General features: G+C 36.1%; 1 protein-coding gene across 1 annotated transcript; it reads left to right on the top strand.

The window, feature by feature from the left end:
• Positions 1 to 8,285: 8,285 nt before the first annotated feature.
• On the top strand, positions 8,286 to 58,430 carry LOC149259386 (uncharacterized). The gene is made up of 3 exons (XM_089454057.1): positions 8,286 to 8,499; positions 57,792 to 57,925; positions 58,047 to 58,430. Exons 1-3 carry the CDS (start codon positions 8,286 to 8,288, stop codon positions 58,428 to 58,430), a joined length of 732 nt encoding a protein of 243 aa, XP_089310183.1.
• Positions 58,431 to 72,089: the final 13,659 nt, after the last annotated feature.

Here is a 72,089-nt window from a genome sequence, read left to right on the forward strand (position 1 = left end):
AAATTTGCAGCAGTTGGATAGGGACTCAGAATAGCTGTAAGATTGGGATACAAACACGTGGAAGTGGAAGGAGACTCCAGCTTGGTCATCAACACCATGAGGAAACTTAACAATGGCACGCCATGGGATAAACTGAGTCAAAGTTGGAGGACAGCTCGCCTTATCCAGGAGATAGGGGAACTCATTCATAAGTTCAATTATCTAGTAATCAGACATGTAAGAAGGGAAGGGAACAAAGCAGCAGATTTCTTGGCCAACTGGGGCTGCAACCAACAACATGGACCAATGGAACGAGTATGGCCAATGCAGCCCAAGGATGATAGACTTAAACCCCTGGAAGATATCCTGCAGCAAGATACCCAAAACAGCTAGGAAACAGAGAATCCTAAAATGGTTGGGACCTTGAGAAACCACCCGCGATTAAGCAAGATAGTTGGGTTACCAAGGAGGGAGGGGAGACTGTAGATAAGCATGAGCGAGGGAAGGCAATTCGACTTGGCAGAGAGGAGCGAAAGCAACACAGGACAGAGGGGTGAGGGAAGGCTATGCGAGTGGGAGTGATGGTAACCTGGCTCGATGGGTTGGTGGTGAGCGTCGTAAGCATAATTCGAGTCGGGCACCAGGACATTACCCCGGGAGTAGGGGAGAGACATGCCAAAATCAGAAAGGTGGAGAGGCTACTGCAAGGCAGGTGAGGGGTGCTGACACTTCAGGCAGAGGAGAGGCACCACATCTTTGGGCAGAGGGGTACCTGGGAAGAGGCAATTATGGCTTGAAATGTGAGGGGAGGGGAATCAGTATCAACCTAGAAAGGCATGAATCTATGCCCCATGAACTAATGCATATTGTGTGTGAACAAGCTTGGAAAAAAGAAGCGATGGCCAGACCAACACGTGGAAGAGGACGAGGCAGAAGGGGGAGGGAGCTGCCTAGAGCAGCAGACCCGAGCACCTCGGAACCTAGGCGTGGGAGGAAGCCAGTAGAACGGCTCATCAGCGAAGCAGAAACAACGTATAGGGTAGGAACGAATGCAGGCATCCGCAAGATTTTAGAAGATTGGGAGGAAAAGATAAAGCAGGAGGAGGAATCTGAAGAGGAAATGGAGAATTGGCAAGAGGTAATCCTGGATCCTGGGAATACTAGGGGTAGACTCACGCAGTTTAAGCAGACACTATACCTATACTGGCTCATGAAGAGCCTTATGGGGAAGGCCATGGAGCAAATGTCAGTGGGGATGGCCATGACCCTCCAAGACATGCCCAACTACAAGAAAGACCTGCAGACCATTCAATTCCAGTTGTGCAAGCAAGACATCTGCCTAGATCGTATTCAAAGGCACATCCCCTGTATTATTGAGCTGGCGGACATACCCAGAGACTTTGCCGAAGACCCGGCTCCGGTGGAGTCAGCCTCAGAAGATCAGCAGGACTAGTCAGGTTCCAGGATTTTTTTTGGTTTCTTGCGGATAACATTTACTTTTACTGATGCATGCTTATGATAGATAGACACTTAGACTCTTATCATGATATAGATACATATATAGCTTGGGTAGATCACCTGAAACTATATTATTTTTGAATGGCTTATAACGAGGATAGGTGGCCAACAGACTTGGTTTCCCACTGGGCAAGTTGAGGCCACCTATCTCACATATGTGGTGTAAACTTGTCTTTTATAAATAGAAAAAAAGAAGGTCCTACCAAGCTTTACAAAAAAAAAAAAAAAAAAAGTTTTTTTGATACAACTAATTAAACATGTATAGCATATTCTTTGTTATTATAGTCCACATTTCTTTTCTATTTAGAGAATATTTTATTTTTATTTTAAGAAAAACACGTGTCAAGTCCAAATTAAGCACAGAGATACTTACACATCACCTTCACATTGAAATATAAAATAAACTTTTCGACTCAATAATAAAATATTTTTTTAATTTTATAAAATAATTATTTTTATTTTAAATTTTTTCAGATTATAATATTTATATTTTTTTATACCCGCCATATCTTCTGTCCAAAATCTTTTCAAACAAAATTAATTAATTAATTATTATCTCTCAATTTACATTTTCAATGAAAATTGAAAATTAAACCTTTAGTTTTCCAAATTTCTTAAAAGAATACCCACATATACGTTCAGCGTTTGACTTCAGGTTTGTTCATAGTCTAAATAATAGCACACCTACAAGTTTTATATTCGTTTATTAAAAAATAACAAGAAGTATCCAATATGTTAATCGAGATAGGATGTTATATGGCATGTACACTAAGTTATTGCATGTACCATAGGCTGTGGAGCAGCGGATTGAAATAAATTACATATGCTGCAAAACATGCACGAGAGTTGAACCCAAGTGGGGAGGCAATAAGCTGCTGTACTTAACCACGCGGGCTGAAGGGCAATGTGCAATTTTATTATTATTATTATTATTTTTACAACATTTTTACATTCACTGGCGTGCCAATTAACGAAGTGTGTGAAAAAAAATTTTAAAACCATAGTTAGCATTCTATTATTATTGTATAGAATAGTAAGGGGTGATAATGTTTTTCTATGAGTACTGATTTATATTATGTATAAAATTTGAATTATATATTGAATATTAAATTTGAATTATAAAGTGTTTTAAAAATAATTTAATTAGTGATATGAAATTTATAAAAATTTAGAGAATTAAAGTTTAAATCCCTCTTTTATGATATAGTTTAAAGAAATAAAAATAAATCATAAACTCTAAAAATTTACTAGATTTACTATTAATCAAATAATTCATAAAATCTTTTTAAATTTAAATTTATTTAGAATTAATCCAATTTAACTTTATTTAAAAATGCTCCTATAAGCTCCAAAATACTAGTTTAATATATTTTGTTTCCCTGGCATATCAAAATTGGGTTCACCTACAAATCCTAAGATATCGCATGACCCTCGACATGTTTGAAAACTACTCTTTATTCTTTTTCCCAATTTATATTTGTGTACTATATTAAAATAACCCACATTAAGTTTACAAAGTTATTCAAGTTTATCATATCTGCACTATAAAACATACAATGATGCTTTATATATAATCCAAGAACATGATTGAAATTATTAACTATGAAAGGAAATGTTATATAACAATTAATAAAATTCAACTATGGTTCCATGCCCAAACACGGTCAATAATTATGTGGTGGTATTTACCTATATTTTATACTTGGTTTTATTCATCCACAATTTATTCTCTTCAATATTTTGAATGAAACATTTCAATGTATTTTTCTTATGCTCAACAAGCAATGCAACACCATTAAATATGACTTATTTAACTATAGTTTGTAGTTGGTTTTATTCATTTAACTATAGTTTGTAGTTGGTTTTACTCGTCCACAATATATTCTCTTCAATACTTTGAATGAAACATTTTAATGTATTTTTTTTATGCTTAACAGGCAATGCAACACCATTAAATATGACTTATTTAACTATAGTTTGTAGTTGGTTTTACTCATCTAACCATAGTTTGTAGTTGGTTTTACTCATCCATAATATATTCTCTTCAATACTTTGAATGAAACATTTACGTGTAATTCCCATTTTGCTCAATTTCTATTTATTTGTAAAATAATTACACTGTAACACCATTAAATATTGCCTATGACTAAATAATTTTGTTTTTATAAATGAAAAGTTCCATTATATTTTGTGAATTATTTTGTATATCCAAATATATCATCAACACTTCAAATTTATTATGCATCCTAGTAATAACACCATTGTATGTTGATAAAGCTCTTCCATTATGAACATGGTTCCTTTTTACATGGTTGAGGAAAGTCTTGTTAATTAACTCTAGACTCGCTAGACAAGTTCCATGTATGAAGAATAAAACTTCTTTTGTTTTAATTTGTACATTATAATGTATCCCTACAATTTGCGATAGGACGAGGTGCTAACATATGTATAATTTGAAAGAGATTATAGTTCTTTCTTAATCAATGTAAATCCAAATAGAAATGATGACATTAAAATGAATATCTGAAAATGGATTAGAATGAAACTACATTAGATAAAAATACGGAATTCATAAACTCTTCTAAGATAAATTACACAATGATGATATTTCTATGGAGTGTGACATATGTGAAAATAAAACTAGTTTGTGAGAAGCAAGCCATCATGTGCAATGTTGCACATGTAGGGGAAGAGAAAATTTTGTTCCCACATCTCATTCTCACAAGTAAGAAAACATTTATAATCTAAAGGCTCAAAGGATATATTTTTTTGTATGACATTAGCTAATTGCATTCCATAACTCTTTTTAATGTCGACATGACTACCACCAACAACTAGAAGTCATGTGACATCATATCACCAGATTATAAACATGAGTATCTCTAAATATTTGACTTGGCTTATTGGAATAAATTGGGTATCTAAGAATCACAAGTACATAGTTATGTCTTCAAGTACCTCAATCACATAGATGATGATGATTATCATCATCATCTATTTTTAAGATCACAGCCAAATTTGGTGCTTATTCCTTACAAATTATGAAGTAATGAATCATGCAAGTAGTTTGAGTGATGAATGATGATCAATATAATTAAATGTTTCAAGATTTATATTTGGGAATGTTTGTATCTAATTTTTTTTTTTAATGTTACCATATTTTCTTAATTGGTGTGACAATAGATGACCGTTACTGTAAGAATTATTTATTCACATCTAGATTTTTGTGGACTTTCATGTTGTCATATTATTTTTGCATAAAATAGATACTCATAGCTAGCTCACTTCACCAATATGGATGATTTGTGGAATTGAAATCTTATCTCAGTTCAATATATAATGTTAAGTTCTTTGTCTTTAATATTGATGTTAATGTCTCTATTATTAATGCAAGTTACACACAAACAACCTATATATAATGTTAAGTTCTTTGTCTTTAATATTGATGTTAATGTATCTATTATTAATGCAAGTTACACACAAACAACCTATGACAGTGCAATATCAACCAAAACTTTTAGTTCAAATCCCTTTGGTTTTAATCACTAAGCAAAAATACACCAAATAAATCCTTTAGATGGATTATTATTCAAATATGCTGTAATATATCTTTTGTACACTCCACTCAATACTCATGATTCTAATTCTCATTAATCAATTGAAGGAGCAACTATGGCTATTATTTAATTAGTCAACAAGATTATAGTGTGCCTTCTAATAAATTATTAATTCTTGCCATAATATTTTATAATATTAATTGATTATCTTTTGTGTGGAAATGTTTGTGTTAATACTCATGATCCTCATTAATCAAATGAAGGAGCAACTATGACTATTATTTAATTAGTCAACAAGATTACAGTGTGCCCTCTAATCAATAATAATTCTTGCCATAATTATTTTATGATATTAATTGATTATATTTTGTATGGCAATGTTTGTGTTAATGCCCAAATTGATTTCCTCTTACCTTTATTCTAGATTATGTAATTGACACCATTCCATAACCCATACATTCTTAGCACTTTATTCCATAGTTTCCTAATGAGGAAACAAGTTAATGTACAATGTTTCTCAACCATTCAAAACTATGATCCATGCACAAAGTTAAATTTAGCTTCCATTTATCTTTAATAGTACAACAAAAAGGAGATATAAGACTTTATAATTAATAATGGGAGAGCCACTCCAACATATTAGATAGAAAAATAGCACCAAATACAATATAAAACTCCAATGCTTCCATATAAAACAAGGGCAACTGCGTAGCAGCAATGCCTATTGATAAGAGACTATTTTGATAAGAGACTACTTTATAAAAGCAATACTAAGTACATATGAAAAGAAAACACCAACTTGCTTGCAACATATCTTTCAAATCTAACTCTTAGCACTTTGCCTAGCTAAGTTCGTGGCACTGGTTCGGTTCTCATTAGAGATTAGAATATAAGAGACTACTTTGATAAGAGACTACTTTATAAAAGAAACTACTTTATAAAAGAAATACTAAGGACATATGAAAAGACAACACCGACTTGCTTGCAGTACATCTTTCAAATCTAAATCTTAGCGCTTTGCCTAGCTAAGTTCGTGGCACTGGGTCTCTATCTACATCTGGTAGATCTGGAAGGCATAGTTCTCCTTAGAGATTAGAATATAAGAGACTACATTGATTAGAGACTACTTTATAAAAGAAACTACTTTATAAAAGCAATACTAAGTACATATGAAAAGACAACGCCGACTTGCTTGCAACACATCTTTCAAATCTAAATCTTAGCGCTTTGCCTAGCTAAGTTCGTGGCACTGGGTCTTTATCTGCATCTAGTACATCTGGAAGGCATAGTTCTCCTTAGAGATTAGAATATAAGAGACTACTTTGATTAGAGACTACTTTATAAAAGAAACTACTTTATAAAAGCAATACTAAGTACATAGGAAAAGACAACACCAACTTGCTTGCAGCACATCTTTCAAATCTAAATCTTAGCGCTTTTCCTAGCTAAGTTCGTGGCACTTGGTCTTTATTTGCATCTGGTAGATCGGGAAGGCATAGTTCTCATTAGAGATTAGAATACAGGGTCTTTATTTGTATCTAGTAGATCTGGAAGGCATAGTTCTCATTAGAGATTAGAATTAAGGTGCATTGCATGTAGAGGTTGTGTAATCTTTAGGAGTGCACATAAATCGAAATTATCCAGTGCATCAATGAGATATATTCTCATGAATGATGAGATATATTCTCCTCTTGTGGAGTAGGGGACAATTCCCCATTATTGAAACTTATGCATAAGGGTGCATTAGCAATTTCCAAAAAATGTTACCATTTCCAAAAAACAATATAGGTAGCTCGTGAAACTTATGCATAAGGGTGCATTAGCAATTTCCAAAAAATGGTACCATTGCCAAAAGACAATATAGGTAGCTCGTGAAGTGACACATTGCAATATGGGATGTGGTCATTTTTGTGAGCTTTCTTGCTTTAGTAACCCGCAGATGTGGTATTTTTTGTGAGGTTGTTTGCTTTAGTAACCCGCAGAGATACCTCGAAACACTGCGCTTGATTGATGGCCATCTACTTTTGTTGTGTGTTGTTACTTAAATCTTTCACAAAAGGGCACTGCGTTTGCTATAGGTTTTTAAGGAATTCTACCAGAGATTTTGTAATTTCATTAAATTTCACTGTTATTTATTAGGATAATTATGTGTCTCTCCATATTAGATAATTACGATAATTACACAGGATAGAATCACAACCTGTAATCTAATTCCATAACCATGAGGGATAAAGTCTCCCTTGGAGATGGAGAATGATAAACGAGATGGAGAATGATAAACAGGCTTATGCCTAGGTCAATGCTTTCAATGACACCCACATTAACCTCACAGAAGGACACGTTAAGCCAATTTCTTCCTTTCGTTACTGTAGTCGCATTTCTTTTTTTGTTAATGTATTGTAGTAGCGTATGCATATACATATCATATAAAACAATCGAGGACAAATTTAAATATCTGCAATCAATGTAATTCCCATGTATGAGATTTAGATATATATCATTTCCATTTGCTTCATTTAAAAGTAATTGTCCATAATTGAAATGTTATCCCATTTACTTACTGCAAGAACAACACAACCGACTCAACAATGTATTGCAATCTAGGAAATACAAAAAAAACCCTATTGTTGAAAAACCATAGTATACCTTAAAAACCATAGTATACCTTAGTGGAAAGTTGAAACCATTAACCGTTTGTGTATACATATGTATTTCAAACACAAATATTAAGGGATTTGTGCCCCTTGTCTGTCGAAACGACACATTAACAAGTGTAGAACTGTAGGATCTATAATTGCGATTCAGATTGGTCTGATTGTTCTAAGCTGAGTAGTACCATGTTTCTGTAATTTTGTAGCGAGATCAACCGCAGCAATGGGCATGTGCTCGGATCTGTCTGCAAGTGGAAGCAAATGTTATAACAATATCTCTTGGATACAAAATTCTGATCCGTTGAGACCCGTGCTAATGGATAATTTTGAAACATCCATAGTTTTATCCTGCACTCACTACAATGCAAGCTCGTGATAGGAGGAAATTCAATTATAATTTTTGAACTTGTGCTAATTTAATTGATGGTGCTAATAAGTTTGTGTTTTGAAACAAAGTTTATGATTTTTGAACCCGCTTGGATGAATCATAAACTCAGCGGCCTCTTGCATATGTAAAGGCATTGTAGAGGTGTTGCTGGATTTTTTCTTTGGTAAAAAAGAAACACTCATAACTCCACAAATGCCTTCCCAAGTCCTTCTAGGGAATGAGAAAAATGCAATGAAAGAAAAATATGAAAGTCATTGCCGAATTCTTCGTCTGAGCAAAAATCAGTCACTCATCACTCCACAAATGCCTTTGCAAGCGCCTCGAGATAATGAGAAAAATGCAACCTTGCAAGTGCCTCGAGATAATGAGAAAAATGCAACCAGTGATGGAAGAGGATTAAGAAGCCGTAGATAGTTATGTAGTAGAGAGCTGGTGGCGGCAACCTGCAATGACAGGTGTAATCACGATTTCAAACCTTTTGAACACATTTTTATGCAACATTACAGTAGCCTTAAAAATTTTGAGTCACTTTGATCACTTTGGATAAAATAATTTAAGGGAACCAACACTTACATTTTTTTTAAAAACTTGCGATAAAAAGACTTGCCAACCTTCTTTAAAAACGAACTTTGTATAAAATAACTTTGGCTATAAAATAACTTTGACACTACTATTATCGTGGCAGGTGAAGTCTGCAATAAGAGGACAATTTCAAAAGTTTGTTTAAAAATTTCGGAAAGAGAATTTTCCAATCCAAACTGTGGTTACAAGTAAATTTAAGCTAATTTTTTTAGTCAAGAAATGAGTTAATAGTTGGTCAACGCTCAAGCGATTGTTATAGTCCTTGCTCTGCCATAGGCATGGACTAATAATACACTTCCTTGTGAATATCATTTGGCGTTAACTCCAATACTCTCTCCAAACTTAAACTTTACTAAATAAGGAATGTTTTAGTTCCTTCATAAGTAAGATTGTCTTATTACCATTTAACATTGATTGGAGTAGTGTTATAAACCCTAAATTATGTATTACCATCATCTGAAATATGACTTTAGATTTTATTGCTTATTTTTGTAAGTTCAAAGGTTACACATGATTATGTAGGAGAGCATGAGAGATATACACCACCATTACTTCTTAATTTATGGTTGATAAAATATATTATTTAACATAAGTTTAATAATTTAAGCAATTATTCACAAAAAAATGTCAAGATTAATACATTAGTGTATTATGTGGTTAAAACCCTCAAAAAGTGAAATAAGTCCACAACCCCGACAAACATGGCCTCTTGAGGAAATATATTAATGCAAAAGGGAAAAAAAATACTTATGAGTTTCTCATAGTCAATCATCAATGATCAGGTGTTAAGCAATGGATCAATATGAACTATTAGAATGCTTTACGTTTAAAACATATAATGACCAATGGATTAGATAATGTTATGAACCTTGCTCTTTAGAAATGATAAAAAATCAATAATTACAATCATCTTCGAGGGGGGAAACTACTTTTACAATGAATACAATTACAATACAAATTTTTATGATTCAAATACTAGGTCTCCTTAGTATATATATAGGAGATAAAGGGTACAATTATAATAAAATGGGACCATGAGAGGTTCTAGCGTACATAGAAATATAAAAACAGAAATGTAATCACTAAATATATAGGGCTTAATAAGGGGATTTAGGGTTAACATGGGGATTATAGGGTTTAACATGCCCCTCCCCTTCAAAGAAGTGTTGTCCTCAACACTTAACTATCTGTGAGTATTTTTACATGAACAACTCATCTTACCATGTCACTTCTTCCACTGGTAGGCCCCTTCCATTTGATGAGGTACTTAGTAATTGGTCGATTTCTCAACTACTTGGTCCTTGCTTCAAAGATTGTTTTTGGTTCTAGAATTATTTTTCCTTCTTCCTTATTATCTAGTAGAATAGTTTTGAATGGGATCTTTCTACCAATTACCTTCTTTAAGAAAGAAACATGCAAGACTAGATGTACATGTGAAGATGGAGGCAACTCAAATTTGTAAGCCGTGTTTTCAATCCTCTACAACACCTTATAGGGTTCATAATACTTTGGTGCTAATTTATTAACCATGTTTTGTTACTTGAGGGACATTTTTTTACATGGTTGTACTCTCACAAATACTAAATCCCCCACTTCAAATTCCCTTTCACTACAATGTTGATCTATTTGTTCATCCTATTTTGTGTCATAACCAAGTTGTCCTTTATTGGTGTGTATGTGGTATTCTATTTATTGATCCTTTATAGTCACTTTCAAGGGTGATGTGATGGATGGAGGATGATATCCATAAAGTGCCATAAATGGTGACATTTTTTATGAGGTATGGAAGGATATGTTACATCACCATTTTGCCAAGGGAAGCCATTTGACCCATTGTGTTTGTTTATTAGATGCAAAGAAATGTAGATATACTTCTAAAATTTTGTTCATAATATTAGTTTTCCCTCTAAATTGAGGATGGTAATATGAGCTATGAGCCAATTGAGTACCCAACCAAGAAAATAATTCAGTCCAAAATGTCCAATGAAAATTGGATCTTTGTCATAATAATCTTTGATATTCCATGTAACTTTTGGATTGTTTCCACGAATGCTTATGTCGTAGTACTTGCTCTAAAAGGATGAGAAATAGAGAAAAAAAATGGGAATACTTTGTCATTTGATCTACCACTACCATAATGATACTCTTTCCTTTAGGTTTGGGTAAACATGGATAATGGTTGAAGGATCCCTGGGGTCTTGATTGACTCTCCCTTATTTTGTTGGCATGCCACACTTTCCAACACAAACGTTTTCACATCTTCTTTAATACCTTCCCAAAAAAATATCTATTGATCTATGGTATGTCTTCAAGAACCCTGAATGTCCTCCTACAAGAGAAGTGTGTACTTTTTAAAGGACCTTTAATTTGAGTTGATAATTCTAACATGAGTGTAAGAAATTTTGTTTCCATAACAAATCATCTTTCCACATAAAAAAAGTTATTGCATTGGGGTTCTCCAATAGTTGTTGAATGGTCTTGCATATCTTCTCATCGTGCTCTCATTATATCATTGCTTCTTCCACGCAATCAGATTTTGGAATGGAAATAGCGCATAATAAACAATTTGTGTCTTCTTCTTTCCTCGAGAGTGCATCTACCATAATATTTTGTTTCCATTTTTGGAGATAATTTCAACGTCATAATCCAACATTTTTGTGACCCATTTTTGTTTCTCTTTTAAATATAGTATTTTCTCCAAGAAGTACATCAAACTATCACAATCTATTTTTACTTTGAAGTGTCTTCCTATTAGGTATGGACACCATTTCTTAATCGCATGTCATATGGCCAAAAATTATTTTTCATAGATGGGTACAAGTAAGTTTTTTCCTTTAAGTTTGCTACTTTCAAAGGTAAGAGTCTTCCTTATTGCATCAGAATTACACCAATGTCATGGCCTAAGCCATCACACTCCACAATGAAGGTTTTTGTGAAGTCAAGTGTTTCCAAGAGAGGAGTTTTACACATAGCATCTTTAAGTTCTTTAAAATATTTGATTGCTTGTTTAGTCCAAGAAAATTCTTCCTTCTTCAATAATTTTTTAGATGTTCTTTAATTTGACAATAAATTTTTTAAAACATCCTATCAATCCTAATAATACTCTTATTTTCTTCAAGGTATCTAGAATTGGACATTCCCTCATAAATTTTGTTTTGTTAGGATCCACCTTAACACCTTCAAGCGATACAATATGACTTAAATATTCCACTCCTTGAGGCCCAAAGGCACACTTGGGAGGTTTTTCATATAGTTGTTAGTGTTAAGACCTTGCAAACATGTTGTACATGCTCTTCCCAGGATTTCTTATAGATTACTATGTCATCAAAAAATACTAACACAAATTTTCTAAGGAAGTGTTAGCGCTGCTATACAAAAGGATAAAAATGGATCCAAAAACACTCCCAAAGTCTGCAAATTTGCTTAAAATCATGCCAAGGGATCCATGCATGCTGTTGAAATCTCCAATTTTGGTCAAAGGTCATCCACCGATCGAAATAGTTGTAAGAGGAGAGCCCTTGGAGGGTCGAAAATGCACTATCGGGAGGCGGAAACACTACAAAACCATGAAAAAACCCTCAGGCGCAGGCTTAAATGATGTTGGCACAGCAGCTGTTAGATCTAGCCGGTCAACGGTCCAGATCTAATTGGCAGATCGCAATCGTACATTTACCCCGCTGCCTCCTATTGCCCTTGTTTTCCGCCGCTGCGATATTGCGATGTGATCCGATCGCTATCGCAAATCGCACCCATGTGTGTTAAGGCTTTGCCCTTTCTCTTCCGCCGATGCAATATTAGGTGCCGGACCCGATATGACTTACCATTCCTTTGTATAAAGTCTCCTGTCCGCTTTTCCGCCTCCGATAGCATATTTGCCTATACTCAGTCTTCCTACCTTTATGCTCCCGCCGAGTCATATCCGTCGTCCATCTGCGTGATCCAACGGCTAATGTCTTTTCCCCGTTCTTGCTCATGCCTCTACCATATTGTTTGCGTCCATAGCTGGTCCTGTACATCCCAAGGAAGAAGGTGGCCAGTATTCAACACTCTGCACAATTTATCTTCAACCACCACATTTAACAAGCAGGATGGCCGAAAAGGAAAAGGACATGCCTCAAGCCGGTCACAGCATTTATCAATTATGGAGATTGTTTCATATTACACTCTACTGGCTCAAGAAGGATAGCAGAACATCCGAGAAGGTCAAATTCATTAGCAGACACAGTCAGATTGCAGCAGAGACCCATATCAGATAATTAAAGCGGTTGGTGGTCCATTATGACTCCTCCACGCATAGCCTAGCAGAGTTTTTTTTGTAAATTGATTATATATATACTCAGAAAAACGATGTAATCAGTTTGATGAATGTGAGATGAGTGTTATTTTGTTGTAAGGTTCAACTTCTGGAGACTGTAACTACTGTGATACCTGCAGCGTCTGGTCTTCATTTTCAGCTAATGCAAGCTTCTTTGGTTGTTAATTGCTCACTTTCCACTTCTTCTTATTTATTCCAGGTTGTGCCTGTGATGCATTTATTCATGTGCAGTTAATGTTTAGCATTAGAGGGGTTTTCATCCCACCTATGTGTTAGAATCTAGCTAGTATCATTGAATTTGTATGCAGGTTTCTGTTGTTTTAATGCCAGAGAGTTGTCATTCTGTCTGTGCATTAGGAAATAGATTTACAGACCTTTTAACTGATTGCAGCCGGCCATCACAGGGTCCTGTGCATCTGTTGGTGTGGTCAGTCTTCTCCATTATCACATTTTCTTTAAACTATGAGTAATTGGTGGTTAAAATCCTTGTAGTCTGGGGGTGTTCACCCATGTCTGGGGTCAACCATAGTAGGAGTGGTTATCTAGCTTGAATATACAACATTTCTTTCATTCATCCATCATTTTATCCAACATTTTGTTGAATTTATGATGTTCCCGAGCATCACTGATATACAACCTAGGTGAGTTTCTTGGGGTGATAACATTAATTGGCGTCGTTGTCAAGGAAAGGAGAATCAAAGCCCAGCTTCCCTGGGAGAACGACATAGCTTCAAGCTTTGATGACAGACAAGGTTTGAACACAGTATTTTGGTTGTAATCATCTGTCTAGCGACTCCTCTGGTGAAGACCATCCTTTGGCGACTCCACATTGAAGTTCTGGCTCAGTTTATGAGACACACTCGATGAAATCCTCAGAAATCTCCTGCTGAACCAGTACCTAAACCTGAGAAGACTGTTAAATTGAAGAAAGCTTCACAGAAAGGGGCATCAGGATCAGGTAAGCCTAAGAAATCTAATTCATCTCTGAAAGATAAAATTGTAGCTGAAGATTTACAGTTTGAAGATTTGCAAGTCAACACTATTAATAAGGGGAAACTTTCAGATATTATTTCAGCCCCTTGTTCAGTTTGTTCCCCTTGGAATCTCAGTCCAAAGAAAGCTTCCTATTCAATCCAGAACATCCTTTATTCATTGCCATCCATCGCATTACTTCCTACTCCTTCATCTGTTAGTATTCTTCCAAATATTCCAAATATGGCAGGACAGTAAGCACCTACTAGAATAGAGAGAATTGTCGTTGCTGGATATGGGCCTTTAGTCTTACCTGTCCCTCTAAATCCTATGCCTATGGGATAATATCATAAATATATGCCTAAATTCACTGGTACAGAGGGAGTAACAGCAGAAGAACACCTAGAAGCCTTTTACAGTTATGTTGATAATTTGGATATAAGTGAAAATGATGTGTGGATGAGAGTTTTTGTCCAGAGCCTTGATGGAGAGGCTAGGAAGTGGTTTAGAGAATTACCCCAACGATCGATTACAGATATAGAAGCATTAGATGATGCATTTTTGAAGCAATGGGGAGATAAAAAAGACTTGTTGTATTATCATACGGAGTTTGGTAATCTGAAGAGGGAAAATGGGGAATCTTTGCCTGATTTTAATAAAAGGTTCAATTGAATGTATAGTAAGATTCCAGTTGAGGTAAAGCCTACCCCTACCTCTACCAAACTCACTTATGCCAATGCTTTTGACTCTGATTTCTGTCTGTTATTAAGAGAAAGGAGATGTGCTACCTTGGCAAATATGCAAGATGTAGCATTAGAAGTAGAATCTAATATCATGGCAGCAGAAAAACTAAAGTGTTAAGCTGACAGAAGAAGATAGAGAAATCAGGCATCTACTTATTTTGCATCATCTTCAAAGCCTAAATTAGATAAAATGACTAAGATGATTGAGTCATTGGCAGCTGAAATTTCTAAGCTAAAGGTTGAGCAGAATTCTGGAAAAACAAGGCAGCAAAACACATTTGCTCCAAGAAATCAGAATCCATTCAGAAGAGCAAATGAGCAGCTACAAATAATGCAGAGGGTTGAAGAAACTAAGGAAGATCACAAAGTAAAAGCACCCTTCCAGAATGTTTTCATGGAGGAAGAATAGTTTGAAGAAGATGAGGATGAAATTCACTGCATGGAAGATAAAGGCAGCGCTGCATTTTTTACATTGGCCGAATATGAAGAATCATTGCTGCAAGAACAAAATAGTTAGGAATGGGACAGAGGAGTTGTGCTACAAATTGGTGATCAGCAGAGATATAACCTCAGGTCGAATGTAAAGAATGCCAAAGAAAACCCTGCACAAAGATCTGTTGTTCAAACAGAACCACTAAATATCAGGCAAAGAAGACCAGCATCTGATCCTGTCATCCTCAAAGCTTCAGTTCAAGAGGTAAAAAGTTCTGATAAATCACCTTCTCCTTTTAGCTTTGAGTCGGAGGTCAAAAAATTGAAAATATATGTGCCTTTGGTTGAGTTGATGAAGAGTGAACTATTTAGGAGGCCTATTCTTGAGGCTCTTAAGCCGGAAACCAAACAAACCTCCACTGACTCTGTTAATTTGCAAGATGACAAGCCTGTCATTGTGCTCAGCCCCATGATTGAGCCTGCTGGTAATAATTCTCCATCTTTCTAAGTCTCATTGACTATCCATGATAAAATCCTCCATAATTTCCTGCTAGACACAGGGGCCAGCCACAATCTAATGCCAAAAGCTGTCATGGAAGAGTTGGGTCTTGATATCACTAGACCTTATCATGATCTGTTCTCTTTTGATTCAAGGAAGGTGAAATGTCTTGGATTGATTAAAGATCTGGCTATTATCTTAACTCAGCTGCCTATGAAGAGCATAATGATGGATATTGTGGTAGCAGATGTGCCTCCCAAGTTTGGCATGCTGTTGTCCAGAGGGTGGATTAAGAGACTAGGTGGGACACTCCAGAATGATCTATCTTATCCAACTGTCCTAGTTTTTGGAGGTGAAAGCAGGAGATTGTACAGAGAAGCACAACTGGAATATATTATCAGTGATGAAAGGAATCCTACAAATCATCCTATATATGCAGTGGACACTGATTTTGGAGCATGCATTCTCCAAATTGAAGAGTCTCAGAAGGCCGTAATGCTGCTCAGGAAACCAATTGTTCAGGCCAAGAAACAGCAAGAAGGTCAGGTTTGGGAGATGTTCTTTGATGGAGCATGTTCCAGGGAGACTGCAGGATCAAGGGTGGTGCTAGTATCTCCACAACAAGAAATCATTTAGCTGTCTTTTAAGCTGGTTTTTCAAGTGACCAACAATATAGCAAAGTATGAGGCTTTGTTGTTGGGCCTTAATACAACAAAAGATAGAGGAATCAAGAGCATAAAGGTGTTTGGAGATGCTGATTTGATAATTCATCAAGTTAATAAAACCTTTCAGGCAAAGCACCCAAGGCTGAAAGCGTACAGAGATGAGGTATTGAGAATCAAAGACTCTTTTGATTCTTTCTGTATTTCATATATTCCTAAAGCCCAAAATTAGCTTGTTGATTCCCTTGTTGTATCTGCTAGTCTGTTTATCCCTCCAATGCCTCCCAGACTAATTTATGAAGTGGAAATGAAGTATAGATTGTCCTTGCCTGACAATGTCCTACATTGGAAAGTTTTTGAAGATGATAATGAGTTGAATAGGTTCCTTCTGGTCATTGATGAATTTTATGAGATGCAAATTGACCAAGAAAATGATGCCTTGTTAGAAAATCACCAGTCCCAGCTTAGAAATAAAATTGGTAAAAACAGCATAGTCCAGCTTCCTAGTAACCATATTCCTAAAGGTCTAATTCCTCTTGAAAGACTATTTGACCAGAATGATGTGCCTTACAAGACTGCCCAAAAAGAAGATCAATCAGCAGTCTGTAAGTATAATATAGGAATTACAGGTCAGCCTAAATATGTAAATCTGTCCACTCATTTATCAGCTGACCAAAGTGCTAAATACTGCAATTTAATGAGGCTGATGTGTTTGCCTGGGAGTATAGTGATATGAAAACTTATGATAGGAATATAATTCAACACAAAATCCCTCTGGAAAAAGACACTATTCCTATCAAGCAGAAGCTGAGGCCAATAAATCCCATGCTTCTTCCATTGATTGAAAAAGAAATTAAAAAATTGTTGGCTACTAAAATCATTGTTCCTCTCAGGTATTCAAAATGGGTAGCCAATTTGGTAGTGGTGAGGAAGAAGAGTGGTGAAATCAGACTGTGTGTTGATTTCAGAAATTTGAACAAATGTTCCAAGAAAGATAACTATCCACTACCTAAGATGGAGCATTTGTTGCAGAAGGTCTCAGGAGCAAAAGTGATGTCATTTTTAGATGGATTTTCAGGCTTCAATCAGATTGTTGTGCGCCCAGATGACCAAGAAAAGACTGCATTTACCACTCCATGGGGCACATTTATGTATGCTAAAATGCCATTTGGATTGATGAATGCTGGAGCCACTTTTAAGAGAGCTATGGATGTAGCATTTGTGGGAGAGAAGGACAAATTTGTGCTGATCTACCTTGATGATATAACTATCTATTCCAACAGCCATCAAAGTCATCTACAACATTTGAAAAAGGTGTTCCTGAAGTGCAGAAGGTTTGGAATCTCAGTCAATCCCAAAAAATCGCAATTTGCTTTACATGAAGGCAAGCTGTTAGGACATCTTGTGTCTGCTACAGGTGTTCAGGTTGACCCAAAAAAAGTCAAAGCAATTCAGGCTTTGACTGTCCCCAAATCAAAGAAAGATATACAGTCTTTTCTGGGCAAAATTAATTTTGTCAGGAGGTTTATTCCGAATTTTGCAGATCTGGTAAAGCACGTAACCTCCATGTTGAAGAAAGGAGCAGAGGTAAGATGGACCAAAACAGCAAGAAAATCATTTGATTCCATCAAGAAGGCTATAATGGAAGCTCCCACATTAATAAGTTCTGATTACAGCAAGGAGTTTCATTTGTTTTCATTTGCCTCTGAGGATACCATTGCAGCTGTTTTGTTGCAGCAAGACGAAGAAGGTTCAGAACATCCGGTGGCATTTTTCAGCAAGAATTTAAGGGATGTTGAACTGAGGTATGATATTATAGAAAAATAGGCATATGCTCTTATTAAATCCCTAAAGGCTTTCAAAGTATATATCTTGCACTCAAAAATAATTGCATATGTTCCCTCTGCTGCAATAAAAGATGTCTTAACTCAACCTGATGCTGATGGAAGAAGGGTGAAGTGGATTGCTAAAATGATTGAATTTAAAATAGATCTAAAGCCCACAAAGCTGGTCAGAGAGCAGGGTCTTGCCAAGCTATTAGCTGAAGAAAATTGCAGGTCGTTGGACATTGCTCTCCTATGCATGATGGCAGAAAATGGTCAGGCAGAAAAAGAGGAAAATGTGGCTGAAATAGTGAAGGAACAGTCAGTGGCCGAGAATCTAGCTTCATGTAATTGGTATGCTGCAATAATTAAATTCTTGCCGAAGCTAGAAATCCCTTCAGAATTTACTCAAAGCCAGGCTAGAACTTTAAAACTCAGGGCAGCAAAATCTTGCACAAATAATAATCTGCTCTACTGGAGGGACCCATCTGGAATATTTATGAGGTGTTTGGACAAAGAACAGTTAGCAGAAGTAATGCAGCAATTTCATTCCAGCATGTGTGGAGGGCACCATTATTGGAAGACTACAGCCCAAAAAATTCTCAGAGCTGGGTACTATTGGCCCACGTTATTTTGTGATGTGTTTGTGTTTGTTAAATCTTGTGACAGGTGCCAGAGATTTGAAGGAAAACAGCGGTTGAAATCACTTCCCCTAAAACCAATTCAAGCAAAAGGACCTTTTCAGCAGTGGGGTTTGGATTTCATTGGAGAAATCAATCCGCATTCTAGTGGTCAGCACAGGTGGATATTAGTTGCCACTGACTATTTCACAAAATGGATTGAAGTAGTGCCTACAAGGAAGGCTGACCATAATGTGGTCATAAAGTTTTTATAAAAAATATTTTTAGAAGATTTGGTTGTCCACATAAGCTAATAACAGATAATGCAGTAGCCTTCAGGGCAAAAGAGTTGGTGGAAATGTGTGATTCAATGGGCATTAAACTAGTTCATTCCACCTCATATTACCCTCAAGGCAATGGTCTAGCAGAATCTTCCAACAAGAGTCTAATAAGGATAATTAAGAAGCTATAGGAGGATAACAAGAAGAATTGGGATTCCAAGATCAATAACGCACTTTGGGCTGACAGAGTGACCATCAAAAGATCTACAGGGAATTCTCCATTCAAGCTGGTGTATGGCACAAAGGCAGTATTTCCGATTCAAGTTACCCTCCCTGTGGCAAAATTCTTTCAAGAAGAGCAGGATGAGAAAGAAGACATGGCAAGAAGGATCACTGATTTGACATAGTTACATCATATTAGAAAACAACTGGTTGAAAAGGCTACAGCACATCAGAAAAAGATCAAGGATGTTTTTGACAGGAAGACAAAAGCAAATAATTTTCAGGTTGGAGACTTGGTTCTGAAATGGGATGCGCTGAAGCAAAAGAAAGGCAATCATGGAAAGTTTGATGCTTTCTAGACAGGTCCTTTTATTATTTCACAGATTCAAGGGAACAACACCTTTATACTGAAAAGTATGAGGGGAGAAGCAGTTTTTGACGGCCCAGTTAATGGGTGTTTTCTCAAAATTTATGTGGTTTGAGGTATTTTGGCCTTGAAAAATTGTAAATATTTTGTTTTATCAGTTGTAGTGTAGGATCATTTAGACTCCATGCCCAATGGAACATTAGGAATTTTGCTAATTTTTTTTTTGTCAGGAAGGCATTGATCTACAGGTTCTTGAGACCTCACAGGGAGGTTCTCATCCCCAGAAGGAGCCAGTGTTAGCGCTGCTATACAAAAGGATAAAAATGGATCCAAAAACACTCCCAAAGTCTGTAAATTTGCTTAAAATCATGCCAAGGGATCCATGCATGCTGTTGAAATCTCCAATTTTGGTCAAAGGTCATCCACCGATCGAAATAGTTGTAAGAGGAGAGCCCTCGGAGGGTCGACAATGCACTATCGGGAGGCAGAAACACTACAAAACCATGAAAAACCCCTCAGGCACAGTGTTAAATGATGGTGGCACAACAGTTGTTAGATCTAGCCGGTCAACGGTCCAAATCTAATCGGCGGATCGCAATTGCACATTTACCCCATTGACTCCTATTGCCCTTGTTTTCTGCTGCTGCGATATTGCGATGTGATCCGATCAATATCGTAAATCGCACCCATGTGTGTTAAGGCTCCGCCCTTTGTCTTCCGCCGATGCGATATCGCGATCGCTCCTCCGCCATTCGATCAGTCCCGACGATCCAATGGCCCATGTTTGTTTGCGCCCACTTCCGAAGTACCGATGCGATGTTCATCGGTAATCGCAAGTCGCAGGGTCAGGGCTTGATGTTAATGTAGACCACTCCATTTCCGCCGATGCGATATCAGGTGCCAGACCTGATATGACTTACCATTCCTTTGTATAAAGTCTCATGTCCGCTTTTTTGCCTCTGATTGTATATTTGCCTATACTCAGTCTTCCTGCCTTCGTGCTCCCACCGAGTCATATCCTCCATCCATCTGCACGATCCAACGGCTAATGTCTTTTCCCCATTCTTGCTCATGCCTCTGCCATACTATCCACGTCCATAGCCGGTCCTGTGCATCCCAAGGAAGAAGGTGGCCAGTATTCAGCACTCTGCACAATTAATCTTCAACCACTGCATTTAACAAGAAGGATGGCCAAAAAGGAAAAGGACATGCCTCGAGCCGGTCACAGCATTTATCAGTTATGGAGATTGTTTCATATTACACTCTACCGGCTCAAGAAGGACAGCAGAACATCCGAGAAGGTCAAATTCATTAGCAGACACAGTCAGATTGCAGTAGAGACCCATATCAGATAATTAAAGCAGTTGGTGGTCCATTATGACTCCTCCACGCATAGCCTAGCAGAGTTTTTTTTGTAAACTGATTCTATATATACTCAAAAAAATGATGTAATTAGTTTGATGAGTGTTATTTTGTTGTAAGGTTCAACTTCTGAGACTGTAACTACTGTGATACCTCCAGCATCTGGTCTTCATTTTCAGCTAATGCAAGCTTCTTTTGCTGTTAATTGCTCACTTTCCACTTCTTCTTCTTTATTCCAGGCTATGCCTGTGATGCATTTATTCATGTGCAGTTGATGTTTAGCATTAGAGGGGCTGCCATCCCACCTTTGTGTTAGAATCTAGCTAGTATCATTGAATTTGTATGCAGGTTTCTGTTGTTTTAATGCCAGAGAGCTGTCATCCTGTCTGTGCATTAGGAAATAGATTTACAGACCTTTTAACTGGTTGCAGCCGGCCATCACAGGGTCCTGTGCATCTGCTGGTGTGGTCAGTCTTCTCCATTATCACATTTTCTTTAAACTGTGAGTAATTGGTGGTTAAAAGCCTTGTAGTCTGGGGGTGTTCACCCATGTCTGGGGTCAACCATAGTAGGAGTGGTTATCTGGCTTGAATATACAGCATTTCTTTCATTCATCCATCATTTTATCCAACATTTTGTTGAATTTATAATGTTCCCGAGCATCACTGATATACAACCTAGGTGAGTTTCTTGGGGTGATAACAGGAAGGGTTTGAAAATAGAATTCATCAGTCTTTGAAATGTTGAAGGAACATTTGTAAGTCCAAATGGCATAACTAAAAACTCATAATGACCTTCATGTGTTCTAAAGGTTGTTTTGGGAATGCCTTCTTGTCTCATTCTAATTTGACGATTTCTAGAATGAATATCCAACTTAGTAAATAAAATTGCTCCATACACTTTATCTAATAATTCATCAATGACAAGAATAAGCAACTTATCTTTGATTTTCATTTTGTTTATATGTATGGAATCTAGACACATAAACCATGAACCATCCTTTCTTATAGCCATCACTATTAGTAAAAAGAAATCACTCTTGCTAAGTTGAATGTTGTCTGTCTCTAACATTTATTGCACCACACACTCAATCTCACTCCTTTGTGCATGTGGATACCTGTAAGGCCTAATGTTAGGTGGTACACTTCCAGGTTGTAAATGAATAGCATGGTCATGAATTAGGCAAGGTGAAATACCCTTAGTCATCTCTCCAAATACCTTAGAATATTTGTTGGTAACTTTTTGGAGATACATTAGAGTAGAGGATATAAATATTTGATTATCTAGTGAACACAATGTGCAATTACACATTGGTGTCCATTTTTTAGCAATTTTTTCATGCTATTAGAGCTTATCACTTTATTAGGATTCCCTTGGATGCATATAAGCTCAATTTCATTTCATTCTAAGAAAAATATTTTGAAAATATCTTGAGAATTAAGGGCCATTTTTTCGAATGATTATAATTATTGGACCCCTAATACAACATTGGCATTACCCATTTGGATTACAATAATGGAAATAACCTATTGGGTGAATTAATTGTCTTTTAGTTAGAAAAAATTATTTGCATACATAAATTGTCAATTGAGGTAGGTATTTTTATTTCAAGGTTATGTTGATGGTGCAAGAACTCCGCCAACATAGGGGGTATCCTCACTATGAAATCCCAACTAGACCTCACACCATTTGGAGTTAGGAGCCCCAATCGAGAAATGAGGTTGGTTGCCATTATTTTTAGGAATATTCCTTGGCTACAATTATCAGCATAGGATATTATACAAACAATATTTGAAACAAGCAAGTTGACACTACGAGGCATACAATTGCAATGTATATAAGGTACTTTCATGGCAGGATAAGAGAGAGTGAGCCTCTAGAAGAAAATTAATAGTACTATCCTAAAAGAGACATACAAGAGCATGAGAGGATCGTTAGTTAACCTGCAAATTAGTTCACAAGATAACAGTGATCATGAAAGCAAGTAACAACACACATTCAACAAGATGCATACCAAAGCCAATGAAATAGTTCATTTTTCAGCAGTATGTGTTGACATAAGCAGACACCGCAAACATTGAAAAAAAAGTCTCACAATCATTCATGATATATGCATGAAAGTGTGTTGAATCCAAGAGTTTCATATATTAAGTGAAATTCCCAAGATACACAATTACAAGGCTACCACAGTAGCCCCAATAGTGGAACATTAAGTCACTACTTGCTCCTCCAAAGAAAGATCTTCTCACTTATGCAAAGCTAGAGAAGCCAAGATGAAAAGTAAAAATTCCCTTTTCTTGAGCCATGAAGGTGTATATAATAACAAATGAGGTGACTCTCCACCTCCCATGTGACTCTTGACCTCCCTCATGACTCTTGAGCTCCTATGTGACTGAAATTCTTTGTGACCTTTAAGCTTCTACAAGACTCTAGGACTATCTTATGGCTATTCATATTCCATGTGTAACCCTTGCACTTCCACACATTTTATATTTTCTCATTTATTTGGAAACCACATAATTACATTCCACAAGTGATGTGGCAAAATAGATTGACACATATGACTTTTTAATGGCACTTTGAGAAGCCATAAATTTGTGACAGTGACATAAGACTTCATTTCATCAATGCCAATCTCTTCTCCTTGATTCTATGACTTTGAGTTATTCATGATGGATCTTTGTTTCTTCTTTATATTAACCCTCCAAAAGGTCTAGGTGCATATCGTCCTTCCAAGTTAGCATGAGTTTCCACCTGTTTGTCTTGGTCCAAGATTCCTTCATGTCCTTCATGATGGTTCTTCCTTTTTCTCCTTCTTCACAACTAGCCTCTCCTTGATGACTTCCCTTGAACATCACCCGATCATGTTGAGATTATAACACTTAGAAATGCATTCCACTCATGACAAGTGAACATTAGTACATAAATCATATCTTCTACCTATCCTTACTCATGTAACATATTGATTCTGATAGGGAAATGTGCAAGGGATTTGAGAGAAAGAAGCTAAGAATTACGTAGTTGAGGAATATAGGGACCCAAGTGTTTAGTCAATTTAGTGTTATCTAAATTGCTAGTATTTATTGTCAACCCGGGGCTCGTAAGCTGATGAAGCGAAGGTGTACTATATGTACTTAAGTAACCTCTTAGAGTTTTTCTTATCGTTGGGGGTGTTGTTGTGGTTAATTATGTTCCTAAGATGGAGTGATAATTTATAAACAAGTGAGTGATGGTGTGTGTGTAGAGTGAATCCTAAATGAGTGAAAGTGTGTGTTTAGTGATCTCTAACTACTTGCTTGAAAGGAAATGCTTGAAAGGAATAAGTGAACTGAAATGACTTGAAATAAAATTGAAAGCAAATGACCACTTCCAATGGCACTAGACACCGTTCAAGCTGCTGCTAATAAAAGAAAAGAAAGTCACTTTTAAAACCCAAAAATGAAGATTATCTCTCTCTAACTCGATGCTTCAAAGCACATGTACTGTGTAAAGCACGGATAGAAAGTAGCTTAAGTTGAATTAGAAAAGTGAGAAAAATCTGCTTGAAAGACTAATGATGATGGTTTGCTCTTTCTAATTCTCTACTTCAGCCATATGTACTATGCAAAGTATGATTAGAAAGTAGTGAAAGAATAGTCTAAGAAGCACTTAAAATCAAAACTCTACTTTAAAGACTAGTAGTAATATTTTGCTCTTTCTAACTCTCTACTTCAGCCATATGTACTATGCAAAGTATGGTTAGAAAGTAGTGAAAGAATAGTCCAAAAAGCACTCAAAACTGACTGCAAGTTAGTGATATTCTGATCTTAAAAGTTAACAGTTTATGATGAAGATCATTCATGTGTTAGCAGCTCTTTGAGAAATAAGATTAAAAATCAGCTATAAAAACAAAAGCAGCACTTGAATTTGTCAACTTCAAATACCATTAGTTTGTAAAGCAAACACACACACATAAAAATAAATCCCGGGCTAAAAGAAACCTGCAAAGAAATAACACTGATCAGCTTGAAAGAAAGGAAAACAAGTAAATAAAACTATACATGCTTAAGGAAATGAATAAGAAAATAAAGAAATACTGCACATAAAATACTTTACAGAGGCTGAGATGAGCAGGGGCCCTCTATTCATTCAGCCACAAGAAAACTCAAAGATCTGGAAACTTCAAAACAGTGCTATGTCTATTCCTCCATTTGCAAAAAGTGTACAAAACAGAGTGCTAGGATAGCACTAAAAAAACAGAGTTCACAACGCTCTTAAATTTAACACAAGTTCAGAAATTACAACCAAAAAAAGTCTGATGAGCGTACGCAGATGCAGCTATTTATAGAGGTTTCTAAGATAGCCTACTCGTACAGCTAATTAACTGAAAAACAACAAACAGTCATGCGTATTTATGGTCCCTTGACACATCATACGGCTGCGTGGATGAGTTTAATGCTTCTGTCGTCATGGGTAATGAATCCCATGTTGGATCATGTCCCCTGCCACCTGTAGAACGTGGACAAGTCATCGTTTAAGATGACGTGACCAAGCAGCTCACAATCACCGTTAAACAGCCTTGAGTTGACCGTAACTTGACCAGCTTTGACCATGGGTAAAGATGACGTGGATGGCTGGAAAAATGGGACAGGAACCTCGAGCACGTTGATACCTAAGTGCCCATGTGGCTCATCTAGCAAACCGACACGTGGAACATTGCGTTTAACAAAAAGGCTGCAGGATCTTCAGATAGCTGCAGGATCGTCAGATAGCTGCGGGATTCCTGCAAGTAAGTCAAAATCTAAACAAATAGTCATTCATTAGCAAAACTTGCTTGATCATGCTTAATGACACCTAATGTAATGATCTGGGTGGTTTTATGGTGAAAATGAGGCAAAAGTGAAGGAAAGATAAGGAAAAACTGAGGAAAATGGTAGACAAGTAGGTGTAGAATGGAGGCTCTACATACCCCCACTCCGAGGGTATTGCATGTCCTCATGCAATGAAAACACAATTCAATCCACCTGCTGGGATGCCTCAGCTAAGACATCCAATCTCCTCCTCTTCCTTTGTGTGGAAACATTAACCTTTGGTCTCTTGAACATGCATCTGAATTTCAAATTGATTAAGGCTCTGTTCAGCCTTCTACATCTCTTCTTGAGTCTGCTGTGTTTCTTCTGCCACATGCTCATGTGAAGAAAGGTGTTATCTTGGATTGCTTTGGCAATATCAGCTTGCTGCTTCATTTCTTCATTTCTTTGTTTAATGTGACGGTTTAGCACCTCAAGTTCATAGATCTCTTGTTTGAGTAAGTCTATTTGCTGCTCAGGAGGTATGACATTACTTGGACCAGCAGTGTTCTGCTCCAATGTTTCAAAATAGTTGTACACCTCTTGTTGAATTGGGTCAACAATTGGTGACTTCCTTGGACTATATTCATGCTCAGTTTCAGTTTCAAACTCCGGCTGAAACGGACTGTCCTCCCTTGGAGGAGTAGCTGCCTCACGTTGTGGACTATCCTCAAGGTCTGTTTTTATAGCACCCTTCTCAGGTGTGCTTAGATCAACGAAGAGTGTCCTTGTGGCTTTCCCTTTATTCTGCAATCTACTACTCCTTCTTACAGTGGCAGCACTCTGTGTTTCTTTTTGTGCCTTTTTCCTTGGTTTTTGTACTTTTACTTTCTTGGAGAGGGCAATTTTCTCATGGAGTTTAGCTAACCTTTGTGCTAAGGGCTGGCTATCTCTTTCTTCATCATTAGAATGCTCTGGAGTCTGATCAGTTTCTTGAATTACGGATTTTCCCTTGTCTTGTTTTTGTTTCTTTTTATCTTCTCTTCTCTTTTTGGCAGCTTCTTTGGCAAGTTCAGCGAGGGTTTCTGAGATAATCTCTTGAGCACTGTCTTCAGTAGGTTCAATCTCAGGTTCAGGATGATATACTTCTATTTCCTCTACAGTTTGTCCTTGAACAGTCTCAGAGATACTTTCTTTTCTCTTCCTTCTGCTTTTCCTAGGTATAGAAGATTCTCCAGGTTCTTCAAAATGATTCCTTACAAGGAATTTCTCCCATGTGTCTTGTTTTTCTTTTAATTGTTCTTCTATCAATAACTTAACAAGACTATGGTGACAGAGGTAAGCTTCTATGTTTCGTGGATTCCGTTGAGCCATGGAACACATTTTCCTAAGGCTTTGGAATAGAAAGTAGGGAAGATTTATATCATGTTCTCCTTGAAATTGCAGCATAATTTTACCATGATAAACGTACAATACTCCAAATCTCCCTTCACACGTGAAAAATTTTTGCACTAACAACAGTAGAACTTTCCATTCTTCTTTAACATGAGAGATAGGAATTCCTTTGGTGAAAACACTTGTATTCATACCTGGGTTTTTAAAAATCCGCTTCCATTGTTGATCCTGGACTGCCCGGTTTTTGAACCAACGTTCACCGGTTTGTGGAAGAGATGTAGCCTTTGCTATGCTTCCTTCACTGACTGCAAATGTTAAATCACCCACCTCTACTTGACTGTCTTTATCCTTGAATGACCTTGCAAAGGCTTTTGTTACTTCTTTGTGGTAGCCCTTAAACTTCTTGATGCACTGTAGCCAATTGGCTTTTTGCAATGCCTCCTCAACCTGAGGGTATGCCTCCAAGAATTTCGAACCTTCTGGTTCAGCCCTTAAAAGTTTTCCCATCGACTCCTCAGCTCTGTTTAAAACACGACTTTGATGGTGACTTTACACAGTAATTCCGTGACTTTACACAGTAATTCCTCGGTTCCTGTTCAGACTTTGTGGAACAGAGGATATATGGGTGCATCAACAGCCTCAGACACCGAGAATTCACGGCTTGAATCAGAGTTAAGTGGTGGATAACAGCGTGAACACAGTGAAACGGTGACTAGCAGTCGTAATACAACTGTATCACACGTTTACTGGCTATACAGCAGAGGGAAAAACAGAGTATGATTTATGGAGGTAATCGTAGTGAGTGAAACGGAATAAGGGAGATGATAGCGAGGAATGGAGTGTTATGAGCGCAGAGGGTTTCGAGATGATGAATGGAACGGCTATATTCTCCGATTTTGGCTGTGGATTGACACATGGCTGCGGGATGAGAACTGAGAGACGTAATACGGTAGGTTACGTCATTAGGGTACGAGACCTTAATGACAGAAACAGCCATATGTGATTTCAAAAATCATGGGTATTATGAACTGGTAGACGTGGAGGATTCGTGGATTTGTGGTCGCATGGGAAAAGAAAATGGGTAATCATTACAATTAGTGGCCAACAAGACATAACCCAGAAAATTCCGCGTAATGAAATAACTATAGGTTTAAAATTTTAAACATACCTCAGATCCGCATTTGATTTGGCTTCTGATAATTTGCTACTAACCTTTTGTTAACTTTATTGATAGCACATGATTCTTTCCTCCTTATCTTTGATGATTTTGAACTGTACATATTTTCTTCAGACAGACTGTGTTTCTTGTGCAGGTGCAGAAGGCTGCAGAAAGGCTAAACGGCTGCAGAATTGCCAAATAGCTGCAGGAACTGTAATGGAGTCTTCCAGCTGCATAAAATACTTTAGTTGCCTAAAAAAAACTTTATTAATGAAATGAAATGGAATGAATGAGTGGAAAGCAGTGAGGTGAAGTGAGGATGGCGAGATGGAAGGAAATGGTGAGATGGAATAAATGAAATGAGATGAAAGAGAGAGAGAGATTTTTTTTTGGAAAACATGAGGTGTCAGGTGACCCTGATTTTCACCTCATGTTTTCTGCATGAGACTGCCAATCAGAGATTGGTTTTCAGGCTCATACATTTATTTATTTTTCTTTTCTTTTTTCTTTTTCTCTTTTTTTTTTTTTTTTTTCTCATTGAAATTGAAAGAAACAGAGATTAGGCTGATGGAGGAGAAGAATTCTTCTCAACCAGCCTCATTTCAGAATCGCCTTGGAATAACTTAACAAACTCCTCTTTTGAGAGTGGCTTGTGGTAGACTTTCAACCTGTGGCCATTCACAATAAAGGGAGTTTGAAGTTCATCAATAGTCTTCACTCTAACTGCTCCATTATTAAAGACTTCATCAATCTCATATGGCCCAAGCCAATGAGTTTGAAATTTTCCTTTGAAGTCCTTAAATTTTGAATCAAACAAGAGTGCCCAATCACCCTTTTGAAACTTCTTTTCTTTGATATGTCGATCATGCCATTTGCTTCTTTGGTGCTGAACTAGATCGGTTCTTAGAATTGCATCTTGTCTCATTTCATCTAGTTCGTTTAACTGGTCCATTCTGTGCTTCTGGGCTTCTGATAAGCTCATCCCCAATTGAACTGCTGTCTTGAAGGTCTTGATTTGGAACTCAATGGGGAACAGGACTTCCTTCCCATAAACAAGTTCATAGGGAGAATGTCCTGTGGTGTTCCTCCATGTAGTTCTATAGGCCCATAAGGCTTCAGGAAGCCTTTCTGCCCAATCTCTTCTATGAAGATGAACAGTCTTTGTGATGATGCTTTCAAGAACTTTATTTGTAGATTCTACTTGACCATTCGCTTGCGGATGGTATGGAGTAGATGTTCTATGCTTGATCTTATATTCCTCCATCAGCTTCTCTATCATCCTTGATGTAAATTGGCTTCCCTGATCTGTTACAATTTCTCTTGGGACACCAAAACGAGTGAAAATATCCTTGAAAAGAAATTGAACAACTGAATTTTCAGTAGCAGAAGTTAATGCTATAGCTTCTACCCACTTGGTAACATAATCAGTACAAACCAGTATATATCTATTTTGCTTGGATGGCGGATTAATTGGTCCAACAAAATCTAGAGCCCATTTCTCGAAAGGTTCGATGCATACCTGTGGCTGTAGTGGCATTTCATTTGAAAGAGTTGGTCTCCCAATTCTCTGACAACTGTCACACCTCTTAACATATTGCTTCGCATCCTTAAAGAGAGAAGGCCAATAATATCCTGATGAAAGGATTTTATAGGCAGTCCTCTTATCAGAAAAATGTCCGCCACAAGGCTCGTCATGACATGCCTTAAGGATGTCAGGCATCTCATCCTCCCGTACACATCTTCTGATCATCAAATCTGGCCCTGTTCTGAACAATTCATTAGAAATCCAAGAATAATGTGAACTATCCTGAATGATTTTCCTTTTCTCATTAGGAAATAAATGTAAAGGTAACTTTCCAGTAACTAAATAATTAGCAATATCAGCATACCAAGGGGTTTTGGTAGTTACTGCAAACAAATACTCATCTGGAAATTTATCCTCTACAGGAGAGTCCTCATTAGTGTTTTGGATTCTAGACAAGAAGTCAGCTACTGTGTTCTGTTTACCTGGTCGATCTAACACAGTTATGTTGAATTCTTGTAAAAGCAAAAGCCATCTTGTAACTCTACCATTAGTGACTGGTTTGTTCATGAGGTATCTAATGGCAGAGTGATCAGTGTGGACAAAGGTTTCATAGCCGGTTATATAGTGTCTAAACTTGTTTATAGCATGAACAACGGCTAGAAATTCCTTTTCAGTAACAGTATAATTTAACTCAGTAGGAGTCAAATTCTTACTTGTGTAATAAATGGCATAAGGGATCAAATCCTTTTGTCCCAAAACAGCTCCTAAAGCTGTATCTGAAGCATCAGTAGAAATGTGGAAAGGGAGTTTCCAATTTGGACCCCTTAAAATGGGTGCTTCAGATATTCTAGTCTTTAAAGCTTCAAAGGCAGATTGACATTCAGGATCCCACTTAAATTCACAATCTTTAGTAAGTAGTTTGAAAAGAGGGGATGCTATCTTAGTGAAGTTTTCAATAAATCTTCTGTAATAACCAGTAAACCCAAGAAAACTTCTAACATCTCTTTGGCAATTTGGAACAGGTAACTTAGATATGACTTCTACTTTAGATCTATCAACTTTGATTCCATCTCCTGAGATATGATGTCCTAAAACAATCCCTTCAGTAAACATCATAAAACACTTTTCATGACTTAAAGAAAGATTTGTTTCCTTACATCTTACCAGTACTTTTTCCAAATTTGCCAAAGCTTCTTCAAATGTATTACCATAGACTGTGAAATCGTCCATGTATACCTCTACACAATCATGAATCAGATCTGAGAAGATTCCTAGTACAGCCCTTTGAAATGTAGCGGGTGCATTGCACAATCCAAAAGGGAGTACTCGATAGGCAAAAGTTCCCCAAGGACAAGTAAAGGTGGTTTTGTCTTGATCTTCAGGTGCTACCTGAATCTGATTGTAACCACTAAAACCATCCAAGAATGAGAAATACTTTTTACCTGCTAAAGTGTCTAATACCTGATCAATAAAAGGTAGAGGAAAATGATCCTTTAAGGTTGCCTTGTTCAATTCTCGATAGTCAATGCAAACTCTCCATTTACCATTCTTTTTGGGCACTATAACCAAGGGAGAAACCCATTGGCTATCTGAAATGGGGTAAATGAAGTTTACCTTGAGCAATTTCTGAAGTTCTTCTTTCACAATTTCCCTAAGATTTGGATTCATCCGTCTTTGTGGCTGCCTAATGGGTCTGCTGTTTTCTTCAATATAAATGTGATGAATACAAGTCTTAGGGTCGATTCCTTTCATGTCAGTATATTCCCATGCAAAGGCAGTGGAATGTTTTTGCAACAGTTTAGTTAATTCTTCTTGTTGTAGTCTTTCCAAGTTCTTGTTAATGTTTAATGTTTTTCCTGGAAAGATTTCAACTGTAGAACTACCAAACTCTTCCATTGAGAAGAGAGACATCTGTCTAGAGGAGAGATATTCAATATCTGCATCTAACTGAAACTGTGAAGAGTCATATTCTAAAGGTACCTCAAAATTTTCTAATGTATTTAGAATTTGACTGTCCTCACTGATCTCAGAGATGGTTAGAACAGGTTGAAGAGTATCCTCATCATCAATCCACTCATCTTCTCCTATTTCTGTTATTGCCTTTGCGGGAGGATACAAGTTGAATTTCTTGGTAGAATTACCATCTGATATATACATGTCTCCCGACCTACAACTTATGAAAGCATCAGCTGTGGCCAGCCAAGGTCTTCCTAGAATAAGAGGATGTCCTCCTAGATTGTTCTTGGGAGTTAAAATCATAAAATCAACTGGATATTCCCAAGAGTCTAGTGAGACTGGAATGTCTTCCAATACACCATCAGGTTTAATGATTGACCTATCTGCAAGTTGCAACAAAGTAGGTGTAAAGAGAAGGTTAGGAAGTTTTAACTGATCCATGGTCTGTCTACTCATAATGTTGATAGCGGCTCCTAAGTCAATCAAGGTATTTGGGATTTCAACCCCATTAATATGAGTTTTAACAATAGGGCTACCGGGATCTACATATTTTTGCATGGTAATTTTACCCATCATAATGTCTGCAATTTTTCCAACTAGATGTATCCTTTTGGTATCTCTGGTTCTTTTTATTGTTTTTTTCAAACTCATCTCCTTTATTGTCTTTGCTAGAATGGGAATCTCCTTAATGGCTGTTAACAAGGGAATCTTGATACAAACATTTTTCAATTCATCTAGAAAGCTATAGTCAGGCAACCAAATCTGCTTCTCCACTCCTTTATCAATTTGCAATCTTTCAGGAAAAGGAGGAATAGCTGAAGATGTGGGTTGCTCTACTAAGGGAGTTGATTCTTTTTCTTTTTCTTTAATGCTTGGGTTTTGAAGGGATACTTCAGAACCCTTATTGGCTTTGAGAGATTCTTCCTCAGAAATGCTTGGTTGTTGAGCACTTGTAGAAGGTTGGTCTAGGATTCTACCTGATCTGAGTTGGACCTCATTGAGAGGAACAACCATATAGGTAGGGAATGGTTGACCTTCCATGAGTGGTTGACCTTCCATCACATAAGCACTTTGAGGATTCCTATTATTGGGGTTTGGTTGAGGTTGAGAGGGGAGTTGATTTGGCCTCTGTTGAGATTGTAACAAGAGTTGAGAATTTTGGTTTTGTGGAGGAGGTTGTTGTTGTTGAGGGAATGGTAATGACAATTGTTGACCTTGATTTGGAAGTTGGGGAGCTTGCTGATTTTGAAAGGATTGAGGATATTGATAGAATTGGGCAAATCTCCCATAAGGATTTTGCATTTGCATGCTTTGCAACCATGCTTGGAAAGGATTTTGTGGTTGTGACCAAGGTTGTTGCCAAGGATTCCAATTTGGTGGGGGTTGGAAATTCATAGAGTTATTAAACCCTTGATTTTGCTGCCCCTGCCAAGGTCTTCTTGCAACAAAACAAAGGGATTCAAGCGTACTTGGATCTTCTTGAAAGACTGCTTTGAGGCCAGGGATTGAAGGACATTCCTTGGTCTCATGGGTTTCTGAGCAAATTACACAGGTTTCCACAACTTGTGCTTCCAAGGGACATTCCCTTAAAGCATGCTTCTTTCTACACTTCGGGCAAAAGATAGTCATAGCCTCGGCTTCTGCTTTTTGTTTATTTTGAATCTTAAGGGTATCAATTTGTTCACTAAGACTCCCTAAGATGTCAGTTTTAAATTCATCTAGCATATTACCGATTTCAGCCCTACTCACTGATCCTGTTGCAGATTTATTTGCCCTAAGGAGAGAAGGATCTCTAGGCCCTTTTTGAGTTTTTGATTTGCCCCTTGAGAGATGGATACAAAGTTCTGCTATATCATTGAGAGAAAGTTGAGAAATATCCCCCTTTCCCATCATGTTTAAGATATCTATCCATTCATCCCTAATGGCTTTTAATAAGAGGGCTTTTAAGGTCTCTTCATCCAAGGTACTCATTTTTGCTCTTTTTAAATTATATTGAAATCTCTCAAGTAAATCTTCTAAGCTCTCATCTTCTTTTTGCACCATTTTAAAAACCTCATCCTTATGATTAGTAGGCATACAATAGTCCAAATACCTATCCAAAAAGGTTTGTTTCATTTCATCCCAGGTCCTAATGGATTGAGTAAGTAACCCCATGAACCATTTCAAAGCTTGATCTTTTAATGTTGATGGGAACAGTTTGAGTTTCTGAGTATCATCCAGATAGTCATAGGTTCGACACACAACTTCAAATTCAAACAAGAATGTTTCAGGGTCCTCAGTTCTTAATCCATGAAAATTTGGGAGGACGGATGGTGATATGTTTTTCATGGTGGCTCGGGAGTCCTCATCAACAATGGGAAACCCAAATGAATTATCCCCGTCTCTATTTCCTCCAATGGGACCTCTACCTCCTCCATTGTTATTGTTATTTCCTCCTCCTCCTCTACCTCTACCTCTACCACCTCCTTCTTCCTCTGCCATGATGATTCTCCTAGGGATTTCAAAATCTTCTGGTTCTTCTACAAAGGGTGAATGAGAAGAGATTTCTCCTTCCTCCTCAGGTGAGTCTATTTCCTCAATTACAATTGGTTTTCTTGTAGGAGAAAGAGAAGAGTCTCTTCCTAGTTCAAACTCAATAGAAGGTATAGGAGAGTCAACTCTTGGCTCTTGAATTTCAGGACTAGGAGTTTCGGTTGGAGATAAGGGAGGTGTCTCTTGTCTATCTCTTGAAGCAGATGGACTTGTAAAAATTGAACTTCGAGCTCTAGCTAAAAACCTTCCCCTAGAATCTCTAGCTCTATGCATGTCATTTTTTATTTTATCTTCAAGTCAAGTTAAATAGTTCTTTTTCTGATCTTCCAGTTCACTCTAGGTGCAAGAAGAGAGCATACTCAAGAAACTATTAAATCAATAACTTTCTCCTTTCTGATCCTCCAGATCACTTCAAAGTGCAAGAGGAGAGCATACTTAGATAGGCTATTAACTTCTTTCCTTGAAACTTTATATTTTTTTTTTCTTCTAAGAATATGGCTACTTAATTTCACTTCCCCGGCAACGGCGCCAAAATGTTTAGTCAATTTAGTGTTATCTAAATTGCTAGTATTTATTGTCAACCCGGGGCTCATAAGCTGATGAAGCGAAGGTGTACTATATGTACTTAAGTAACCTCTTAGAGTTTTTCTTATCGTTGGGGGTGTTGTTGTGGTTAATTATGTTCCTAAGATGGAGTGATAATTTATAAACAAGTGAGTGATGGTGTGTGTGTAGAGTGAATCCTAAATGAGTGAAAGTGTGTGTTTAGTGATCTCTAACTACTTGCTTGAAAGGAATAAGTGAACTGAAATGACTTGAAATAAAATTGAAAGCAAATGACCACTTCCAATGGCACTAGACACCGTTCAAGCTGCTGCTAATAAAAGAAAAGAAAGTCACTTTTAAAACCCAAAAATGAAGATTATCTCTCTCTAACTCGATGCTTCAAAGCACATGTACTGTGTAAAGCACGGATAGAAAGTAGCTTAAGTTGAATTAGAAAAGTGAGAAAAATCTGCTTGAAAGACTAATGATGATGGTTTGCTCTTTCTAATTCTCTACTTCAGCCATATGTACTATGCAAAGTATGATTAGAAAGTAGTGAAAGAATAGTCTAAGAAGCACTTAAAATCAAAACTCTACTTTAAAGACTAGTAGTAATATTTTGCTCTTTCTAACTCTCTACTTCAGCCATATGTACTATGCAAAGTATGGTTAGAAAGTAGTGAAAGAATAGTCCAAAAAGCACTCAAAACTGACTGCAAGTTAGTGATATTCTGATCTTAAAAGTTAACAGTTTATGATGAAGATCATTCATGTGTTAGCAGCTCTTTGAGAAATAAGATTAAAAATCAGCTATAAAAACAAAAGCAGCACTTGAATTTGTCAACTTCAAATACCATTAGTTTGTAAAGCAAACACACACACATAAAAATAAATCCCGGGCTAAAAGAAACCTGCAAAGAAATAACACTGATCAGCTTGAAAGAAAGGAAAACAAGTAAATAAAACTATACATGCTTAAGGAAATGAATAAGAAAATAAAGAAATACTGCACATAAAATACTTTACAGAGGCTGAGATGAGCAGGGGCCCTCTATTCATTCAGCCACAAGAAAACTCAAAGATCTGGAAACTTCAAAACAGTGCTATGTCTATTCCTCCATTTGCAAAAAGTGTACAAAACAGAGTGCTAGGATAGCACTAAAAAAACAGAGTTCACAATGCTCTTAAATTTAACACAAGTTCAGAAATTACAACCAAAAAAAGTCTGATGAGCGTACGCAGACACAGCTAATTATAGAGGTTTCTAAGATAGCCTACTCGTACAGCTAATTAACTGAAAAACAACAAACAGTCATGCGTATTTATGGTCCCTTGACACATCATACGGCTGCGTGGATGAGTTTAATGCTTCTGTCGTCATGGGTAATGAATCCCATGTTGGATCATGTCCCCTGCCACCTGTAGAACGTGGACAAGTCATCGTTTAAGATGACGTGACCAAGCAGCTCACAATCATCGTTAAACAGCCTTGAGTTGACCGTAACTTGACCAACTTTGACCATGGGTAAAGATGACGTGGATGGCTGGAAAAATGGGACAGGAACCTCGAGCACGTTGATACCTAAGTGCCCATGTGGCTCATCTAGCAAACCGACACGTGGAACATTGCGTTTAACAAAAAGGCTGCAGGATCTTCAGATAGCTGCAGGATCGTCAGATAGCTGCGGGATTCCTGCAAGTAAGTCAAAATCTAAACAAATAGTCATTCATTAGCAAAACTTGCTTGATCATGCTTAATGACACCTAATGTAATGATCTGGGTGGTTTTATGGTGAAAATGAGGCAAAAGTGAAGGAAAGATAAGGAAAAACTGAGGAAAATGGTAGACAAGTAGGTGTAGAATGGAGGCTCTACACCAAGGATGACTACATTATCCTTTGAAACTACGCAATGCACAATTAGGGAAGGCTCATCAAGTTCTTTCACAGTGGGGAAGTCTGGAAGACAAGGTGATTAACTTGCTAACTAAGGATATGTAGTGCCTAGTGCTTAAGGAAGAGGAGGTAGGGATTATACATTTTAGCTTCACAGGGAATGAGGGATGACCCCACTATCCATTGGAATTGTGCAATTCACAATAGGAGGTAATCTAGGACAAGGTACTGCACAGTGAGGGGTTTGAGTCAATAGGAGGAGTAAGACTAGACATTGTAACTGCGTAATGCGTAGTGATTGAGGAGAATAATATATGGATTGTGTAATTGAGGTTTGCAGTGACCTAGGTGTGGACCTTCTTCCCACTATAACTACGAAATGCATAGTAGGAGACTCCCTTAATGAAACGATTGAGCAGTTGACTTGTTTATGTTGTTGAAGGTTGAGTCATTTCACCCTAAGGATGCTCACTTTACCATGAAGGGGAAAGAACCTTTATATTGTGCAGTTATCTTTAGAAGTGACTAGGAGGAGGCTCCACTATCCACTATAAATGCATAATACGCAATGGAGGAAGGTAGGAGTCAGTCTTTGGTGCAGTGAGCAAGGGTAAGTAGCAGAGACTTGAGATATTATGCTTCAAGATTGCGTAATGTGCTTGTGAAGGAGGTTGTCCTTAGGATGGCACAGTGCACATTTGTAGGAGCTAAGAGTGTTAGTACTGCTAGCTAAGAATGTGCAGTGCCTTCATCCACTGGCTAGGAGTTCAGGCATGAAATGTGTGAGGACAAGGGGATCTCCAAAAATGGCTAAGTGTTGGATCAATGGAACAAAAGAGAACACATGATATAAACAAGTTCCAAAATAGATTCACACACATGTATACCATCAAACACAAGCCAAGAGAATGCACAATACTAAAAATCCACATGCATACCTTGAAACAATAGTAAAGTGACACTTGTTTCTAAGTGTGATAGTTGAAATGTAGCTTTGCAACACTTGGAATACAAGTTATGAGACAAGTGTTGACTACAACTAGAAAGTGTGCTAAACTGTGGGAGAGTTTCGAGCCCATACTCTTATGATATATAAGATTAGGTAATGCAGAAGAGTGTGCTAAACTACCTCTAGTGGTGCGCCAAAGTATGACACATGCAGGAGTGAAAACAATTAAAAGGGGCACTTGCAACAGTAAGAATAAGTGAAAACAACACTTGTAAAAGCCGAAGAAAGTGAAAGTGACACATGAGAAAGCTAAAGAAATAAAAAGAGATACTTTTGAAAGTGAGAGCAAGAAAAAATGATAGTTGCGAAAGTGAAAGCAAAACTTATGAAAGAAAAAGCGTGAAAAATAAACAGTTGAGAAAACTCACCCAAATAATGGTACATTTGCAACTAAGAGTGAGGGAAACTGCCAACTAAAATTACGCATTGACTATCCAGATGGATTATGCAATCATTGTCCCTATCAACTGTGCAAGAATTGTCATCAGAGACTGCCTAATGTCTGATATCTAAGTAATGTCGGCCACTAATGGTTGTGCAATCATCGTTGCTAAATATTGCACTGGCACTCGCTTCCAGAATTGCATAATGCATGTCTTCAAAGTATAGACATGGACTGCTAAGCTTGCTAGAATAAAGTGTGATCTTGAAAGCATCAAAAGCTAAGCAAGTAGCTTCAATAATTAAAATCTTAGAAGAATACTTGAACCATTAGAAAATAATTAACAAATCACAAAGTGACAATGAACAGCTTGAGATGATAGATCATAAGATCACAAGGAGCCTCCAAAATTCAAGTGTAAGTGAAATTTTGGAGGGTGTTTTTCACAGCAACAACACTTCGTGACACACTAGAAGAAATTTGGCTTCTTTGTTTAGGTCTAGCTTTAGGCAGAGTCTAGTATTTCAGGAAGTATTAATTCACCATGTGAATTTCCACAGGTTCCCCATTTATCATGGTTATAGACGTAATCTCTCCCATTCCATTTATTGGATAAACACATTTACAAGGCTTACTATATCCCAATTGTTTCGATCTGGGAGAAGGATAGTATATATTCACAAGTTTAGGATGATCATATTTTTAGTTCTATCTCTTTTGTTTCTCTACTTCCAGAAGGTTTGCTCAGTACCTCGGTCGAGTCACAAGAACACAATCATTGCTTCGCTTCCAGAAAGCCTGTTTAGTACCCCGACAAAGTTGCTTGCTTCACCTCCTTGCACAGGAAGCATTTCTCTTCTTTTACTCTTCATCTTATTTTCAATATGCTCATTGACATTTTATCAAGTTTATATCATTAGAGTGGAAGAGGGATCTGACTTATTAAGAGAAAAAGAGGTTGTTCCTTCAAAGACTATTAAGTACCTCTTAAATTAGTATGTTCACCTTAAATTTTTTTCTTTCCCTTCTCTATTCAATTGGATTAGGATGCAAAACACCATTCAGTTATAACACTGAGTAAAGGAATGAAGATCCTAAAATAGATATGGGAATCATGGTTATGCTTATAGTTTTTTGTTTGAAGTAATCATATTTTCCATCCATACATCATTGAATTTGAAGTTACGTGTAGGCCCAAAAAAGAAGAGGAAGATAGATTAGCCAAGAGTTGTTCTTCATCACAATTTCATTTTCAAAACTTTGCCACATTGTTCTCTTGAGCTAGACAAGAGAAATTTTCATGGACGGTTTATTAAATAAAACAGAAAAGGAAAGACAAGATATATCAAGAAAAGAAAAAGTAGGAAACGAAAACAAATCAAAGCATAATAAGGAAGAAGTAAGAAAAAAAAAGCAAATGCAAAGACTAGATGAGGAGAAAAATTAAGGGTCAATGCAATGCAAAGGAAAACTAAAATGTGACTAGCCCTACTCCTAAACTAACTGACGAGAAGGTCAGGTCTAAGTGAAGTGAAATTTCCAATTCAACAATGGAAGTTGTTCCTGGCCCGCAAGCAGAAGAATATAAGAAATTAGGAATATTAGAAAATAGTTTGTAGAAATTAAAATATGGTCGTGAATAGCTTGTGAAAAAAAAGAGAAGGCATTGCCTACTGGGAAAAATATGTGCCATAACAACTAACTTTAACTAGTCTACAACCTTACCTTTTTTATTCAAACAACAATCTTACAAACCTTCAAAGCTTCTTATGAATGTACATTCAACCATATTTTCAATCTTAGAAAACATCAGGTAATTTTTCAACTTATTATTAGCAACAAAGCTTGCTAATTAAGATTCCTCTAGCCAATCATAGATTCGATCATGGTATCCAAAGCAATCCTCTTGAAAACCATGAAACTCTTGAGAAAATGAAATTTCAATTAATATAATGGAATCAAGGGGAGAATCTTGCAAAGGAAAGATAACCTGACCTTGTTCAGAAATCTTGTCAAGATTGTGAGGACTTGACATAACCATCAAAAGAAGTTGAAGTGCCTCAATTATCTGATAAGTATTTGAACGGTGGAATGATGAATTATAATAATTTATGGCCTTGATGGGATGAAAAAATGTAAAATAACTACGATTAAATACACTAGTGGGAAAATAATTAACTAAAAGACAAGTGTTAAGGCTAGTATTATGATCAAAAGGGCTAGTTAAAGCATAAGATTCTTCGTTATTAGAAAATAGGGGTAGATCAATTCTAGCAGTTATATAAACGCTGTGAATAATAGAATAATTTTCCTCCTATGCTAAATGCAACAAATCATTTCCTTATATATTATTACAAACTAAGCCAGTAACGCAAAAATCAGACAAATTAAAAATAAATGATAGTATAGAAAATACAAGAAACAGTTAGGATACAACATATCAACATGTTCTAAATCTAATTCAATCTTCATATCATCTTGGGAAATTAATTTGTCAAAATGAGGAATTTGATCCACCATATAACTTAAGCATTCACTGATGTTTATGAGGATAGCTTGTGCCAGAACAAAAATGATTAGCATCATAATATTCACAAGAAAGACAAGCACTTGATTATTCATAGGAGCATTTAACATATATACACCCTTCAGTCGATGATAATATTTGTCATGATAATTAAAATGATCAGCTTCATAGCTCAGTGTATCCATGAAAGATATACATTCCAATATCGAGTTTGGTACAAGAGATTTGCATGAAGATAAATTAACTGAATAATAATTCTCTATCCGATCATAAACCCAATCTTGAAAATTAGGAAAATTGACTTGGAAACGCTGAAAATATTTCAAGAATGAGTTTGCATCTATTCAAGAACATAAATAAAATAATTTTGTAAGAAGATAAAGATCTAGCCTAGTGCAAGGACCTCATAAGGAATGAAAGAACCTGATATAATCATCAACGAGAGTTGAAGTGCCTCAACTCCCTGATAAGTCCCAAAACTTTGAAATGTTGGATAATTACGTTTTAAGAGTTGAGTCAGAGTGTGAGTTGTATTTGGATAGTTACTATCTATTATAACAAAATAAGTATTATCTAGACGACAACCATCTACATCACTGGTTTGATCATATTTTTCCACCTCACGAAACAGATACTCAAGTCATAAGGTTCTCTTGATTTCGTGTCTAAGGATACATATACCGAGGAAATTCCATGAGCAACCCATCTTGGATAATTATTTGTATGCAATACTGGAAATTGCAAGGCATGGAATGGATACGTGATGGTATGATTGTTTTCTTCCGCATCAAGTGTAGCCCTATCATCTTGTGTCGACTCAAAATTATGCTCATCAGTTTGAATTCAAAGAGCATGGAATATCTTCATCAGGAGTTAATTTATTACGAGCAATAGGAAACAAGGGATATTGATCTAAAGAAGAAGCTCCCATAAGAGAATCTTCTTTGACTATATCTAATTCTATATTTAAACATTTCAAATTGAAGCCTTCTTGAGAAATCGAGAAATCAGTTGATGTACCTGGGCATCCATCACCATATATATCAATAAATTCCTTGTCATAATAATGATCGTTACCCCAGATTTAGATTGATAAGGCATCTTAATTTCTTTTTTATTGTTTGTCGAGATCATGAGATTCCAGATCAGCTAAGAATGAAGGAACCATAACTTGGCATAGAGGATATTGAAAGAGAGAAGAGAAATTAGAATCACCATCTCACTTGTTCTCCTCTACCTATGGAATGTGACCACCTAACGCTTGATCACCATTTACAATAGCAAATTGAAAATCACGAGGGTGTGAAGAACTAGTTGGTGGAGCGGGTTGATTTAGTAAATCAAGGTGCACAGGGCCATGAAATATAAATGATAGAGGATGACATGTATCCTTTGAAGAAACAACACTTTTAATGATATCGAATTCAAGATTTTAGTTATGTACATTAATGTTATCTGGGGGAATCATGGGACCAGTATTCACCTTAGGTTTCTTATATTAATTAGAACATCCCAATTTTTCTCTTAGAAGGTGTTGACCAAGAAGAGAAAATGAAGTTGGGATGAATGGATCGGCAATATTATTTTTAGATTCCCTAACTTCAACAATAGCACTAGAGACTACCTTATTAGGCAATGGAAAAGGAGGATAAGGGACAAAAGGGGAAGTAGGTTCCTCCTCTAGAATTTGAAGTATCTCATGATAAAAATAAGTTGGGATAACCCAATCAACTAAGGAATTAGATTTAGATTGTTTGAAGGAGGTTTGAACCAAATGCTAAAAGTTTTTATTGAAGAAAACCCAATCCACATCTTCTTCAAGAAAACAGAACATAGGTGAATAAATATATAACCAAAATCCTCTATCAATTCATCAGATTTCATTCGAAGTTGATTAATCCTTTTATAAACATCTCAGTAATCATACCTACCAAAGGCTTGGTGAAGCTCCTTGAAGACTTATTCAAATGAATGAATGGAAGAAACTAGTAAGGTATGACACCATAACTTAACTCGACCTTCAAGTATGAGAGTGAATAATTTACAGCTAACATCTTCACAATCCACTTCATAAAAATAACAAAACTTAATAAATTGATATGTATTCTTGGAAATGGATGTTCCACCCTCGCCATCAAACTTTAATTAAGACAAGTCATAAATAAGTTCCATGGGAAGTGAAAGATTTGTTCAATTAGAAAAACATCTTAGGAATATTATTTGGGAATGAGACATTCAAGATACGATATTCAAATAGACTCAATGGGCCTAGCTTCTTATATGGCCCTCCTTCTCATGCCAATTGTTGACGGTGTTGGAAGTCTGCCAACATAGGGGGGTCTCCCCACTATGAAGTACCAACTAGACCTCAAACCGTTTGGACCTATTCAACAGATCTCCAATGTACTTCTTCTGAGAGAAAAATATAAACTTAGGATCTTGAGTTACTTCAATACCAAGATAGTAGTGAACATAGCTCAAGTTATTCATTTGAAAACCTTTCCTCAATTCCTTCTTTCTGGATGCAATGTAGCTCTCATTGTTCGTTGTCATCAAAATATCATCTACATACAACACAAGATATATAATTATTTTTCCAACCTTCTTGACAAACAAAGTTGCATCATCAGATCATAATGTTTGAAGTTGAGTTTTAGAAGATACTCAGCTAACTTCTCATATCAGGCTTGCAGTGTTTTCTTGAGGCCATACAAGGATTTTACAAGCTTGCATACTTTGTGTTCTTGACCCTTCATATCAAATCCCTCTGATTGGGACATAAAAACATTCTCTTTCATATCTCCATTTAAGAAAGAAATTTTCACATCCATTTGATGGAATTTCCAATCGTTCTGTGCTGCCAAGGCAAAGAGTGTTCGGATGGTAGCCTATTTTTTGTGGGGACAAAAGTCTCCTCATAGTCGACCCCTTCCTTCTACACAATTTTTTTTGCCACAAGCCTAGATTTGTGTTTTTCTAGTGAGACATTAGCTTTATACTTGTTCTCGTAGACCCACTTGTAGCCTATTGGTTTGGTTTGCAATGGAGGATCAACTTCCAAGTGCCATTCTTTATCAAGGCATCATATTCTTTTTGTGTCGCTTCTTTCCATTCATCATGAGAAGCGACTTCTTTAAAGGAATTTGGTTCAAAATATGTAGACAAATTCAGTTCACAATCATAAGAAACATCCATATTAACAAGTGAATCAGAATCGTCTACATCACCTCCATTCTGTCTAGTTGAGCTCCTTGTACCTATCTTTCCAATCTCATCAAGGTGAACACTTTCAAGTGTCTTTGTCAACCATTTTGGAGGACCTCTCTAAGATGGCCCAGGTTGCTCAGTCGACTGAGTTGGGACAAAATCAAGATTTAGTCTCCCTATTTTGTCAATCACATCACTCAAAGTGTCATCTGGATCAGTGACTAGAGCTTCATGGGGCGTGAGAGTGCTTCAGAATAAGATTCCACACATTGATACAATATAGGAATCCCCCCTTCAAGATGTGGAATATGATTATCAAACGCTTGAAAATATTTTGCATGTCCAAATCTATCCAAGGGATCAAGTTGCCTCTCAACAACATTGTCAATCTGGGAAGGTTCAAGAAATATCACATCTCTAGATATTATAAAATTATTATTAACTTCATCATAGAGATGGTATGCTTTGGAGGTATTTGAATGCCCCATGAAGATACACTTGTGACTCCTTGCAACGTTTTTTTTCTTTGTTCCTTAGGTATCAAGGCATTACAGGTGGAACCAAAGACCTTGAGATGCCTCACCGAAGGAATGTGGCCACACCACATTTCATAGGAAGTCTTGTTTTTTATAACATTAGATGGAAAATTATTCTTTATATACACAACACATAGAACTGCATCAACAAAAAACATCAATTTAACATTCTTGAAAAACATCATGGAACATACCATATTTAATATTGTCCTGTTCATTTTTTCATCTACTTCGTTCTGTTGGGGATTATAAGGCACAATCTTTTTATGTTTGATCCCATGTTGGCGAAGGTAGTTTTCAAATTCATTTGAAGTGTATTATTTTCCATTATTAGTATGAATAGATCCAATATGATATTGTGCATCATTTTCAATCCATGCATGAAAGTTCTTGAATGTTTCAAAAGCATCAGATTTGTTCTTCAATAAATAAACCCAACACATTCCGGTGTAGTCATCAATAAATGTCATCATATATTTATTACCATTTGCATAAGGAAAAAGGATTGGGCCACATAAATATGAATGGATGAATTCAAGTTTTCTATGTGCTATGGAATGAGAACCATGAAAATATTGTTTGTTGTGCTTTCCTAGAATACAAGCATCACATTTCTTATGTTTCATAGGAATTGTAGGGAAACTAGTAACATCATTTTTATTCAAAAAATGAAGGTTGTCATAGTTCAAGTGTCCAAATCTAGCATGACATAAAGACTTGATGGAAATGTACCTTCATCATAGTGATAACTGTATGAAAAGTTGTGTGCACGAACAAAGGTAACTTGCAGCTTTAGATGTCTTTCTTGTTTTATCCCTGTCATGACAAGTGAGTGATTTGATGCTTTTTTTACCTCAACCTTGCCATCAAACATACGAATGGAGTGTCCTTGCTGGTGGATGTGGACCAAATACAACAAGTTTCTCCTCATCTTCGAGAGGTATAGAACATCATGTAGAAGAAAGTCTGGAAGACCAAGCAATTTGAGCCTGATGGTTCCAAGGCCTTATGGCTTGAGTTTTGACTTATCTGCAAAATATACTACTCCATCAACATTTTCAGTGAATTCTTCAAAAAAATATCTCCTAAAAGTCATGTGGCAAGTTGCTCCTGAATCAAGCAACCAATCATCTTTCCATGAAGCAAGTGAAGCATTGAATAAGTCTTCAATTACTCCAATGTTGCAATATGCCACAACATAGTGAGCCAATTCAGGTGTTTTACCTTTTCCTTTGTCATTGGTTTTACCGTTTCCTTCATTTCTTTCCTGCTCAATTCGGTCCCAAGGAAACTTACATGTGGATGCATCATGTCCATCTCTATTGCATTGTATGCAATGAACATCAAAATCTTCTCCTTGGAATTGTATGCCCCCCTGCCTCTAAAATTCCTCCTTCCTCTTCCTCTTTAGCCCCCTCTTCCTCTAGAAGAATCGTGTGCATGATTCTTCTCTCTATGTGCAAGACACACAACTTCTTTAGAAGACTAAGGAGTTTTCTTCTTCCCAAAAGCCTTCTTTCTCTTAATAAACTTCTTCTCAAGGGAGTCAAAGGTAATATCCTTAAGGTTTCCACTTGATTGCAATGACTCAAGATAATGTGAATACGTGGGATATAGTGCCTTGACATAAGCTGTGAGAGGAGTATATATCTCAACAATAGTGGCTTTTATATCATGCATAATGGATCTTACCTCTGATGCTAAGGCAAGACGGTCATCATTTTTAAATTCAAGACTAAACAAATTAATCATCAATTGAACAACTTCAAGTTCAAAGTGTGAGTCATACAACTCCTTCAATTTCATTAAAGCTTCAAAGGCATTTGAAAATGGAAAAATATGGAAACTCACCTCTTCATTTATTGATGCTGCAATCGAGGCATAGGCCTTGTTATTCATATTTTCCCAACTAGCAATCTCTTTATCTGAATTGGGCTTTGCAGGTGCATTATCTCCTTCTCCTTCACAAGCTCCTCTCCACAACTCATTGAAAATGAGAGTGTGTTTTATTTGCCTTGACCATTTAGGATAGTTCTATTTTCCAGAGAGAACTACTCCAACAATTGATATCAGTGAATGCATTTTAAAATTTGTGTACTGTGTAAAAAAATGTATTATGCTTGCAATATACAATGAAAAAAATGCACTGATGGTGGTAATTTCTGTAAAAATATGCACTCTGATATATATATATATATATAGACAGAGTTATTACTTGGGGGAGGGTTATATGGCAGAGTATATGTCGGAGTTATATTATAGAGCGGGGTTATTACTGTCGGGGTTATATGTTATATAATCGAGAGGTGGTTTGCAGCATTAACTTCAATGTAGCACGATAATTGTGATAATTGTGAGTCAAGGGAGGTGTTACCAGTGGAGGTGATATATAAGAGATATGACAAAGGAGATATTTAAGAGATATGACTAGGCGCCAATTGCGAGATTCAACATAACCATTAAATGTAATACCTTCAACTATCGACTACCACAACGTAATTGTGATAGTGTTATATATATTACAATGAACTTGCATAGGAGAGAGGGGAAGATCGATGGGTCGACGAGGTAACTAGATATATGTATGGTGGTTTGTGGTGGTTTGTGGTGGAGAGGAGTCAATGGGTGGTATGGGGAGGAGGTGGTGTGACATCGCAAGACGGAGGAGAGGAGGAACAATGGGACCCCTCACAAGTTAATTGTCAGAACAATGGGACCCCTCTATGGTGCCCGAATATTTAACACAGTTTCACGGTAAAAATGCCATACACAGTCACAGTCATAGTTGCATGGTAAAAATGCCATACACAGTCACAGTCATAGTTGCATGGTAAAAATGCCATACACAGTCACAGTCACGGTTGTGCCATAATTTTCAAACACTTTCCAACATATACAACCCAATGTTTAACACAGTAACGCTTCTGCCATTCGAGCACTTCTCAAAAAAAAATTACATATAACACTGCCATTTGAGCACTTCTCAAAAAGAAATTACATATAACACAACCATTCAACCATTCATCAACCATCGAACAAACATGCTTCTAAACAGGCTTACCACACACAAACACCGTTGAATCTTGAACAGGAATCACACAACACCTCCAGACAACACAACAACTCGCTCCAATCTTCATAGGAGGCAAAGCAATGCCTCAATGCAACAATTTGATTCTTCAATAGTTAGAACATAATGCAATCTCGACTAGTGTATTCAATAATGCACAAAACTTTGCAGGGATAAGACAGAGGTGTCAGTGTGCAGAAATGCAAAATAGAGGCAAGTTAGGGTTATAAGGGCGGGAAGAAACCCAAAAATAGAGGTCGGGACATGTGCTCGGATACCATGTCAGGCCAGGCAGCAACTCCTCAAAGCGAATTTTGATTTTGCATTAAGACTAATCATAGATATATACATGGAGGGAGACTCATGGGCTTAATCTCCAAGTGTCTCTTCATATTCCAATTCTCCTTATTTTCTATTTACACTATTTTACATGGATTTACCTAATCCCAAAGATTAGATGTCAATAATATGACATTTTATTAATACATTATAAAACTACATAACTAAGTTGTAATGTTATAATTTAATGTTAAAATATTAAAATGTCTGTTATATAAAAATAATTTTTTTTTAAACTATATCACAATAATAATAATTTAAGTTTAAAGCCACAATCAAATAAACATTAAATATACATTTTATACTAGCAATTTTTGGCCGAGAAGTGCTCGCCACCCCAATATAGAAGAGACGTTGTAATGTAAAGGAGTAGTCTTTAAGTGCGACTTTATGGAATTTCTATGGAGTTTCCAGTGGATTCATGGCTAGAATCCAAGAAAAAATTTGTGGTCAAATCTTGATTTGTGTTGCTTAAATTAATTTTTTAACTTCATATATGGATTCAACACCCTGAGAAACCCTGGGGCACTTTGATTTTGAAGAGTTCACTTGGAGTTTTTATAAAGCATAATCCATTATGAAATAATAAAGTATTAGTTTAAATCCATCTTAACTCTATAACTTAATCTCTTTAACACTGAGTAAATTTAAATTTAAAATAAATCTAAAGTAATATTAAAACAACTTTTACCCATATTTATTTATTTGACTAAACTTTATGATAGAAACAACTCTATACATTGAAAGAAAAAAAAGAAAGAAAGGGAAAAAATTATAACTACGTATGATCAATGAAAAAGCTCAACCGTCCTTTATATCATACCTATTTAAATGGAGAAGGCGGTAATCTTTCTCACTGAATAAAGTCACGCCGACGCTTAGGCTTTACATTTCCATCTTTCTTAACGGATTTAATACGTTACGGCAAAGTTTCTAACCTTAAAAAGCTCCCTCCACTTTTTTTCAATGATTAAAGTCCTTGGATTTAAAATTTTGCAGGTATTTAAATTTTAAAATTATATAAATAAGATAGATAAAATGAATTTACTTTAAATATATTAGGATTTTTACGCTGTAAGGCGTTTCTTTTTAAAATTCTCTTCTAATCCTTGTTGTCTTGGATATACACCATCAGATTAGGTGTTAGATGATAACTAACTCGGTTATCACTGCTCAACTAACTCACTCATTAATTTCATAACCTAACTGAATTCCAAAGACCGGGGATGCCTCTGAAAACTAAAGGTTAACGAACAGTTACTGTCCATTTGAACTGAACAAGGGTTCGAGCCGGCTTGCTTTAGTATACAGAGTCTTCATCTAGAGGGGAATCATTTTTTATTTAAAAACATTTTATTTATAATAACAATAGTATTCAAATTTTTATTGGGTTTTACTTAAATCTCTTTTAAGTGGTTGGAAGATTCCTTATCTCTAGGATAAGGTGTTGTCATTTTTTTATCTTAGTAAATGGTATAAAGCATAAGTTTTTTTCTTCTTCTTTTTCTTCTTCTTTTTTGTTTGTTTGTTTTCTGGGTTTTACCTAAGTCCCTTTTAAGTTGTTGGAAGATTTTTTTTTAAATGTTGCTTTGAATATCATGGAAATAAATCAATGCTATAAAATTATCTTAAGTCTTAATCTCTCCTTTTGACTGTAAATGAAAAATTATAATTCATTGTTCCAACTCACTGTACATTCATCTCACCTTTTGATTTCACTATGTTTTATATTAATAGCCTAAAAAAAATTATTTTAAGTAATGCTTTGAATATCATGGAAATTAATCAATGCTATAAGATTATCTTAAGTCTTAATCTAAATTTAAATATTTTAAAGAGTAGTTCTTTTATCTTTTAATTTCATGTATTAGTTCTTTTATATTAAAAAAAAATAGGATAAGTTTTTTTTTTACTTTCTAGGTTTTACCTAAATCTCTTAAGTGGTTGGAAGATTTTTTTTTTAAGTAATACTTTGTATATCATGGAAATTAATCAATGCTATAAAATTATCTTAAGTCTTAATCTAAATTTAAATATTTTAAAGAGTAGTTCTTTTATCTTTTAATTTCATGTATTATTTATTTTATATTAAAAAATAAAAATGAGATCCCTTGCATTATTTAATAAATCTATTAAAATAAATTTATACTATAATTATTTATTTTCATTCAATTTAATTTTTCCAATTAAAACAACACATGAGAACATTAACATATGAATATTTTGGATAACTCATAATACATGAGATCCCTTACATTAAAACTATATCTAAACACTATAGAATTAGTGATTTCTTTTTTGTTACAACCGAGTGTTTCTAGGGGATTATAGAGAGGAAAGACGGTGTTATAGTGGGTAGCATAACTTAGGTTCTTACCCGAAGGTTTATATCTTCTTTAGGAAGAGGCCTTTACATGTTTATGAATCTATTGAACATATCAACCCAGACTTTAATAGAAAGCAAACTCCCAAGATGAACATTATGGATTTTTTCCATATCTCAAGCATAAGGTGTTACCATTTTTTGATCTTAGTAAATGGTATAAATCATAAGTTTTTTGTTTTTTTTGTTTTTTTTTTTTTTTATTTTCTCGGTTTTACCTAAATCTCTTTTAAGTGGTTGGAAGATTCTATATCTCAAGCATAAGGTGTTTCCATTTTTTAATCTTAGTAAATGGTATAAAGCATAAGTTTTTTTTTTTACTTTCTGAATTTTACCTAAATCTCTTTTAAGTGGTTGGAAGAATTTTTTTTAAGTGATGCTTTGAATATCATGAAAATTAATCAATGCTATAAAATTATCTTAAGTCTTAATCTAAATTTAAATATTTTAAAGAGTAGTTCATCTTTTAATTTCATGTATTATTTCTTTTATATTAAAAAATAAAAATGAGATCCCTTTAATTATTTACTAAATCTATTAAAATAAATTTATACTACAATTATTTATTTTCATTCAATTTAATTTTTCCTTGCATTAAAACTATATCTAAACACTATGGAATTATTGATTTCTTTTTGGTTACAACCATTTTGGATAACTCATAATACATGAGATCCCTTGCATTAAAACTATATCTAAACACTATGGAATTAGTGATTTCTTTTTGGTTACAATAAAGTGTTTCTAGGGAATTATAGAGAGGAAAGATCGTGTTAGAGTGGGTAGCGTAGCATAACTTAGGTTTTTACCCCCAGAGGTTTATATCTTCTTTAAGAAGAGCCATTTACATGTTTATGAATCTATTGAACATATCAATCCAAGCCTTGATAGAAAATAAAACTTCCAAGATGAACATTATGGGTCTTTTCCATCTCAACCATAAGGTGTTAGCATTTTTTGATCTTACTAAATGGTATAAAGCATAAGTTTTTTTTTATTACTTTCTTAGTTTTACCTAAATCTCTTTTAAGTGGTTGGAAAATTTTGACTACTTAAATATCTTTTAAGTGGTTGGAAGATTTTAGTTACCTTATCAATAAGACACTCATTCCAAATTCCATTATATATGAATGTTTTTTTCCATTACAAAGGCTTAAGATGTTAGTGCAATGTTTTTTTCCATTACAAAGGCTTAAGATGTTAGCGCAATGTTTTTTTCCATTACAAATGTTTAAGATGTTAATGCAATGAGATATATTTAAGCTAATGTAAAAATTCATTCAAAAAATAATTCATCCCTCCAATCGAGTATGAATACATCCATGAGTAGAGGTTATCAAGCTCATAGTTTTTTATTAAAGATATCAAGGCCTACATGACCTAAATGTAAAAGCAAAAATTATTTCATTGTTCTAAATGAGTATGCATTAATCTCACCTTTTGATTGTAAATGAAAAAATATAATTCATTGTTCCAAATGAGTAACATTCATCTCACCTTTTGATTTCACTATGTTTTATATTAATAGCCTGAACAAATTTAATATTTTTTTAAGTAATGCTTTGAATATCATGGAAATTAATCAATGCTATAAGATTATCTTAAGTCTTAATCTAAATTTAAATATTTTAAAGAGTATTTATTTTATCTTTTAATTTCATGTATTAGTTATTTTAAATTTTAAAAAATAGGATATGTTTTTTTTCTTACTTTCTCGGTTTTACCTAAATATCTTTTAAGTGGTTGGAAGATTTTTTTTAAGTAATACTTTGAATATCATGGAAATTAATCAATGCTATAAAATTATCTTAAGTCTTAATCTAAATTTAAATATTTTAAAGAGTAGTTCTTTTATCTTTTAATTTCATGTATTATTTCTTTTATATTAAAAAATAAAAATGAGATCCCATTTAATAAATCTATTAAAATAAATTTATACTATAATTATTTATTTTCATTCAATTTAATTTTTCCAGTTAAAACAACGCAGGAGAACATTAGCATATGAATATTTTGGATAACTCATAATACATGAGATCCCTTGCATTAAAACTATATCTAAACACTATGGAATTAGTGATTTTTTTTATCTTAGTAAATAGTATAAAGCATAAGTTCTTTTTTCTTTTTTTTCTTTTTCTTTTTCTTTTTTTCTGGGTTTTACCTAAATCTCTTTTAAGTGGTTGGAAGATTCCATATCTCAAGCATAAGGTGTTGCCATTTTTTTATCTTAGTAAATGGTATAAAACATAAGTTTTTTTTTTTTTAACTTTCTTGGTTTTACCTAAATCTCTTTTAAGTGGTTGGAAAATTTTGGCTACTTAAATCTCTTTTAAGTGGTTGGAAGATTTTAGCTACCTTATCAATAAGACACTCATTCCAAATTCCATTATATATTAATGCTTTTTTCCATTACAAAGGCTTAAGATATTAGTGCAATGTTTTTTTCCATTACAAAGGCTTAAGATGTTAGTGCAATGAGATATATTTAAGCTAATATAAAAATTCAACAGGTCTAGGATGGATTTTTATTTTAAAGATATCAAGGCCCCCAAATAATTCAAATAATTCATGGCTCCAATTGAGTATGAATACATCCATGAGTAGAGGTATTTTAAAGATATCAAAGCCCACAAATAATTCAAATAATTCATGGCTCCAATTAAGTATGAATACATCCATGAGTAGAGGTTATCAAGCTCATAGTTTTTGATTAAAGATATCAAGGCCTGCATGACCTAAATGTAGAAGCAAAAATTATTTCATTGTTCCAACTCAGTATGCATTCATCTCACCTTTTGATTGTAAAAGAAAAAATATAATTCATTGTTCCAACTGAGTGTGCATTCATCTCACCTTTTGATTTCACTATGTTTTATATTAATAGCTTGAACAAATTTAATATTTTTTTAAGTAATGCTTTGAATATCATGGAGATTAATCAATGCTATAAGATTATCTTAAGTCTTAACCTAAATTTAAATATTTTAAAGAGTGGTTCTTTTATCTTTTAATTTCATGTATTAGTTCTTTTATATTAAAAAAAATGGGATCCCTTGCATTATTTAATAAATCTATTAAAATAAATTTATACTATAATTATTTATTTTCATTCAATTTAATTTTTCGAGTTACAACAACATGAGAACCTTGATAGAAAAGAAAAAACTTCCAAAATGAACATTATGGGTCTTTTCTATATCTCAAGCATAAGGTGTTACCCTTTTTTGTTTTAGCTACCTTATCAATAAGATGCTCATTCCAACTTCCATTATATATGAATGTTGTTTTTCCATTACAAAGGCTTAAGATGTTAGTGCAATGTTTTTTTCCATGACAAAGGCTTAAGATGTTGGTGCAACTAGATATATTTAAGCTAATGTAAAAATTCAACAGGTCTAGGATGGATTTTTATTTTAAAGATATCAAGGCCTGCAAATAATTCAAAAAACAATTCATCGCTCCAATCGAGTATGAATACATCCATGAGTAGAGGTTATCAAGCTCATAGTTTCTGATTAAAGATATCAAGGCCTCCATGACCTAAATGTAAAAGAAAAAATTATTTCATTGTTCCAACTGAGTATGCATTCATCTCACCTTTTGATTGTAAATGAAAAAATATAATTCATCATTCATCTCACCTTTTGATTGTAAATTAAAAAATATAATTCATCATTCATCTCACCTTTTGATTGTAAATGAAAAAATATAATTCATTGTTCCAACTGAGTATGCATTCATATCACCTTTTCATTTCACTATGTTTTATATTAATAGCCTAAACAAATTTTATATTTTTTTAAGTAATGCTTTGAATATCATGGAAATTAATCAATGCTATAAGATTACCTTAAGTCTTAATCTAAATTTAAATATTTTAAAGAATAGTTCTTTTATCTTTTAATTTCATGTATTAGTTCTTTTATATTAAAAAAAATGGGATCCCTTGCATTATTTAATAAATCTATTAAAATACATTTATACTATAATTATTTATTTTCATTCAATTTATTTTTTCAGTTAAAACAACATGAGAACCTTGATAGAATAGCAAACTTCCAAGATGAACATTATGGGTCTTTTCCATATCTCAAGCATAAGGTGTTACCATTTTTTGATCTTAGTAAATATATATATATATATATATATATATATATATATATATATATATATATATATATATATATATATATATATATATATATATATATATATATATATATATATATATATATATATATATATTATATATATATATATATATATATATATATATTTATATTTATATTTATATTTATATTATATATTTATATATATTTATTTATTTATTTATTTTACCTAAATCTCTTTTAAGTGGTTGGAAGATTTTGGCTACCTCTAATAAGACACTGATTCCAAATTCCATTATACATGAATGTTTGTTTCCATTACAAAGGCTTAAGATGTTAGTGCAAGGTTTTTTTTCCATTACAAAGGCTTAAGATGTTAGTGCAATGAGATATATTTAAGCTAATGTAAAAATTCAACAGGTCTAGGATGGATTTTTATTTATTTATTGGCCTATTTTTCCTAGACACAAATTCTGATTAGATAATGGACAAATTTAGAGTTTGTTTTCTCACTTTAGATGGATTTCATCTTGTCTGTTGTCAAGAATCTTGTGCATTTGATGATGCATATCTATTTTGGACAAGAAAATTGGTTCTCAATGATGCATATCTATTTTGGACAAGAAAATTGGTGTTGGCCAGCCAATAATTTTGGTGGAAAATTCTGCCATGAATAGTGATAAGATCAGAATTTATGGAGCTCATGTATGGGTAGATTAGATGGCAAAAGTTTGATGGAAAAAGTGGAAAAAGTTCGATGGAAAAAGTAGCCTAGATTGAGACAGCTGAGAAAGAGAAGATGAGGATGAAGGAGCATAAGATTATTTCTAAACAGACAGTTAATTTATAATTTCCAGAAGAGTTGTTTGCTAATTTTGTAATACTTGCCATTGAGCATGCTAATTTTGATGGAATTGAATGGAGCTCTTGTAACTAGGGGAGAAAATGCTTCAACTTTGTACAACCGAGAACTAATTGAGGAAATCATGATCAGGGAGGACAATTTAATTCACTTTTCAGGAGTTGAGTTGGGATAAGCTTCTACTATAGTCCTGAGACTAGCAAAGTAATTATATAACATCAATGAACACAATTTCAGGAGTTGAGTTGGGATAAGATTGTACTATAGTCCTGAGAGTAGCAAAGTAATATCAATGAACACAATTCAGAGGGAAAGCAAGCAACAGAGCAAAGTGCAAATATATTGAGTGATCGAGCTGAAAATTCTTACCTTAGCAATTGAGGTGCAAAGTCTAAGTAATATACAGGATCACTCTAGAGAAATAATGTTCAACGATCAAGCTCCTAAATTACAAAGGTGTTTCCACTCCAGAGAAATGATGTTCAACAAGCAGGCTCCTATATTTAAAGGTGTTTCCACTCGAGTGAAATGATGTTCAACTTATGCACAATTTTCTTGCAGTTAAACCTAAACCAAGAGTCGCCAATTTCAGCAATTACAGTAGTTTCATTTGATAGCATGCCCTGCAACCAACCAATTTTGACCAAAGAATATCAACAATAATCCTATTGTAAATGTATCCTCTAAGGGCAAAGCCAACGAAAAGACAATTGTCTGAGTATTGTTACTTCAGAATATGCTACTTTAAATGTATCCTCTAAGGGAATAGCCAATGAAAAGACAATTGTCTGAGTATTGTTACTTCAGAATATGGGTAGATGCGTGAATATGTTTGAATAGAATATTGACCCTCAAGGACTCATATGCTGCACTTTTGAGGGGAACACCTTCGGGTACAAAAACTTACAGCATTTCCTTTGCAACATCTAGTGCCATAAGGCGTTCCCCTCTGAAAATAACTTTCCTAACTGCCTTCGTGTCATAATCTGTGCCATTGGATATTTTGTTAGACGATTGAGTTATTACTATCTGTTGATTTGAATTTGAATATTGGAGAACGGTTACTACTCGGTTTCCCAACCACACAAACAAGTCTGGCTTGTGACTCAACGTGTTTATTTTTCCCAGCATTTCGCTCCAGATAGTTAATCCGTTGCAACCACTCAAATCAAGATATGTAGATATGTAAGCTTAGTTAAATTTCTGAATGAATTTGGAATCCTCTTCAATTTGATAAATGTTCAAAACAGTCTGGTATTGAAATGATTTCTTATTTCTGAGCAGTTTCTTAATACCAAGGCCTTCAGTTACTGGAGATCGCAGATTTTTCTGGCAATTTTGTCATGTGTGAACTGCGCAAGAGGAAGGGATCACTAATGGTCCATAGCAAGGCATATTACCAGGTAATGTGACGAGCCCTGCAAAAGGGCAACAGAGAGAGCACAAGCACCTGCAGAGACAGAAGCAAGGGTGCTCTCGTGGGAAAGGCAGGAGCACAGCCAGTAGCAGCATCATGGACAAAGGAAGCATATAACATAGAGGAATTTACCGTGAACTAAGTTCATGCAGAGGACCAGCACCTATTGATGTTGATATTGATCCATCAAATCACAGTATAGCGAATCCTACCCGTCCCACTGAACGCTTCAAATATGCGAATCTAAGCCTGCACCTCTATTACATAGAGTGGCTCATTCCTCGCACCTCGCAAAGCCAGCAACTAGGGCAGAGCCAGCAGAGGCTAAGGCAGGAGAAGCATCTGTAGTTTTTGTATATTAATGCAGTATAGCCAATAACGGTAGAGGAAGCGGTTCTTATTTGTCGATTCTGAAAAACGATATGCAATAGCTATTAACTAACTAGAAACTGAACCCAGATTTTTATTGAATAACTTACAAAAGGAATGGATAGGAATGGATGATTGAGCACTTACAGATGATAGCGGCGAGAAATCGTCGATTACTTTCTCTGTCCAACGCCAAAGACGACGCGGCAACCTTGAATCCTCAGTAAGATCTCTCCCCATATCCCTAAGCTGGTTATGCATATGTATGTTATTTAGACTGTCCACTTCTACAAGACTCTTATCCTCTAGATTTTGAAACCCCTGCCTTCCTTTCCAGCGTGATCCATCTTCAAAATGTTTGAGCATCTCATGTAAACCTGTTGGATATTTTGCAACGTACAAGTCTCGCTTTCTTCACCATTTTGGACACAGACGTTCGACCACATTTGCTCATCAGTTATTCAGAAGAAAATAAATAGAAGCGGTGTGAGGAAAACTTGCATGGTCTAACCATTGTGGGGTTACCCGGAAAGTGATCATTCGCAGCAATTGAAGGCTGGTCCAAATGGTGGCCTAGCTCTCTCAATCATGTTCATAAGCCACGTCCAATGAATCAGTGCTGGAGTAGCCTGCATGGTCTACCCATCGTGGCAAGGCAGCTCCAAATGATGTCCCTTTTCTGTCTCCACAGAGAACAAGCACTAGGAAGACTGCATGGTGTTGCCATCGTGGCATTTCCAGAGAAGGCATTAGTCGTGGCAACTGGGACAGCCCGAATTGGTGGCCACGCAAACCTTGACTGAATTTTTTTATTTCCTATTTAAATAGTATGGCGAGATGTGGATCAAATGACGAATTTTAAGACCAAAAAAAGCCAAATAGTCACAGAACAGTTACGTATGGAACAAATGAAATACTTGTGTACACAACTGGAGTCTCTCTTGCCCACTACTCCTCCCAATGTAATTACAACATTAGATGCCTTCCACGACTCATACTGTATCTATATCAAACTATAACATCGCAGGTGATTGCTTTAAGCTTTTTATAGGCCTAAATTATATATTTGAATTCTTCATACAGCTTGACAGATGTGGATTGTACGAGGAAGCCATTAATTACATTAGAAAGCTCGAGGAGGATCTCCATCAACTGAAGAGAAAGAGAGACCGTCTGCTGGAAATCCAATCTGGACAAAAAACAGACAAGAACATAGACCTGAAGGTAGTCTTGGAAATTTATGACAGGGAAGCAATTATCATAATTACCAGCCAAAGAAGGCCAAGATATATGTGGAGGATTCTAGAGGAATTTGAAAAGCATGATCTAGATCTAGAGACCTCGCAGCTTTCTGCTGGAGAATCTTTTGTTCTTCTACACTTCCATGTCAATTTCAGAGACAATATTTACCATGATCCAACTCAGATCCAGAGTTCTCTAGAATGCAGGCTTCGATTAACTTATTAGATTATTGCAACATCTTGTTGCTGATGTGAAATTCATATGGTTGTGGATTGCTTTGCTGTGATGCCATTGGCACATAACCGTCATGTACTCTTGACTGTTGCAGGCTACAGTGGTTTCAGAACTAGCTTCTATGATGGTATTGCTAATTCTGAGGATGATGAGCAGTAGATTTTCTGCAAAGCTTGATGACAGCAAGAAAACACAGCCAAGAATCTCCAAAAGCCAATGTAAGAGGAAGACCTGGGTTGTACATTTATAAATACAAATTTTAAACAAGCATAATTTCTCTTCATCTATGAAGTGTGTGCTTGTTATTTCTACGGGCAGGGACTACTACTGAAGATAATTACAAGTAGTTAATTTGGTCACATTTATAAGCTGAAACCCAAAACTCGGGCTCTCAACCCACTTGAAAAAATGGACATAGATTATTTATCAATAAATCCAATCCACAAAGGAGAGCAGGGCAGGAAAACATTGTTTTCAGATGAGGCTTGATGTGATGGAAGAGGAATTAGTTTGTACTGAATATCAGAGTTGCACTAATATGAATGTGAATTCAATTTCATTTTTGCTCCGGAGTTAGCCCGTGTTTAACAATCTTAATTTCGTTTAGCATAATATGTTTTTTTGGTGTCTCCACCATGTCGCAGATTCGATTTGTACAATACATAATGTCCTCAGTGGCTAGTTAATTGCTCTCAAGGTTTTGACCATGATACCTTGTGTTGGATATTTTGCACTCTCTGGTTTCTTAGCCACCAAGCTTCAACCCTTTAATGACACATCTTATTTTTTCATTAAATATTCCCCCTACTTCATCCAAAAGGCAAAATACATTCATTTTGACCTCAATGACATCTTCGTCAGCTTTGATGTTGTCTCCTTCTTTACCAAAATCCTTGTTCCTGAAGCTTTAGAATTAATATCCCAGTTAGAATTAATATCCAAGTTGGTCGACCTTGAAACCCTTAACTTTATTAAAATTTGTCTATCCTCGACCTTCTTCTCTTACAATGGTACAATGATATCTGCACTTCTAAATGAAGGATTTCTGCACTTCTAATTTAAGCATAGGAATCCAAAATTCAATGATATTCACCCTGTGCAAATATTCATGTTTAATTATTTATCATATTGTTCATGAATTAATATGATTTTATTTAGTTTATCTCATCTACTAGTATTTTTTCAAAATCCATGAAATATTTGCTATTGGAACTTGAAATACCATCTTTGAAGATTAAGAGGCAATCTATGTTCGAAAATGTTATAGAATTTGTCAAATTTGGCATAACATAAGTGATTTCTCTTTATCTTCTAGCTTTGAATGGCATTTTGTTTACTAATTTTTATCTTTAATTATTTTTTATATGTCATGATTCTTATTGAATTTATGCCTTACAACGTTTCCTTTGCAACATCTGGTACAAATGCTAGTTATGTTGATTTGGGTAAAATTAAGAGGGGTGTACATTGTGACCATAATGGATTGATTATAAGTTTGTTCATTAAGCTTTATTTTTCTAATAAAAGTTAGATAAATATATTTTAGTATAATTTAAAATTATTTTTATCATATTTGTTTTTTATAATTAATTTAAATTTTTTAATTAAAATTATAAATATCTAATATTTTATAGTTTTTAAAAATAGAATATTTATTTTTTAATATATTAAATTAAAAAATAATTAATATCACTTTCTCATACTTAAATAAAAATTATACATTTTATAATTTTAATAATTTTTTAAGGTTATTGTTAATAATCATATTTGACAAATTTGAGAGAGAATGTTTAATATGATTTGAATTTAGGTTATTGTTACTAACCAACTCCAAGTTGCCATTATACCATAATGCAAATATAATGAAATTTTAGTTAAAAAAATCATGGGGTTTTGGTTTTTTTTTTAAGATTAATCATAAAAATAATATGATATTTATAGATGCAATTATATATTTTATTATTATTTTATTCAAGAATTATTTTTAGTGTAATTTTTTGGACTTTCTAGTGTTGGAATTGGTGGAAAATTTTGAGGTGAAATCTTGATTTGTGTTATTTAAACTTATTTTTTTGACTGTATATATGGATTAGGCACTTTGAAAAATCTCTAGAGCACTTCAATTGTGCAGGGGCTACCCATCAAGCTTGTGATTTCAATAAATTCCTACAGATTTTAACAAAATTATACCAGAAAAACTTTCAAAAAATCTCACTAAAAACAACTCAATTTCGAAATAACCCATAAATCTAAAAAAATTCTTTTATAAAAAGTTAAGTACAGTGCAATGCTTAAAAACTATTTACTTCACACATAAACCTAGGTTATTAAAGTAATAACTCTTTCCAACTGGAAACTAAAAGTGAATAATAATAAAATATTTTAATTTTATAATCCAAGGTAATAAAATTATTAGAATTGAAGTTAGGTTATTATGTAAATGTCAATTAATTTTTGAAGTTAGGTATTAAAAAAATATCTATTTATTATATTTAAAAATGTTTTATTAGAAAAGATGATGTGTTATAATGTTATATTAAAAATAGAAAAATAGCTAAATTTATATTATTGCCCTGAAAAGTTAATTCTATAGCCCAGTATGATATGTGAGGGTGTATGTAACAAAACTAAAAATTTAAAAAAATCTAAAAATTAACAAATTTAAATAATTATATAAAACATTTAAATAATGTAGAGTCATAAAAAATTTGCACATGAAAAAATTAAATCTCTCTCCACTTATATTAAATTTTTATTTAAAATAGATCTATACTAATCTAACTAAATTTAAAAAATATTAACTTAATGCACTTACCATTTACATCAATATAATAACTCCATCATTATCAATCTAAAGAGATAATCCAACTCTGTAAAGTGAGATATCACTCCATCTTTATCAAACTAGAGAGATAATCCAAATCTGTAAAGTGAGATAGTGCCTTGGAACTTTTACCTGTTATGTAAAACTTTTGGAACTTTTACCTGTTATGTAAAACTTTCGAACATTGTACTGTGAAAACCTATTGAACCAGTGAATTTTTCGGGTGGAATAAAACGCCTTAGTCTAACTAGGTGGAGGAATTGCCCAGAAATTTATGGAAATTTCAGTGATATTTAGAGAAAATTCGGCAAAGATTTTTGTAAATTCAAGTTATAGTTGTTAAACTTCAAAATTTTAGGTGTCCTGGAGGTTTTTGATGGTGCTGAATCCATTTCCACCATCAAAAACATGATTCAACCACTGCCTCTACAAGATTTTATGAAATTTTTTGCCCAGATTCCAGCCGTCAGGGTAATTCCTCGACCTTGATAGACTACTCCAAATAAAACACAAGCCCAGTTAAGGAGTTAGAAACCAGTTTCTTATTAATAAAACAGTATCGCCGTCACTCGTTCTTATCGAAAAGAAAATTCGAAATTTACAAATGGTTCACGCACAATTTCGTATATCCGACAAATGAAAATATGAATTGCTGGTTCTTAATTGGCGTCGTTTATTTTATTTTAGATTTTTTTTAATAAATAAAAAGTAACGGAGGTTGTAGATTTAATAATGCAAGAATATTCTAAGTTGTATATTGAATTCAATTTAATGCTAAAAATTAAGAGTTTTAAAATTGGTTTTTAAGTTTTGATTTTTATGGTTGTATATGTATTATAAATTTTGTGTTATCTAAACTTTAATAATGTTATTACTTTACAAATTTTCAAACATTACAAATAACATATAAATATTTTCATACTTCTTTATTAATCAATTTTTTAATTTATAAAATTGTGTTAGTTATATTTTTTTATGTTAGATTCACTAAATATCAAATTTATGTATTTAGTTGAGAGGCTCTGTGTAAGTATGCATGTCCCTCTTAAAATAAAAATAAAATATTTTCTAAATAGAAAAACATTGTTAACTATAATAAAGAAAAAAAAAAAAACATATGCTATGCATATTTAATCAATTGTTCATACGACCTAATATAATTTCATGTAAAGTAATTAGAAGTTAAAAAATACAAATAAAAATAAAAACCTGTGAGTAAGATGTTTAAATTTATACTTTTCAAAAATGTTTTAACACATTATATAGGAATCCCCCCTTCAAGATATGGAATATGATTATCAAACGCTTGAAAATATTTTGCATGTCTGAATCTATCCAAGCGATCAAGTTGTCTCTCAACAACATTGTTATGAAGGAATTTATAGGGTAAGTTCGTCAGACAGAACACCAAAGGACACCGCTCACAAACAGATCATAAATCAATACACCAGTATTCTTGACGTAGTTAAAACCCTCAAAGAGGGAAACAGTCCACGGCCTGAGCCAACACGGCCACTTCAGGAAATTTATTAATAAAAGAATGAAAATTTACATAAGCTTCTCTCATGAACGGTTACCCTACAAATGACCCTCCATGCTCTTTAAATAGAGATCATGGACCAATCGGGTGTTAAGCCACGGATCGAGTGTTGGTAATACCGAGGAGAGATGAACCATCGGATCACTACATACCGTGACCGTTGGTTGTAAGTTACAAAAGTACATAATAAAGAAACACACTTTACCTAACTCTACACTAGACCAAGTTATACTTAACTATTTCCTATGTGTCGAAATATCCTAACATCCCCCCTCAAGAACAACTTGGGATAGGATTGAAGGATGTACAAATATGACACAATAAGAGAAGGAAGGAGGCATTAGAGCCTATTCCCCCTTAGTGACAACTTCCTGAACTCCAACCATAAATCGAAGTTGATGCAGGAGCATCTAGCTGACAGGGCAAAGACAAAAGTGAGGGAATATGGTTTCTGAAGAGGACAGAGAGATTAATTCATTGAGTGGAAAACATACTTGTTTTTTTTTTCTTTTCTTTTATCAAGTTACTTAAAATTTACTGTAATAAGTTGTAATTAGGAGTAGTAATAATTAGATTAGAGTCATTGTTTTCAAACAGTTCAGTTACTGTTGTAAAAAGCATGAAAAGAAAATGTACTAGACAACCAGACAAAGTTCCGTATGGGAAATAACTGATGTAACTAATTGAACAAACTGAACAAACTAACAGCAGTTAGAACAGTTTGTAAACAGTGCTATTAAATAGTGGAAAAAAGCACAATACGGGGGTTCGGACTGAGAGAGAAATATAGAAAGAAAAAAATACAATTTTCTGTGCACATAGATCCTTACAGCGTCCTATTCATTTCTGAAATATTTTTTGTATTGAATTACTGTGTGAATATTATCAATGCATGGTCACAGAACTTAAATCGAAAAAGGGAGATATTCGAATGCAGAGGTCGTTCAATTCGGAGAAGGAGTAACGACGCCCATCTACAGGCGACTCCAACAGAATAACCAAACACACAACAAGAAATCGTCTGTACAAATTCCTATATACGAAATCAGAGTTTGCCATTACAGTGAAGAGAACAACCACAGTAAATCCAGGTATGCAAACTTAAAAGCATAACCAAAATTCAATTCCAGATAGTTCATATACAGTCATCAAAAAGTTATTGTCCATTTACATTTTGTGCAAAAACTTAAGAACGAACCAGTTCATGGACTTGGGAACCGTAACCATTACCAACATAAACCAAAACCCCATAAATCCCCAAACCCACTCCTACGACTCGACAGAGACATTACTCAACAACAGAACTAAGCACAGACAGTGGCTCGAGGCCAACAACCATACCAAACCACACGCCGAAAGACTCAGGGCAAGCAAACCACAAGTAAACAGAACGATGCTACCCGGAATTCCTTCGGAATAGTCGAGTGTCCAAGCACCGAAACCCTCGGTCGCTCCACCTGCAAGGGAAACCAACAACCGAGAGTCAAATTACAGTGGAAACAAAATACAGAGGATTAAAACAATTTTATTTTTGAATGAGCAAATACTACACAGGGGTTCCGCTTACCTAACAGACAAGTCGTGACCACCGTAACCTCGGATTGTCTTCCTGCTCACAAGGAGCCGAAGACGATTAGAACCAGAAAGAAGAACAAGTACAAAGATATAGCATAGAAGGAAAGCTTACCAGTCAAGTTGGCAGAGGAATCGACGGAGAACGCCACCATTAGTTTGCCGAGACCGTGCATGAGCCGAATCAGTGCTGGAGAACGAGACTGAGAACCACATACTCATCAACCAACACACAGAGGTGACAATAGTGAAAACCCAGGTGACAAATCGAGAAAAGGACGCACAGAGGCAGAGACCCGTAAAGCCGACAACAGAAAACATAGGAACAGTCTAGACACAAGCAGAGAAACAAACCTTACCAGGGTTCAACAGTTCAACAGACGAACGAGACACTTCCAAAACAAATTCTGAACCAATGGAGCCGTGAAGACCGCCGAGAGCATGCAGCTCGAAGAACTCAGAGCAACAAAACCCCGGACCAGCTAAAAGAACCCACATTGAAACTTGCAGACTACCAGCTCGTAGCTCAGAGAACCAGGTGGACGAGTTTCGAACAAATACGAAAGCATCACAGAAAAAAATCACAGTGAAATCGCAAGGGTCATCGAGAGCTCGCAGACTGAAGGACCGGAGGAAACACAAAACCAAATGAACGCAAGGGTGGCGAAAACCCTATACCAAGGCGGGGTTTTAGGATTCCAAGAAGGGACAGGTGTTCGCTCAACACATAACCAACGTACCATTACTATAGAACCTCTTAATTAAACATAGATTGAAAATCAAGTTGCGTATATCCGAAATCCGGTGATTATAAACATCAATTGACAGTACAACATCAAGTGGGGAGTAACGACGGCGGGACCACGTGGGCTGGCCCCATCAAGTGGTATCAGAGCAGGAAATTGAAAAAAAATGGAAGTTCAAAGACGGGGACGTGGAAGAGGTGTGCGCAGAGTAGTAGACGAGGGCTTGAGAGAAGAGTTGAGAGTCCTTACTGCTCGCTTAGAAGCAGTGGAGGCAGGAAGGAGAAGAGACCCAGAACTTGGGGATGATAGTGAGGAAGAAACAACAACTGCTACGGAAGGATCAGAGGAAGAAGCCCCGGAGATAAAACTGTTGAGATCAGTACTGTTAGCCAGCAGCAAACCCAAACCTGAGATCCCTAACTACGATGGCAGTCTATCCGCAGATGTTCTGCTGGATTGGGTAAGTGAGTTAGATAAGTATTTTGAAAACGAAGAGATCAGTGAGGAAAAAAGAGTTAGATTTGCTGCAACCAAGTTAAAAGGACACGCCGCTTTATGGTGGGATAGTGTCCAAGTGGACAGGAGACGAATGAACAAGTTACCAATAAGAAAGTGGCCAAGAATGGTGGCAAAACTGAAGGGCAGATTTTTGCCTAAAGACTATCAGGTCGAACTTTATCGACGAGTGCAGAATCTAAGGCAGAAAGGTATGACCGTAAAGGAATACACAGAGGAGTTTTATCGTGTAAATTTGCGGGCTGGTTATACTGATGATACCCCAGAGAAGACAGCGAGATATGTGAATGGCTTGAGGATGGAAATACTGGATGAGATCAGTATTCTCTCTCCACGAAATATAGAAGAAGCCTTTCAGAGTGCTGTAAAGGCTGAAGAAAAAATTAACAGGAAACAGAACAATAGGAGAGGACGAGGAAATGGCAGAGGACGAGGACAGTCCTATGGCAGAGGGAGAACTGCTACTAACAGCGAGGAAGGCAGCAGCTCCAGAGCTTCAGGGACAGCAGAGAAGGGAGATAGCACTAGAGGAGGTCGGCCATATCAGCGGGGAAGAGGAAATGGTCGCGGAAGAGGGACTAATGTCCAGTGCTACAGGTGCCATAAGTGGGGGCACAGATCCTTCGAATGCCCGGAAGCCGAGCATGCTGGCCAGAGGGGAGCATTTGTTGCGCAGCCTGAGGAAGCTGAAGCACAGCCCCGGGAAGTAGAAAATGTGGCAGAAACAGGAGAGGCATTAGTTTTAAACAAAGTGTTGTTGAAGCCAGCAAAGGAGATGGCTGAGCAGACCCAGCGGAAGGCACTGTTCCGAACAGTTTGCAAATCACATGGGAAGTGTTGTAAATTAATCATAGACAGCGGGAGTACAGATAACTTAGTTGCCACTGAGATGGTGGAAAAGCTGGGATTAAAGCGGCTTAAGCATCCCACACCTTACAAGGTGTCGTGGCTACAGAAAGGCCACCAATTATTAGTTGATGAACAATGTGAGGTTGAATTTCACATTGGCAAATACCAAGACAAAGTTGTCTGCGATATTATGCCAATGGACGTATGCCATATACTGCTAGGGAGACCATGGCAGTATGACCGGAAGGTGACACATGATGGGAAGACGAATTGTTACAAATTTGTGAAAGATGGAGTCAAACATACGCTTGTACCCATCAAGGAGGAGGATGCAGCAGAATCAAGTGGAACAAAAGCATTGTTAATAGGAGGAAAACAGTTTGTGAAGCAGATTGAGGAAAACGAGGTCAATTATGCGATTGTAAGGAGGACAAAAACGATGTTGCTGAACACAGAAAAGTCAGAATTGCCTGCAGAGATTCAGGAGTTGTTGGAAGAATTTAAAGACATTGTAGTTGACGATCTACCAGATAAGTTTCCTCCCAAGAGGAGCATTAGCCATCATATCGATTTTATACCTGGAGCAAGCCTACCGAATAAGGCAGCATATAGAATGAGCCCGAAAGATAATGAAGAGATTCGTAAACAGGTGCAAGAGTTGCTGGATAAGGGACTGATCAGAGAAAGTTTGAGCCCTTGTGCGGTACCAACAGTACTCGCACCTAAGAAGGGAGGAGAATGGCGGATGTGTACGGATTCACGAGCTATCAATAAAATCACTATTCGGTACAGATTTCCCCTACCCAGAATGGATGACATGATGGATTGTCTCAGCGGAGCAGCCTACTTTACGAAGATTGATCTGAAGAGTGGATATCATCAGATCAGGATCAGAGAGGGAGATGAATGGAAAACAGCCTTCAAAACCAATGAAGGGCTGTACGAGTGGCTAGTCATGCCGTTTGGTTTGAGCAACGCTCCTAGTACTTTTATGAGGTTGATGAATGAAATGTTAAAAGAATTTATTGGCAAGTTTGTGATAGTTTATCTTGACGATATTTTAATTTTCAGCAAAACGAAGGGAGAACACCTTCAACATGTTCGAAGAGTGCTAGAGAAGTTACAGCAGAACAAACTGCTGATAAACTTTAAAAAATGTACTTTCCTGCAGAAGGAACTGGTTTATTTGGGGTTTGTAGTCGCAGAAAATGAATTGAAGATGGATCCAGAAAAGATCGCAGCAATCATCAACTGGCCATCACCCAAGAGCTTGTTTGAGGTACGTAGCTTTCACGGATTGGCAAGTTTTTATCGGAAGTTTATTAGAAATTTCAGTGAAATCTGTGCACCAATGCTAGACACCATCAAGAAGGCCAGTCAGCCTTTTTGTTGGACCAGTGCGGCAGAAGACAGTTTTCAGCTTTTGAAGCGGAAGATTACGGAGAGGCCAATCTTGAGGCTGCCTGACTTTAATAAACTCTTTCAGGTTCGATGTGACGCAAGTGGGACAACTATTGGCGCTGTGCTCAGTCAGGAAGACAGACCGGTGGCATTCTTTAGTGAGAAATTAAATGAGAGCCGGCAGAAATACTCCTCGTATGACAAAGAATTTTATGCCGTGGTCCAAGCTTTAAAGCATTGGAGACACTACCTGCTGGGCAACGAGTTTGTATTATTTTCCGATAATTCAGCATTACAATATGTAATGCAGCAGCACAAATTAAACCATAAGCACGCCAAATGGGTAGAATACTTGCAGAGTTTCACCTTCATGCTAAAGCACATTAGTGGGCAAGCCAATAAAGTGGCAGATGCCTTGAGCAGAAGAGCTTTGCTCTTACAGGAAAGCAGAATACAGGTGATGGGATTCGAACATCTAAAGGATTTGTACCAGACCGACACAGATTTCAAAGAAGCTTTTGAAGCCTGCCAAAATCCCGTGTTGAGGAATGCAAGTCCATGGTTAGACTACAATTTGCAGGAAGGATTATTGTTCAGAGGTGGACAGTTATGTATCCCGGACTGTTCGATGAGGGAAAATATTGTACGGGAGAAGCATAGTGGTGGACTAGCGGGACATTTTGGCATCAACAAAACTTTGGAGCAACTCGGACATTTTTATTATTGGCCCAAAATGAGCAGGGATGTACAAAGATATGTGAACAGGTGTAAAGTCTGCCAACTGGCGAAAGGACACAGTCAGAATACTGGACTTTACACGCCACTACCTGTTCCAAGCAGGCCATGGGACTCAGTCAGCATTGACTTTGTCTTAGGACTGCCTAGAACGCAGCGGGGATATGATTCAGTGATGGTGGTGGTAGATAGATTTTCAAAAATGGCTCATTTTATTCCTTGCCGGAAAACTAGTGATGCCACGTACGTAGCTCACCTGTTTTTCACGGAGGTTGTTAGATTACATGGCCTACCCAGATCTATCGTTTCAGACAGGGATGTAAAATTCACAGGACACTTTTGGCGCACCCTGTGGAAAAAGTTGGGCACGCAATTGAATTTCAGCTCTGCGTATCATCCGCAGACTGATGGACAAACGGAAGTGGTGAACAGGAGCTTGGGGAATTTATTACGGAGTTTGACTGGAGAAAATTCACGGTTATGGGATCGTGCTCTCGCTCAGGCAGAATTCGCTTATAACGATTCGCCCAACCGTAGCACCAGACACAGCCCATTCCAGATTTTGTACGGCATGCATCCTCGGGGAATACATGAACTGCGAGATTTGGGAAAGTTGGAGCGGAGAAGCGCGGATGGGGAAGATTTTGCCGAAGCAATGAGCGAGCTACATGAACAGGTCAAATTAAAATTGCAGGACAGCGTACAGAAGTATAAGCAACAAGCAGATTCAAAGCGAAGAGAAGTGCAATTTAATGTTGGAGATGAGGTTCTCGCGCACCTGCGCAAGGAACGATTTCCTAAGGGCACGTATAATAAACTAAAATATAAGAAAATTGGTCCCTGCAAGATCTTACGTAAATTTTCAGCCAACGCCTACGAAATTCAGCTGCCACCTGATATAGGCATATCACCTATTTTCAATGTGGCGGATCTGTTCCCATATACTGCCCAAGCAGAGGAAGACAGTGTGGTACGGCCAGAACGGGACACCCAAGTTGGAGACAGTTCTTGGATGAGGCATATGCCTTCGGCTCAATCCCATGAGATTGAAGGAATTCTCAGTACACAGGTAGCCAAGAAGACACGTAGGAAGGAATATCTGCGATATCTCGTCAAGTGGAGAGACCGTCCAATGGAGGACAGCTCATGGCTCGACGCGGCACAGATACGGAAGGCTGGCTATTTGGTGGAGGAGCTCATGGAACGGAGCCATGAATTTCTTTTACCCCGGGAGCCTGATGCAGGAGCATCTAGCTGACAGGGCAAAGACAAAAGTGAGGGAATATGGTTTCTGAAGAGGACAGAGAGATTAATTCATTGAGTGGAAAACATACTTGTTTTTTTTTCTTTTCTTTTATCAAGTTACTTAAAATTTACTGTAATAAGTTGTAATTAGGAGTAGTAATAATTAGATTAGAGTCATTGTTTTCAAACAGTTCAGTTACTGTTGTAAAAAGCATGAAAAGAAAATGTACTAGACAACCAGACAAAGTTCCGTATGGGAAATAATTTATGTAACTAATTGAACAAACTGAACAAACTAACAGCAGTTAGAACGGTTTGTAAACAGTGCTATTAAATAGTGGAAAAAGCACAATACGAGGGTTCGGACTGAGAGAGAAATATAGAAAGAAAAAAATACAATTTTCTGTGCACATAGATCCTTACAGCGTCCTATTCATTTTTGAAATATTTTTTGTATTGAATTACTGTGTGAATATTATCAATGCATGGTCACAGAACTTAAATCGAAAAAGGGAGATATTCGAATGCAGAGGTCATTCAATTCGGAGAAGGAGTAACGACGCCCATCTACAGGCGACTCCAACAGAATAACCAAACACACAACAAGAAATCGTCTGTACAAATTCCTATATACGAAATCAGAGTTTGCCATTACAGTGAAGAGAACAACCACAGTAAATCCAGGTATGCGAACTTAAAAGCATAACCAAAATTCAATTCCAGATAGTTCATATACAGTCATCAAAAAGTTATTGTCCATTTACATTTTGTGCAAAAACTTAAGAACGAACCAGTTCACGGACTTGGGAACCGTAACCATTACCAACATAAACCAAAACCCCATAAATCCCCAAACCCACTCCTACGACTCGACAGAGACATTACTCGACAACAGAACTAAGCACAGACAGTGGCTCGAGGCCAACAACCATACCAAACCACACGCCGAAAGACTCAGGGCAAGCAAACCACAAGTAAACAGAACGATGCTACCCGGAATTCCTTCGGAATAGTCGAGTGTCCAAGCACCGAAACCCTCGGTCGCTCCACCTGCAAGGGAAACCAACAACCAAGAGTCAAATTACAGTGGAAACAAAATACAGAGGATTAAAACAATTTTATTTTTGAATGAGCAAATACTACACAAGGGTTCCGCTTACCTAACAGACAAGCCGTGACCACCGTAACCTCGGATTGTCTTCCTGCTCACAAGGAGCTGAAGACGATTAGAACCAGAAAGAAGAACAAGTACAAAGATATAGCATAGAAGGAAAGCTTACCAGTCAAGTTGGCGGAGGAATCGACGGAGAACGCCACCATTAGTTTGCCGAGACCGTGCATGAGCCGAATCAGTGCTGGAGAACGAGATTGAGAACCACATACTCATCAACCAACACACAGAGGTGACAATAGTGAAAACCCAGGTGACAAATCGAGAAAAGGACGCACAGAGGCAGAGACCCGTAAAGCCGACAACAAAAAACACAGGAACAGTCTAGACACAAGCAGAGAAACAAACCTTACCAGGGTTCAACAGTTCAACAGACGAACGAGACACTTCCAAAACAAATTCCGAACCAATGGAGCCGTGAAGACCGCCGAGAGCATGCAGCTCAAAGAACTTGGAGCAACAAAACCCCAGACCAGCTAAAAGAACCCACATTGAAACTTGCAGACTACCAGCTCGTAGCTCAGAGAACCAGGTGGACAAGTTTCGAACAAATACGAAAGCATCACAGAAAAAAATCACAGTGAAATCGCAAGGGTCGCCGAGAGCTCGCAGACTGAAGGACCGGAGGAAACACAAAACCAAATGAACGCAAGGGTGGCAAAAACCCTATACCAAGGCGGGGTTTTAGGATTCCAAGAAGGGACAGGTGTCCGCTCAACACATAACCAACGTACCATTACCGTAGAACCTCTTAATTAAACATAGATTGAAAATCAAGTTGCGTATATCCGAAATCCGGTGATTATAAACATCAATTGACAGTACAACATCAAGTGGGGAGTAACGACGACGGGACCATGTGGGCTGGCCCCATCAGAAGTTTAGTAATCTTCACCTATGTGAGAGCCTTTATAAAGATGTCTGTAACTTGATCATCAGTTGAACAATATTGCACTTCAAAAACATGGTCATGAATGAGCTTTCTGATGAAGTGCATGTCTAGTTCAATGTGTTTGTTGCACTGATGTTGGACTAGATCTTTGCATAGTTG

This window comes from Pinus tabuliformis, chromosome 6 (assembly GCF_031772625.1).
Source record: "Pinus tabuliformis cultivar Carrire ecotype Pingquan chromosome 6, CPIR1, whole genome shotgun sequence".
Taxonomy (NCBI): Eukaryota; Viridiplantae; Streptophyta; class Pinopsida; order Pinales; family Pinaceae; genus Pinus; species Pinus tabuliformis.

Excerpts from the sequence above, each read along its gene's own strand:
- LOC149259386 (XM_089454057.1), top strand. The coding sequence starts at position 8,286 with ATGCCTTCCCAAGTCCTTCTAGGGAATGAGAAAAATGCAATGAAAGAA. Across the intron at positions 8,500-57,791 it reads TGGAAGAGGATTAAGAAGCC|TATGGCGAGATGTGGATCAA; the intron begins GTAGATAGTTAT and ends CTATTTAAATAG. Across the intron at positions 57,926-58,046 it reads TGCCCACTACTCCTCCCAAT|CTTGACAGATGTGGATTGTA; the intron begins GTAATTACAACA and ends TTCTTCATACAG.